General features: G+C 34.4%; 1 protein-coding gene across 1 annotated transcript; it reads right to left on the bottom strand.

The window, feature by feature from the left end:
- Positions 1–5,690: 5,690 nt before the first annotated feature.
- Positions 5,691–10,680, bottom strand: LOC131045468 (disease resistance protein Roq1). Its single transcript, XM_057979050.2, has 5 exons — positions 9,765–10,680; positions 8,274–9,369; positions 7,636–7,947; positions 6,270–7,538; positions 5,691–6,178 (listed from the first exon to the last, which is right to left on the bottom strand). Exons 1-5 carry the CDS (start codon positions 10,301–10,303, stop codon positions 5,861–5,863), a joined length of 3,534 nt encoding a protein of 1,177 aa, XP_057835033.2. The 5' UTR covers positions 10,304–10,680; the 3' UTR covers positions 5,691–5,860.
- Positions 10,681–72,089: the final 61,409 nt, after the last annotated feature.

Raw genomic sequence — 72,089 nt, forward strand, 5'->3', positions numbered from 1 at the left:
AATAGAGACATCGATCAATGACTCATTTGAAGGATTTCACGACCCAAAGCTAAAACGACCCAAAGCTAAATTTAAAATATTTTTTTTAAATCAAGGCTTGCATTTCCAAAGAAATAGCTAATGACTAAGGGTTGCATAATTTGACTGATACAAGAATATGATTCCAAAAATAAGAATTTACATAGAAAATGAGAATTCTTTTATTGAGTAGGATTTAGTATGAATTTTCACATATAAGTAAAATTCAATTCTACCGTGAGTTGTCACTAGTAAATAAGTAGATCTCTAAACTTTGATGTGGCTATATGAATTATAAATCTACTCATCTTGAGATATAGAAAATAATAGCAACAACAACTTAGAGATTGACTCATTTGATACCATGCATAAATATCACACTTGTATTTTTTAAATGCAAAGCCTCACAACCATCTCTATCAATGCATTTAAATAGTAAATGCTAATGCATATATAGGTTTTCATTAATTCAAGGGTGGGTTAATACCTTCAAAGGTTTTTTGATGTTATGATCTCTTCAAGTCCATGGTGTCACAAATCAATATTGATTCAATTTTTAGGTGGATATCATGAAAAGTTTAAAGTTAGACTGTCAAATTCAAAAATTTAAAACTGAACTTGAGCTTTTGAAGAAAAAGAGTATCACTACGATGCAAGGATTAAGGCCTTTCTTACAAAGTTGATGGTTGTCTATATGATGTTTTGTATTGTCTTGCTTCTTTCTTTTCTCCTTTTCAGGCAGATATCATGAAGAGTTTAAAGTTGGACTTTCAAATTCAAAAAATTGAAACTGAATCGGAGCAGCTTTTGAAGAAAAAGTGTATCCCTATGGCACCAGGTTTAAAGTCTATCTTGCAAACTTGATGGTTGTCTTCTCTAACTTGATGTAGTCTTGTCTCTATTTGAACAACTATTTCCAATTATGCATATGGCTATCTATTGTTAGCCTTGTATATGCATGGCATAGTTGATTGTTGTCTTTGTTGATTATTGATGCAATTTTGTTTGTTCTACTAGAGCAAACTACTCCTTATTCTTCTGGATTCATCCTTTCTTGCAATTGTTGCTACATTATATTCTTGTAATTTGCATCTTTTTTCAATTCAAAAATATAGTGATTCAATTTTTAGATAGTATTACGTTATTGTGTGGAAAACTATTTGAGTGTGGCTTGTCCTTAGTCTTCCTCGATGACATATTTGCCAGATAACTTCTAGGTATACAACTTGTAGGCCCACAATCTTTTCATCATGGCTTTCCCTTCCCCTATAGACCTTAGTTAATATCTTTCTTTTAATAAATGACCACATGTATCATTTTTATTTGTCCATGAATTGGTTCACTAAAGAGGAGGTGGCTAGTTTTTTTTTTAAAACCCCACCTAGTTGCACCAAGAGACATTATAAAACTGTATAAAGGATGTGAAGAACTAGGGGAAGTGTACCAGTAGCCATTATAGCTAATTTCGTGCACTCATAGATCCTAAATAGTACATCGAATTTCAACATTTTTTTTGTTGTTGTCTCTGTATGTGACTTAACTACTTATAGCTATTCTTTTAGCTTCTAGTTAGTAATGATGCACACTGTAGCATTCATTATGCATGCAAGGGTAAAAAAGTACACATTTCAAAGTTCCATCCAATACCTACTTAAAGATGTCCTAATAACCGTGCAATTGAAAATGCCAATACCTATGTACAAATGACTTAGTAGTTGTGCATAAATGCCCCAATAGTTGTGCACAAATGGGTCAATTATGGAGCAAAAAAGCTAAAATGTAAGTGACTATTGGTACATGTGAAATTTGTTAGTGGGAATTTAGTTATCATTTTTTGGGTTTCTTTAAAGTTAGTAAGTGAGAGTTTGGGTTCACAATAAATGTACATTTATTGGAACATCCATGACTAGTGGTGTTGTTCCCCGAGTGCATATAAAAGCATTAAATCATGACACCCAATACACCTAGCTTGCGGGTGGTTTGGTACATCCCATAGACTAGTCTTGCCTCTAGTCACCCCAAATTATACATTAACCCCAAAAAAAACCACAAAATACAAACCAAAAAACACATTAAGTCAAGACAGTTATAGAACTTTTTTAACATTTATTCAAAATAACGTGGGGTCTAGGAAATTCATCGGGTAAAGGCGCGAACGAAGGTCGTTTTGCCGCAGTTTTAATCGTCCTCTGTAATCTCCTGCAGCGACTTTTGTGGAGCTTCTACAGCCATTTTGTTTAAGGGGTTTTAATCAGGTAATGCAGAGGAATTTGACTAATTGAATTGAGTACCGCCTTTTTCGATTTCTCTATGCCATTTTTTTTGAGTCGGTTTAATTGTGTTTATGTGCAGAGGCAGAGGGCAGAATGGCTGGAAAAGGAGGAGCTTCACCCCATTTTGGGGTTACGAATTTCAGCATTGTGGCCACACGACCCCCAGGTGAAGTCATGCTCTCCTTATTCGGGGTTGTAGCCTGTTATGGCTGCACCTCATTTTTTTTTCTTTTTTTAATTTCGCCTCTTCTGTTTGGGGTTTGCAAATTTTTTATAATTTTTTTTGTTTATTGCGCATGTATCTCGGATTTTATTTTCCTGGTCATTAGGTGATGGACATGAGTAAAATATGAATTCATAAATTTTCCGTCTTGTTATTACAGTTGATTCACTTGATATATACAATTCAGTCTTTTGCATCGAAAGATCAACGTAGACTTATTGAACCAATCAAGAATCTAAGCCTCACTTGAGACAACCTATAGCATATATGCCAATTGATATAGTCCAAGGCCAAATGCTCATACAAAATTTCTTTAAGCAACAACCTTTGCATAAACACATCTTTCCTAAACCATCGGCATACAAAATACATTTGTTTCTACAACAAATCCGCATCATATTGAACTTTACGGAATAAGTTGTCTTGGTACTTTTTGTTAGAATATACATAACCAGAATAAGTATTGCGAATGAAAGGAAAATTTTGATTTTATGGAAAGGACTCTAAAATGGAGGCATTGAGCATCCACTACTCCAAACGCTCTTGGTTGCTATCCATTTATAGATAGATATATATCCTTTTTAATTGGGGATTGTCCACATGTATATATATCAGAGACAGTTGTGTACATTCTGCCCTAAAGATTCAGACGGAATAGGAAAATTGTGAAATTTTTACTAATCATTAGCACAGAGCACTGAGTTTGCTGAAATATATTTGTGACTCAATTAGATATGAATACTATAAATTCTTGAATCATATATTTTTTTTGGGTTCGTTGCATATTTAGATTATTTTGTGACAATTATAATGTATACAATACAGATATGAAGGTGGTGGGAGAAAAAGGTAGACAACTTATTAGCTATCTACAAAACAGGGTGTGTCCAAATATTGGCATGTTTAAGTTATATCAATTTTGCACAGGGAGCTGTGACTATTAGATTTTATTTCTACCCGTTTTTGGAAGGAAAAGGTTAGGAACGCATGCACAAAACAGAGAATGTGTCCTATACAGAAGCCTGTTTAAGTGATTGCAAAAGACTCGAGGATTGAAAGTGGGAGAAATTTTGCACAGGGAGTTGATTATGAATTACAGTTCTTCTTCATGGTGACTTCCATTTTCTATAATTGCATAATTTATTCTTATCTGTCTCATTTTTTTATAATTTTTATTTTTATTAATAAATTATAGACACCTCAAAAAAGATCTTTTGATGTATTTTATATAATTTTCTTAAATATATATATATATATACTAGTTACAGGATGTGAAAATTGGATGAAAATTGGATGGACACGAACATACAGCGAGCTTCCATGTTATCCAATTCATTTATTGATTTATCCTTCTCAACTTTTGGGTAAGGTGGGTTCCACATAGTCGTGCTTAATTGGGACAACATTCAATAATGTGGAGGCATAGGGACATCGTTTGTAGAGGCTAAACATTTAGTTCACGCTATTGGTGTTAGTGTACAGGCCAGTCACCACCATGGTAACTCAATTGGGGAACAGAAACATTTGGTAACATATATCGCCAAATGATAAGCAGTCTAGGCTTGCGATTAGACTACTAAATGAGCAGTGAAAGATCCCAAGGCTACGAGTGAGGGCTTCGTGTGCTCATACAGTAATATAACACCTTTGAGAAGAACTTAACATGCTGTATTGCGGAATTTGAATGTTGGCTACCAGTGATTCGATTGAAAGACTTTGGAATAGGGGTAGCGATTGAACACACAACTCAGGGTTTAAACACTCAATACAAATATCCCTAATTGTGAACCTTCGAACATAAATCTTTTCGAAATTTAGTAGAGGCAAGAAGTCTTCATAGGAAGCAAGAGGAATATCTCATTCAGTCATGCTCTCTTTGTAGTGAATCAAAGGGTGTTAATAAAAATTCTAGTTTATATCAACCGCTTCTTATCTCCTCTCACATATGGTAGTCTATATCTATGGATGTTTCAGTAGGTTGCCTTCTACCTTCAGACAACATGATTTTTTTTTGTGGCATGCTGATTTTAAAAAATGGCCATCTTAATTCTTTATAAGAAAAATCGTAGATGTTTTTAAGACTACATAATTATTTGTTAGTAGTGTATGGTGTGATTTTGGTTTGTCTTTTTATTATTTCTAATCATTGTTCTAGATTTTTGAGTCAATTTTGGAAGTGACTTGGCTGTCTTTTGGGGGTCTCAACTTTACTATTATACAACTTTCCATCCACAAATAAAGTTCTCAATCAAATATTACTTCATTCTATTAAACAATAATTTGTAGCACAATTATAATTGATCTTCACATGTCTATATAGGCCATTCTCCTTATAAAGTATATTATGGATGGATATCGCCCTCTTGATCCATATGAGATTCTCATTTTTCTTCCTCCAACTTCATCACATCAACAAAAGAAATAAAACACTAAGTTTCGTAGGCAGCTCTTTAGACTTCTTAGTATAAGGAGATCTATGATAAGCATCACATCCCTTCCAAAAGTCTAACTTCATATGAATAAACATAAATTTAAGGATCAACAGTATCATAAGCTTAAAACTATTCAATTTGGACAGTATATCATTACTCAATAGATAGGAGATAATGGTTTCAATGTTAATCTCACTTTCTAGCTTAGCGTTGATGAGGTAATTAATGCTAATTAGTGGAAGTGGTATGAGCCACAAGTTACTTGGAAAAAGAATTTCAACTTTCTTATCCCAAACATAATATTCTAGATTATGTCTTATTTTTGTAGTAAACATCATTTTTGATGTTTGGACGCCCCCTATCAAGAGATGTCATTAGTGTTGATGATGAGTACTCATAATTGAATGACACATGTTTCTTGGATCTAAAAGCAACAAATCATGTGATGCCACATCAACCCACAATAAAACATGACTTAGTGGAGAACCATCGGTCTCACTTTTTTTGGGCCTTTTTAGACACCTTGACAAAAACCATGCTTATGTGGTCTCTTATTTGATGATTTGACCCTGAAACCTTAGTTATAAGTAAGGGACTTGCCAAGTAAGCTTCTGTAAAATATCAATAGTGATGTAAAATTGTCACATAAGATTTTCAAAAAGACAAAATTAAGATGCTCAACTATTAGATCTTCTTTTCTAATCAACCTACTATGCATCAAAATTTACACAACATTACAGCTGATGAATACTAACCCGTTTCTAAAATAATACTTACTACATTCCACTCACACATAAATGCAAATTGTTAATAAACAAATAAGCAAAACAATTTAACGAAAACTGTAAATTTGCTATTGCTGGTTTTATCAAGGTTGTCACTGTGCCAGGTTGGAGCGTTTGTGCAAGTGCCAACTATTCCAGGAGTGCGAATAATTGGTAAAAAGCTTCCACAACTCTTCCCTCCTGGCCTGTCACTACCATTGCTTTCTTGCCAGTAAATATAGTGGCGTAGTTGTACGCACAACAGCCTGCGTTATGGCAGAACAGACCTATATATACAACTTTCCTCTTCTCATCATAATACAAAATATAAGCGGAATCTCGAATCTTTAAGAGATCGGACCCCGCTTCCATCTCTGTGACCGTAATACCAGGAAACCCCAAAGAGTTTACTGTTGGCTTCACAAAATTGATCACGCTACCTTGGATCTCCATTTCGCTTGGACATTCCTACAAATCGAATTGTATGCCAAACATTCAATCATAAACATGAACATTTTTAGAATAATGAAAATTCTGAATTTGAAACAATTTTTATTACCTTCATAGACTGAATACAAGGTTTAAGAGCTGATATGGTGTTGCATTCGAGCTCTAGTCTTTCCAATCTCTCCACTTTCTCCAAACTCGGTATACCTGGCACTTTCAAGCCTATTTTCAGTGTCTCTAATGACTTACAGTGTTCCAAACCTTCTATTTTCTCAACTTTTGGGCAATCACTAATTCTGAATTTTTTCAGCGAAGCCAAGTATAAGAAACTTGGAAGCTCGTCTATCTCCGGACAGTCAGATATTTCCAGTTTCTTGAGGTTTGCGAGATTACCAATACACCTGATGTTCTTCAGCACTTTGCAATTGCATATATCTAGAATCTTGAGTGACATTGGAAGCGTCTCTATCTCCATTAAATGGTGATTCCACCAAATTTCCAGAGTTTCAAGACTGGGACAACAATCATTGGAAATTAACATCCTGGAAACTTGTTTGCAATCTTCTAAGTCTTTTTTCTTAAGTATTTCAAGTGAAGAAGCAGCCCCGGCATCAAAAGTCGTTTCACTGTCAGAATTTACTATTGACATATTTATCAACGAGCATAATCTTCCAGGAAAATTTAGCAGGCTTGGCAACAAAAGACTCTCAATTGTTAGCGACTTTAAGCTGCCCAGTTCGCCAATGTTTGTTGGTGAACCCCTTAAACTGATACAACCTTGTAGATCCAACACTGTCAGGGATACCTGATTTATGATTTGACGAGGCAAATCTTCCAGTTCCTTGCAAAAGCTGAGGTTCAAATACTCGAGCTGTCTCATGTGCTCCAGCATATCCAATCTCAGTTTAATCTTTTCACAGTACTTTAAATTTAGAGATTTCAGGTGTATCAGCTGCTTGAATGAATCCGGCAACGTCTTCAACTGCTTACAAGACTCCAGATCTATAGTCTGCAAGTTTATTAAATCACCGAAACCAGCAGGTAATGAAGATAAGATTTCACAGCCTGGTAAATTCAGATATTTCAGGTGTATCAGCTGCTTGAAAGAATTTGGCAACGCCCTCAAGAGACGGCAACACTGTAGAGATAAATGCTGCAAGCTTAGTAAATTACCAAATCCAGCAGGTAGTGACGATAGCATTGTACTGCTTGATAAAGCCAAAAACTCCAGTGACTGGAGGCCACATAATTCTTCTGGCAAAGTGCCACCACTATAGTAACAGTCAATCTTTTTCAAGTGCTTAAGGCGCCCCACTGAGTTTGGAAGCGATTGCAATTTACTCATACCAAATATAATAAGCTCTCTCAATTGCAATGGAGGCTGCAGGCAACCAATATTATATTCAATTCAAATCAGAAAACATAAAGTATTGAAAAGTTTATAAGTATTCTTCCTCAACAATAACAGAAATACTTACATCCGCATTGCTCTTCCACAATTCTTCCAACTCATTAGCACCCGAAAGCTCTAAAACACTCAAATTTCTCAGTGTAAACCATGATGGAAGGCTTCTTTGAGGAAAATTCTCCCAGCGGAGCCACACAAGATCTTCAGATAATGATGCAAACTCTTCCGTGAACTCATTTCCTCTGACAAAAAGAATTTGTAATTTAACTGACAATCTTGGGAGTTTAGATTGTCTCTTTGAAGTTCTCATTAGTGGATATTTGTACTCTTTGAACGCACAAAAAGCATCGGCACTTTGAATACCTCGAATCAGCATTCTTTCCTGTATTAACAAACAGGAAATGCAAAGCTTGTCAATCGAACTCGGTGAAAGCAGAGGCAGGCAGACAGTGTGACAAACTATTATTTCAGCTGTAAACAGAACCTCTTTATCTTGGGTACTAAGTTCTGACTTATTTAGATGGTCTTTAAAATCACACTAATACACTCATTCTATTAACCACACAAGTGTTGTTTCAAATGCCACAAAAAAAAAAAAAGCTTAAAAGATGCTGTTTAAACCCGACCCAAACTAATTTGTAACACCTTCACTTATCAACGATTAAGAAAAGGTTGTAATATAAGAAAATTTGCCAGTATTAACCTTACCAGGGAATGTTGCTTTATCTGCTCTGGAAACCAAATACGATATGAGGAATGTGTACTTGCAATTTCTCTTCCCATATCCCTAAGATGATCATGCATCCTTATCTTATCCGCGTAGGAGGGGCTTTGCCCAGAGTAGACTGGATCGGAGACCAGCTCCACAAGAGATTTATTCACAAGTGTTTCTAAACCAGGCGCACCACTCCAACCCGATCCATCCCACACTGCTATGGCCCTGCTTTTATTTTCTCCAATGAGAAAACATGCTACATCCAAGAACATCTCTTTCTCTTCTTCATCGAGTGCATCGTAGCTAACTTGTAGCCTTTGCTTGATGTCGGTGGGCAATATTCTTGATAATTTTTTTAATTGGGATTTCCAGTTAGCTTTGGAGTTACTGCCATATAGCTGTCCCCCAAATACCTTCAGTGAAAGAGGCAAACCATTGCCTGCCTTTAAGAACTTTTCAACCAGCGAAATAAATCCAGCAGGTGGGGAGGGTTGCAAGAATGCATGCCAGCAGAAGAGCTTCTCAGCGTTTGACCTGTTGAGTCCTGGCATTTTATATATGCAGGAGAGACCCCATGAAATAAGAACTCCCAATTCCCTTGTTGTGACAATGACCATACTTTGGGGTCCAAGATTGTCTTTGTTTGGCAGTAGAGTATTCAGCTGGTCGACGTGATCAATGTCATCCAGAACTATGAGCACCTGATGAGAGCCCAAACGATTTCCAAGAACGGCCTTGCCTTCATCTACATGATCGAATGGCAAATGATCAACACCAAGGTCCCTCAGAAGCTTTTTCTGCTTTTTAGCTAGGGCATACTTTGATGCTGCATCTCGCACATCGAAAACAAAACTGCATCTGTCGAAGGAGGAAAAGTTCCTGTTGAATAGCTCTTTGGCCAGTGTGGTCTTACCACTACCTCCCATTCCCACGATCCCGGTAATCTGCACTTTCTCTTTACTTACAACTGATTGGAATCCTTCTACAAGATCATCTAACCCCTGCGGATGCTCTGCTACTGGCAAGGATACCATTTTAATGGCTTTGATTGCACAATTCACAATATTCTTCAAAATTCTGGCCTCATCCCTGACATTTTGAACCGAAATTTTTAAACAAAATAGAACACAATATCCTGCTTGAATAATGTCGACAAAATAGAATAGAAGTAGAACCAATATAAAAGAGATTTCAGATTTACCATGGAAGAAATGAAAAAGAACTGTTAGAGAATAGAAAGTCATATATTTAAGGGTTTAGTTATGTGAGTTTAGGACTTTCTCTTTTTAATGAAAGATTGTATATAAAATAGCTTTGCAAGTGGTTTTAAGAAAAGGTTTGGAGTAGGTTAGTAAATATAAAACAGTTGGATTGAGGCTTTTAAGAAGACTGTCTAATTATATAAATATTCTCTTTTCAGTTCCAAACATAAATTAAAATAAATGCATAGCTCTGTTTTTTTATTCTGTACTATATATACATACTCATTCTTGTTAACCTGGTAGCTGGAATGGAATGAAATGTTGTAGAGTGCCCTTTTCCACTCGTCAAGCTTTTCTGGGGAGTATTTTCCCTTCTTCCCATGCTCCGAAAATGCTTTGGCATACATACCTTCTCCTAGATCAATCCATCTAAGCTCAGAGGGCTCAACATGATAGAAAATGGGAATGATTTTAGCACCAGTTTTCAGCATGAAGGATAGCTCAGCCAAACACCATGGGGATTGAGCATAGTTGGGAGAAAAAATGGCAATGTGAAGGGCAGCACTATTTATGGCGCGTTGTATTTCTGCTGGCATGACATCACCAGGCTCAAGAGCTTCCACATCGAGAAACACATGCAATCCCATGGGATGAAGTTTATGGTAGATGGCGGTAGCTAATGTGTGTTTGACATCAATTCCACGATGATTAATAAATATGTCCCACGGCTCTTTTGAGGTGGATTCAAGGTAAGGTGCAATTTGATCAAAAGCGTTTTGTAGCTGAGATTCATGTTGCCTGGGTGTGGAAGAGGAAGCCATTTCTATTGTGAGATACTGAAATGAACGCAGATAAAAGGAAATGGGTGGTCGCCTACTTTATGGTAAGACGAAGGATTCCAAGGCAAATGGGCAGGTTAATCGGCTCAAGTAATTTGTAGTGGAGAAGATTTCAGTATGCAAATTTGTCTGTGGACGAGATTTTTCATAGTCGAATCAGGAAATTTGTGGAAGAGATTTTTTCAGCTGTAATTTAGTCAAGTCAGAAAAATATTTTGTGGAGGAGATTTTTTCATAGTTCAAGTTAAGAAACTTGTGGAGGAGATTTTTCCAGATGTAAATTAGTCAAGTGAGAAAAGATAGATGTTTTTTTTCCCAGATGTAAGTGAGAAAACTTGTCGTGGGGCAAGAATTTTTGAGATGCAAATTAGTCAAAAGTAAGAAATTTGTTCCATATACAAACTAGTCAAATAAAATCATGAAATTTTTGTGAAAAAGATTATTCTAATTACAAATTAATCAGATAAAAAAACATTCCACTTAGTTTTTCAAAGAAATCACAATTGAAATCTCTTTAATTAGGAAAAATTCTAAACCATATCTTATTCTAAATTTCAGTTAATTTGGTACAGTCAAATATGCATTCAGCATAGAACCAGACGTGACAACTACAATTGTAAAGACTAGAAATATTTTATAAAATTACATCAAAGAGACCCAAATTTCTTGCGGACTCTTTTGTGACGGACGATGCAAAATGCGTTTGAATGAATTGTACGTTATACGTCTCCAAAGTCCATCCTCTATTTGTTGGTTTTAGAAAGAATTTCTGGACTAGAAGAATCGTGTGGGCCCAGGACTGGAAAATCTAGACATTTGCTTGACACTTTCTAAAACTATTCACACATGTTGAGTCTCGAATAAAATAGAAAATGTAAAGCATATTGTACACACTTAATATCTTTGTCTTTGGATTTTTCTAATGAATAAAGCTTATTGTACACACTTAATATCTAGTCTTTGGATTTTTCCAACGAATAAAGCTTATTGTACACATTTAATATCTCGTCTTTGGATTTTTTAATGAATAAAGCTTATTGTACACATTTAATATCTCGTCTTTGGATTTTTCCAATGAATAAAGCTTATTGTACACATTTAATATCTCGTCTTTGGATTTTTCCAATGAATAAAGCTTATTGTACACACTTAATATCTCGTCTTTGGATTTTTCCAATGAATAAAGCTTATTGTATACACTTAATATCTCGTCTTTGGATTTTTCCAATGAATAAAGCTTATTGTATACACTTAATATCTCGTCTTTGGATTTTTCCAATGAATAAAGCTTATTGTACACACTTAATATCTCGTCTTTGGATTTTTCCAATGAATAAAGCTTATTGTACACACTTAATATCTCGTCTTTGGATTTTTCCAATGAATAAAGTCGTTTATAATATTAGTTTATTTGTTTCTAGAACAAATTATATTAAAGATTTTGAATTTTTAAGATTTGTAATTAAAATAGAATAAGTATTTCGGAAATAATATTTTTTAATATTTTTAGATAAATTTTTCCAAGGATAAGCAGGTTAGTAATATTTATTGTTGTAATTCATAAATTAGTATATTTAACTTTAAATTTTTTATGTTGAGAGAATCTATTTTGAGGAGCATAATTTTTTAAAGCTTAATTGTAGTGAATAAGCCATTTATAATATTAGTTTATTTGTTTCTAGAATAAATTATACTAAAGATTTTAAATTTTTTGAGATTTGTAATTAAAATAGAATAAGTATTTGGGAAATGATATTTTTTGATATTTTTAGATAAATTTTTCTAAGGGTAAGTATGTTAGTAATATTTATTGTTGTAATTCATAAATTAGTATATTTAATTGTAATTTTTTTATGTTTAGAGAATCTATTTTTAGGAGCATAATTTTTTAAATCTTAATTGTACCCTAATGTTAATCCTAAATCTAATTGAAACTTAACTCTAATTGAGTAGTAACCTTTACATTATATATTTTTGTGACTCTAACCCTAACCATTATTGAGCATTGACTCAAATTGAACTCCAATCTTATATATGAAACCACAACCTTGATTAAACCCTTAACTAATCATAATTAACCCTTACCCTATATGTATTTGTAACCTTATTTTAGCTCTAATCATGATTGGATCGTAACTCAAATTGAACTATAATCTTAACCATACGTAACCTTAATTGAAATCTAACCCTAATTGAACTCCAAACACTAACCCTATACATAATTGTCACTCTAATTTAACTTTTAATCTAATTGAATTATAATCCAAATTGAATGCTAACCTTGATCTTAACCTAACTATAACCCTAATTAACCCTAATTAAATTCTGATCCAAATTAAACCATAATCTTAACTCTAAAGACGACACTACGCTAATTGTAACCGATGTCAATGAGTAAAATGAAGGCTCAACTCAACCTATTGAGTTTTCCCTATTCGAACCAATCTCTGGATTCATCCATTCGATCGATCGTACCAAGGAACCATATCTTTCTTCCCTTCCCTAACGCATACGTTGTCTCTGAAGCGAGTTGAAGAAGGGAGGATGAGTCACCACGGTTAATAGAAGTTTCGCTCATGGTGCAATCTAATGAAGTGGACTATGAAGCTTGGTCATGTTATCGATTTCAGTGAGTGAGAAGGGGTATAATTGGTTGAAATGATTACAGTACCACTTGTAGCAAAGGGCCGCCCTTAAACAGCACACACTAAGCTTTGACTGCTTAGGTGGCTGTGGGCCCATTCCTTCCCTGACAGTTCATTCCCATCCGTTTCTGTTAAGAAAACAATCACCGTTAACATTTTGAATTTTGAATTTGAATACTCTTCCCGCGTGTTTCTTTGCATAGAATAAACCGAATGGGAGAGGGCACTTTCGTCCACCTCGCAGCTGTCATTGAATACCTCATTGCTGAGATATTTTCACGACCTTTTCTGCTTTATGCAGCAGACAGAAAACATGGGGATCCTCACAACGCAGTCAATGCAGCAAACAGGCTTCCATTCCGATCAGTATTATTTGCCAACGTACTCTCTGCCTGTACCAAAATGGGAGCTTTGAAACAGGGTATGGGCATCCATTAAAGCAGAACGTAAGGACATCCATTAAAGCAGGACATAAGGGCAATTATTATCAGATGCTACAATTGGAAATGCTCTGTTTGACATGTTTGCAAAATGTGGAAGTATGGACAAGGCATATGAACTGTTTGATCGGATGCCTCAAAGAAACGTGGTCTCATGGAATGCCATGGTTGCAGGATATGCACAAAACGCATTTGATGAAAAGGATTTACAACTTGCAACCAAATTTGATTGGCTGGTATAAAGCCAGACTATGCGACCTTTGCCAGCCTGTGGGAAAATGAGAGCTTTGGAACAGGGTATGGACATCCATCACAGAGATGATGTAAGTGCAACTGCCATGGTAGACGTATGCAAAATGTGTAAGCTTAGACAAGGCACGCGAACTGATTGACAGAATGCCTCAAAGAAATGTGTTCTCATCTGAACGCCCTTGATTGCAGGCTATTAACAAAATGGAATTTGGGGTGTCTTCACTGTTGCCAAAATATCCAAAGATAGACTGCAAAAATACACCAAATATTTGAAAACCTTAAAGATGGTCTGTGAGTGTTCCTAGATATCATGCAAGAGTGGATTGAGGAGACATTTCAAATTTCTCGTCATGCACTAACTATTGTTGAAGGCACCTAGAATGATTTAAGGTTGCCTAAGATGTCAATTAAGAGTGATTTCCAAACATAAATTAATAATTTTCAATCCATTTTAAATATACTAGTAGAAAATCAAAATGCTAGAAATTTTTAATCTTGGATGTTCAAATTTGTGACTATCATCTTTGAAAATAAATAAATAAATGATTAGGAAAATCTGATCAGTGACACCTTACATAAGAAATTTTTACAATTTCAAGATGCCAAATTTTCTATATGACTTCATAACCAATTTATCTTATAGCAAGGAAAGATCCTTACCTTGGACTAGTTAAAGTTGGAATTATTGCCCTGGGAGAAAAAAAAGGTTTATGAATCCTATCCTTAATTAGGCAAGACAAATATTTTTAAAAAGGATAAAACTATTTGTTCTATTTGATCAATTTGATAGAGAAAATATAAAGAAATGCCCACCTCTAGAGGATACAACTACAATTTCAAAATTAGGAATTTGGTTCATCTAATTTCTAAAGTTTGCATATAATTCCTACCTATTTCTTCTCCTCTCCTACAAACTTATGTGCAAAATGTTCAAGATGCCAAGAGTAGGGGAAAGAGTCAAAAGAAGAAGTTGATTCATATCTTGTTGAATTTTTAACATGGCGTAATATCACTACCAAGAAAATAAAGAGGGTTTCCAAACCTTTAGTAATAGATTTGTAAACAATTTCAACAATGTTATACAAACCACCTCAAGAAAAGAAAAATATAATTATTTATTAATTTATACTAATACACCATAGTCAAGGATAAAAATATTGGTACCCTCTAATTATGGATAAAGATAAAGAGACCTCCAACCATTTGATTATCAAGTGTTGAAGGTTAATTTTGGAGTATAGATAAGACAATTATAAATTGAGAATAATCTATCTATCATTACTTCCATCATTTGTAAAATGAATAAGCAACTAGACCAAGCATAAGCTAAAAGAACAAGTACTTCAATTGACCTCTTATATTAAACACTTGGAGTCATACCTCTTCAATATTCTCAAATGTTGTTTTCTATACCCACTATTATCTCTCATGAGGATGCCTTAAAAATTGATGAGATGAAATATATTGCTAATGTAACAAAGCAATGACTAAAAAAAATACTAGCTCATGGGTCCATGGTTATTAAAGTTTCCACAACCATACTTTAAAGAGTGACAAATATAACACTTTAGCCAAAATTTTATTTTTCATAAAAGTCATTGTTCACTCACCTATTACTCGACTTGGAGACTAATTTGTTCCTAGGGTTTGGCAAGAATAAATATAAAGACCAAAAGAAAAAAAAAAATTGCAATCACAAATACTTAATGGTATGGACTTCCCATTTGCATCTACAACCTAGAATATAGAGTCACTTCTCCTAAACAATTGCCATTAGAGTCACTGGTTATCAAGCAATTCTTGCGCATAAGGAAACTCATGCTCAAATTCAAACTCATCATTGTTCTTGAGCTACAGCAATAAAGTAATTTTTGATCAAATAAAAAATGGGCTAGCCTCTGATCGAATACGATTATTGTAGTGCATAAAAGACATTGTTTGTGATAATTTTATTGCATCGAAGCCAATATAAGGATCATATCTAGAATTGAAAAGAAATGTATTTCAAGAAGATCAATTTCTTTTCTTTTTGTATGAGTGAATATGTGGATCTAACTAAGGTTATCCATCACAAATTAAATTGCTATGTGGTTCTATCCACGCGAGTCTTGATCTATCTTTCAGTATAGAGGTGGTATGTGTAGTGCAAAGTAGCAAGTGGACTAGAGAGTGTCAAAATGACAAAGTAGAATCACAAAAGGTCCTATTTGATATCATTCTAATCCTATCTCAAATAGGGGATGTCTATTATCTATTGTAATTAGTTCTAAGGTAGGTGCCTCTTGATTTGTAAAAGGTTAGTGCCTGTCTTGTGCTGAGTTGGAGCTCAAATTAAGGAATTGTAGCTTCCTTTGGGTTGGTGCCAATAAACGATGTATTAATAAGGGAATTATTGTTTCTTGAGGGTTGGTGACTTCTATTCTTTGACACTTCAATCTCTATCTCACCTTCTAGTGCTCTTGCTATCATAGTTAACCATCATTGGCATATTATGAATTGGAGATCCCTATCTTGCAATCAATCACTTCCTCTTCTCAAACTCCTTCAAATTGATTTGGATTGATGGGTTTTCTTCTTATTTAGGTTTCATATATTGTTGTCATTCTTTAAATTTCCTCAAATCTTAGAGATGGTAGATGTTACTCATGTTTATCAATATATAGATATGTATAAGGGTAAAATAAGAGTTTTCTTATTATATTGGAGAATAAGAAATTTATGGTTTTTTTTTTTTAACGAGGTGAATATATATATATATATATATATATATATATATATATATATATATATATATATATATATATATATATATATATATATATATATAAGTTAATAATTGTTTATACAATATTATCGAACTCCTCTTTCTCAATACTTCGATACTTTTTTGGTTAATTTCTTATTCTCCATATTTTAAAACCATTTAATTTCATTTTTTATACATTCTAATTATTTTTGACATTATTAACTTCATTTTCTCTCCATTCTAATGTTTCATCTCAACCCTTGATCAATTTGTATTTTCTAGTGCAATCCTAGTCTATACAAAAGTAGGAGCTTTGTAATAGGGTATTGGTCTCCATCAAAGCATAACAAGAATGTGATTATTTAAATAAGATTTGGAAATTCCTTGGTAGACATTTATGTAAAATGTGGATACATATATAGGCACAAAAAATATTCTTTAGGATGCCTCTAAAAAATTTGATCTCCTGGAATGACAAGGTTGTAGGATATACACAAAAGGGATTTGTTGAATAGGCTTCGAAAATTTTCAATAAAATACAATTTGTAGGTGTAAAAGCACAATCCACAACCTTTTCCAAAATCCTCCTTACCGTGCCAGAATGGAGCTTTGGAACAAGGTATGCAATCAATCAAAAGATAAAAGCTAGAGAGATTTTATCATATGTATGGACATCCATAAAAGCTTAAATAAAGTAGGATATTTGTCAAATATTATCGTTTGAAATGCTCTAAGAGACATATATGGATAATTGGGAAGCATAAGAAAGGAACATAAACTATTTGATAAAATACCTCAAAGAAATGTGGTCTTATGGAATGCCATGATCACAAGACATGCAGAATTATGTGAAATATTTGATAGAATGTCTTGAAGAAAAGTGCAGCCATGGAATGTACCCATTGCAGATTATTCACACAATCAAATTTTTAACGTGGTCTTTAGAAACATTCAAAAAAATGTAATTGGTAGGTGTAAAGCCAAACTTTGCAATCTTTTCTCACATCCTCATAGCTTGTACCAAAATTGGAACTTTGGGACATGGTATAGACATCCTTCAAATCATAAAGGATAGATCAATTTATTAGATGTTGTGGTTAGAACTACTCTAATAGACACATGTATACAAAATTTGGAAGCATATACAAGGGGTGTGAATTATTTTGAGACCACATTTCTTACTCATTTACAAGGAATTATTCATTCTTATTCTATTCTTTATTTATTTTAAATTTTTAGCATTCTTTGATTATTATAATCTTTTCGGCCTTTTTCTAAAAAAATGTATGTAATACAGGCATGGTTGCAATCTACATGTGTACCGACGCCCTTATATAAAAAATAGACTGCTTGTACACTCCTTAAAACAAACAATGCATTAAGAAAGGCATGGTTACAATCTACTTCTCTCTCTCTCTCTCTCTCTCTCTCTCTCTCTCTCTCTCTCTCTCTCTCTCTCTCTCTCTCTCTCTCTCTCTCTCTCTCTCTCTCTCTCTCTCTCTCTCTCTCTCTCTCTCTCTCTCTCTCTCTCTCTCCATCCATTTAACTATGATCATGTTCTTTCAGGAAACTACTTTATCTCCTACCCCTATGTGTCATCCTCTCAATCCTTACCCTTCACCTTTCTTGCTTCATCCTCTCTTACCACTATTGTTACCCTCTATCCTATCCTACCCTAAACCTCACAACCCTTGGCATACTTTTATCATATAACAAACAAATTAACATCTCTTACCCTTATATTCCCAACCTAGCCCTTATATCTATCATTTATCATCTTCAAGAAATGCTAATTATCTATTACCTCACTATCATATACCTTGGGAGTTGGAACCTTAAACCTCCTCCACGTTGTATTTAATCATTCTAAACATTGACATATATGTATGTATTTAATTACATAAGTGATCCTAACATACACATTCAATATTTATAGATCAATGTGCATTAAGTATTACTTTAATGTTCAATTTATAGCTAATCCTTTTCTCACTTCATTAATGAAAACACCTTAAATTGTTTCTACTCTTTAGCTACCTATTCTATGGGTTTCTTTCTTTGTCCCACTTATCTTTTTCATGGAACACGTTCAAGTCAATATAGGATTGTAGGTCAATTTCATCAACAATGCACTATAATAAAGGCATAAATGAGGATGTTATGAATTTTATCTTCTATTATTAATGTCCCCTTTCATAGATCTCCTACCTTCTTTTTAATTGTAGTATCAAGAGGGTATTTATTAAGAATATTTGGGTATGTGCAAGATCATGGGGGGCCAAAAAGTGGCAATGGAGAAAAAAACGTGTTTTAAACTTTGCCAAACATGCCAAAATCCGCTTTGACTTTTTGTTTGGGTTGGCCAAAATATGAATTTGGTTTGGTAATACCAAATCAAATCGGATATCCATTAATATTGGATATTTGATATTAACGAATATCTGATTTGTGATGTCACTGTTGTGATGTCATGCCCTTTTCAAATCGGATATCCGTTTTGGAAACAAAAACAGATATCCGTTTTGCTCTACATAAAAAGTATAGTTTAGTAAAATGGGCATAACTTTTGCGTTTCTTATCAAAATTTTGATCTTTTATAGGTGTTGGAAAGGTAATTCAGAAACCTTCAAATGGATAAGGTAATTTTATGATATTATAGAATAAAAACTAATTATAATCATTTGAAGTTAATCCTTCATTTTTTAAATTTTAAATACTCACAAATTTTGCATACAAAGTTTCCTTTTTTTCCTATCACTTCCTTTATATATCACTTTTCTATGTATACTTATATAAATATATTTTATCTATATCTTTCTTCTCTACTTATGACACTTCTTTCTCATCCCATATAGATAAATAAATTCCCAAGTTACATGCATCTTTGCATATATCTCCATCTTTCTATTCCTATCTCTCCCTCTTCCACTCCATCATTTGTCACTTCTTATTTATATATCTCTCTAATACTTTGTCTTCTCTCTATTTATCTCAGTCCTCTACCTTATCCTACTTATACTTATCTATTACTTGCTATCACCTCCTTTCTCTCCCTATCTTGTCCCCTCTATCTCTATATCCGTATAGATCTATCTTCATGTATATTTATATCTCATTATCTCTAAATCTCACTTATTCACTCCATCTCTCCCTCCATTTCTCTTACTCTCTCTATCACTTTCTATCCATATCTCTCTATCTCCACCTTCACATCTCTATCTCTTTCCCTATCAATCTCTCTTTCTATATGTTCCTCTATCTTATATATCTTCCTTTATACATGATTAATCTACCTCTCCCTCTCTTCCTCTATCGTCCTCTCTACGTATATTTCCCTTTCTCTACTTTTATCTCTTTATTTACTCCCTCTTTATATATCTCTGGCTCTCTCCCCCCATCCTTCTCTATAGTGCCTTTATATATCTCTATATCTCCCTCTTTCTCTCTCTCCCTCTCTATCTCTCCCTCTTTATAATCTCTATCTCTCTTTGTCACTCTCTTGCACTATCTACATCTCTCTATCTATCAATATTCCTCTTCCTTTGTATCTCTCTATCTCTTCCTTTTTGTATCTCACTCTCTTTACCCCTCTCTATCAATTTTTATCTCTTTATATAAATTTATCTGTCTTTACCTCTCTCTTTCTCTATATCTATTCATCTCCCTCTCCCTTTATTTTCATTTTTATCTCTATCTTCCTCTCTCCTTTTCAATCTCTAGACATGTCTACCTCTTTCTATCCATCCTTATCCTTCAGTTTTTCTCCCTCTCACTTCACACTCCTTAATATCTTTATCTCTATTTATGTCCTCGTCCTTCACTTTTTCTCCCTCTTTAGCTCTTCATCTCTCTTCACCCTTATATATGTCCTTATTTTAAACTTAGTATATATGGTCTCCTAAGGGGTTATATGGTGTCCTAAAGGGTTATAGAACACCATATGACCCTTTAGAACATAATATGACCCCTAAAGACACCATATGGTCTCCTAAGGGCCCATATGGTGTCCTAAGGGATCATAAAACACCATATAACCTCTTAAGACACCATAAGACCCCTAATGACACCATATGGTTTCCTAATGGGTCATATGTTGTCCTAAGGGGTCATAAGACACCATATGCCCTCTTAGGACACCATACGACCCCTAATGACATAATGTGGAGTCTTAAGGGGTCATAGGACACCATATGACCCCTTAGGACACCATACAACCCATAGCACCATATAGTGTCCCAAGGGGTCATATGGTATCCTAAGGGATCATAGGACACCATATGACCCGTTAGGACACAATACGACCCCTAACGATACCTAAGGGGTCATATGGTGTCCTAAGGGGTCATAGGACAACATATGACCCCTTAGGACACCATACAACCCCTAATAATACCATATGATGTCCTAAGGGGTCATAGGACACTATATGACCTGTTAGAACTCAATATGACCCCTAATGACACCTAAGGGATCATATGGTAAAGTTAGAGGTGAGGATAGGTGTGAGAGAGAGATGGTATTTGGGGAAGAGAGAATTAGAGAGAGTTGGGGGTAATTATGGGTTGGGAGGAGAGGCGGGATGGGAAAGTATCAACAAAGGGAGAGAGGGAGAGGTGAGGAGAGAGGTTCAAAGAGAGAGGTCTAGAGAGAAGGTAATTAGGGGAAGGGGAGGGTGGAGAGAGAGAGGGAGTATAAACAAAGGAAGAGGGGGGAGAGATGGGGAGAGTGCCCCCTAATTACCCTCTCTCTTCATATCTTTGTTAATACTTTCCTCTCCCCCTCCACTCCCCCTAATTATCCTCTCTCTATCACTCTCTTCACTTCTCTCCACATCTCTCCCTCTCCTTTTGTTGATACTTACTATTCTCCCTCTCTTCTTATCCACTAATTACACCCAACTCTCTCTCACATTATTTATTTCCCTCAATTACCCTCTCTTGCCTCTCTCCTCTTATGGGTTTATAGATACATCCCTCTCCCCCTCTCCCCACCCCCTAATTACTCTCTATCTCTCTCTTCACCTCTATCCCCATCTCTCTTCTCTCTTTGTTAATACTTTGCCCTCTCCCCTCTCCTTCTACCCCCTAACAATCTCTCTCTCTCTCTCTCTCTCTCTCTCTCTCTCTCTCTCTCTCTCTCTCTCTCTCTCTCTCTCTCTCTCTCTCTCTCTCTCTCTCTCTCTCTCTCTCCGCCTACCACCTAATTACCTCTAGCTCTCTCACACACTTTCTCTTCTCCCCAATTACTATCTCCTTCTCACTTCTCTTCCCCTCTCCTTTTGTTGATACTTCCCTATGTCTCTCCTTGTCCCCTTTAAATTTTGTTGCTAGAGATGAGAAGGAAATGCAAAGAGACTAGTCTAGATCTTAGGGAAGAGAGAGTGACATAGAGGAGGAAGTTATGAAGAAGTAGAAATAAAAGTGTAGAGCTTGAGAGAACAAATGAGGTATTCAATGATAATTAGAGATATAGGTCTAGAGAGAGATGTATAAATATGGACAAAAGAGAAGGAGGAAGAAACGAATAGGTGGAGTGATAGGTTTAGGAGAGAGAGGTGGAGAAAGGAAGAAACATAGATTACATGGTTTATCAAAATTTATTGAACTCAATAAACTTCCTAAATTTTATATTATTAATTACTTATTTAGTTTATTTTGAGATGATTGTTACAAAAAAATCATGCAATAGGGAAATCATATGAAAAAGTCATGAGCTTTTTATGTTTTAAGATTCATCTCTTTGACCTTGATACCTCTATTTTTTGACAATGTCCTCTTCTTAAGAAACCCATAATTATACAAAGAACATTAATAGCTTATAGTTTTCTCCTTAATCCAATCCTAGAATTGACTAAACTAATTGAATTTTCATTACTCCTCTTTGTCATAAAAAACCCTAGCTCCATCTTTCATGAGTTTATTTGAATTACCTTATCCAGCTTCATCCTATTCAACCATTAAACACCAACCTCTTTTTATTCTACCAATTTCACCAATTCTTTTTAGTATATAGACCTATTTTTCTTAATTATCTCTTTGGAATTCCTTATCACTGAATCATGTCCCCCTTTAACTAAATATTATCTTTTCATCTTCACTTTCATAATATTCTCCTAGGATATGTTTCTATTAATCCAACCCTGGTAACTATTGAAGTTCTTTTTCTCTTTTTTCTTCTGTTTCTACATTACACATTTTTCTTGAGTTTTTCTTTTTTCCCTCCTTTGTATTACTTTTTATTTCCTTTTTGTCAATGAGGATTATCCTATTATACGTTCACTTTCTATATTTGATTTGGTTTCTCCTCTATTTTAGTTATTCATACCTTATTTAACATCATATGTTACATTTGGACTAGACAATTATTCACTTTCTAATAAATGGTTCCAACACATTATTATAGAGCTATTAAATTTATAATTATAAATATCATATGATCTATCACCACAAAATTATATATATAGATTTTTCGTACTTTTTTTATTTTGTACTTATTAGCATAATTTCCTAGTTTACCATAGTTATAATATCTTGGCCTTCTGGTCCTTTGTGTGGTACCTCTATTATTATTGTGGTAGCCTCCCCCAGCGTCTCCTCAATAGTTATTGTGGTAACTCATGGAGGGTCATATATCTTGATTTGTAGTACCATATACTATATATTGTTAAGTGGTCTTATACTTTCTCTTGATTAAAGTTCCCATAGCCATATAGGGCAGACAAACATTGAATGTTCTTATAGTTAAACCCTATGTTCTCTCCATACACATCCAAAAAATTCTTTACTAGTCAATCCATGAACTATTGGTCCATGTTCTTCTTCTTAATGACGTAACATTAGACACCTATTTGTGTATCTTTGTCCCACTTTATACATTACTTAATTGCTCAAGTTCTCTTAGTGTGGTAGCCCTCTTGATGCCTTTGATTATCAAACATTCATTCCTTAGATATTCTTCCCTAATGTAATTTTTAAACCAAAACTTGTACTTCCTCTAAGTGGGGGAGAAGTCTCAACTTTCTTATGTTTCATTATAATTTATAACTTCAATATTACATTTTTGAACCCTAATTAAAATGATCAATTTCATCCTTTCCTACTACATCATTCTCTTGTATCTTTGACTATGATTCTATTACAGTTATCAATTATATTGCATCCTTGTATAGAGAGAAAACCTTCTCATCTATTTCTACTATATATGAGAGCTTAGCCCTTAAATAAAACAATCAATTCATTTATTTTATGTCAAGGTATCTCGTATCTTTCTAACCACACTTTTGAATCATTGTTCATGATATTTTATTAATTCCTCGGTTTTTGTCATCTTCCATATTTTGTTTATTTTTTTGTTCATACATTAGGTGAATGGAAATGAGTTAGGGATTATTAATGTGGTGTATCTACTACTAGAAGAAAAAATAGCAAGGGAAATAAGGTGGAAGATTTTCAAGGTTTAAAGATTGGTTTTACCACTTACTTTATACCTTTCGGGTATGATGGTATGAGTAATCCTACAAGTATTTGTTCCACAAAAAGGAAGTGAGATGGGAAGTGGGCTGAGAAAAATGAGTGGGGAAAATAAAGAAACCCAAGTTTTTTAGACTTAAAGGAAAAGTGTGTCCTCAAATTAGGAATTAAGGATGGTGAATACTCAATGCTAAAGGAGAGAAATCATGGAAATTGTAAAGGAGAATAATTGAGGCTCATGGATTAGTCTTTTAACTTAACAGGTACATAAATACATGGAGACATAAATCCTAGTGCCAAAGGTAAAGTAGTAAGGAAAAGAATAGGAAAATTGATGATAAAGTACATAGGTAATGAGGAATCTAAATGACTAAAATAATCAAAGGTCTTAAACAAAAATGTAAATGTTTGGTTTCAAGGAATGGAGGGGGAATATTGGCAAGAGGAAACCTTTGAGCCCAATAAAGGCTACCAATTGACACAATCACCTCTAACACTTCCAAATTTCTATAGGTTAAGATATTTAGGCATGTGACAAGTATTATGAAAGACAAAATGCTACAACAAGAACATTTTTGATAAGGAGGTCTATTGAAGGATTTCTTAGATTGGTTATAGATAGTAGACAAAACATGGTTCTATTAAGAAAGGAAGAACTTGCCTTTGATAAATTTGCACTTCCTAATATAGAACCCAACATCACCTAGAAAGGGGTAAGTCAGATATCACATAAATATAAGGACAAAAACATAAAATTTTTATCAAATGTCTCAATAAGAGGCTTCATAGGCAACAAAATCAAACTGAAAAAAATGAGAAGCACAGTAGAGTCCTTTCAATAAAAATGTTATGCAAAGTAAAGGCTCAAAAGGACCAACATCAACAAAAGGTTTCCTTGATTTTATCTAAAATTAGAGGTGATGTTTCAAGGTATAAAGAACATTTGTCAAATATTTCTTAAAATCATTGCTTAAAGACTCCTAAGCCTATATTCATATGTGATTTACAGATAGCAAGAGAAGACAGATCCACACATTCACCTCTGGCTTAATTGACATATTTTTGATATAGCTAAAGTTGTCATCAAGGTAGGCAACACAAGCAAGTAGTTCAAGCACATACATAATGATCAATTGAAAATGTAACGTAGTAAAGGTTACCCATGTAATTAAAATATGTACAACCCACATTCTCTAAACCTGCCTGGCTACACGCACATTTAACACAAAGTTTAGTTTCAGAATATGTTCTAAATTGCTTCACTAATTCAAATACATTTAGAGAGCATCCTTGAAAAATTCATTTTTTGCATATCCGACAAACATTGCATTCTCTGAGACCACGTTTTTTTGGCATTGTGCCTCGTTTATGCCTCCACATTTTCCATATCTGTCTATTAGAGTATTTCCAATGATAATATCTGACAAAAATCTGCCTTCCATTAAGCTTTATACATATGGAAAAAGCCCTCTGTCCATTAAGGTTGCGCGGTCTGGCTCTAAATCTGTTGATAGCATTTGGTTGAAAGTTTCAGAAGCCTTTTGAAAAAATTCCTTTTACGTATATCCTGCAAGCATGGCATTTCATGAGACCACATTGTTTTAGGCATTTTGCATACATGTATAACAAAGCCATTGCAACTACAATATCCCATAAAATTCCTTACCTTTAACCTGTGGTGGATGACCAAACCCTGTTCCAAAGCTCCCATTTTGACACAGGCAGGGAGGATGCTAGCAAAGATTGCAGCCGATTAGATCCTCTTGAAGGTTTCTGAAGCTTTTTCAACAAATGCATTCTGTGCATATCCTGCAATCGTAGCATTCGAAGAGACCAAGGTTTTGTGCATATCGCACAAACAGTTCAGATGCGTTGTCTTTTCTTCCACATTTTTCACACATGTCTACCAGCGCATATCCTAAGGATCGCCCATACCCTATTAAATGGCGCAAGTCGAGAGTATGCATAAAACAGTTCGGTCTAGAAAGTTGTTTGTCGCGTATGAACATAATATGGGCGGCAAGATAAAATCATTCAAAAAAATTTAAAATTTACGCGGGCTCGAAAGCCAATGGAAACAGAGCTTGTGAACGGCAAATGGGATGGTTGAAAAGGGCCACCAGCCACCTAAGCATGGTCAACACTTAGTGTGTGATGTTTAAGGCATTCCGTAGCAAAGTTTATTGCTATTTTATGAAATGCGGATGTGCGGTGACTAGAAGCAAGACTAGGGAGATTGATAGCTACATTTTGGCTCTTGCTTCCCTACGTGCGATGATATTTTGGAATAGGTGTCTCACTATAGTAGTAATTAAGCTTCTAATTAGTCCGGTTTATAAAATTTATGAAATGCGGATGTGTGGTAAAAAAAAGCAAGACTAGGAAGATTGATAGCTACACTTTGGCGCTTGCTTCCCTATGTGCGATAATATATACCATCTGGAATAGTGTCTCACTATAGTAGTAATTAAGCCTTTAATTAGTCTAGTTTATAAGTTGTTTTAGCTCAGGTTAATGCTTCTCAATGTATGATGTAAGATGTAAAAAGGATGCTCAATATATTGTAAAGTTGTATTTAGAGTTAGTAGATTTCTATAATCCATGTAAATTCTCTGGCTTGTTTTTGGATTAGATTGCGTGAGAATTTTTTGTTTCTGTTGTTGTTTGATATTAAAAACACTCACACAATCTAATAATCTAAAAGCAACACATAAAAGTTGTACTTGTCAATTTTACTTAAGTTGCCAGTTCGGGTTCAGGATCGGATTCAGAGATGCAAACCTAGTTTATGGGTTTGGGAAAAAAAAATTGCCTTTTGGGTTCATGGGTTGGGCTCGTCCATATATATATGCAACAATATCAATAAATATACAAAAGTGCAAATCTAAATACATTCTATAGTATGCTACTTCATCATTGATCAATGCCAAATGTCAGTTGATAGTTCAAATTTTCAATAATATCATATTATGTCATATGCCATTTAATATATATCAATGTATCATAGATTCATATGTGTCCAAGTTCACGATTCAAATAAAAATCATTACAATTACAAAATTGACAATAAAAAATAACAATCATCTTCTATCTTCAGTGTTCATCAATCATCAAAAGGATCTAGATCAAGATCATCATCATTTGCTCCAAGTTCAAATTCAAAATCATTTGAACTGAAACAAGTGCCACTCCCACTAGCTGCATCAATTGTAGGTATCTCATCATCATCATTTAAAGTGACTCTAACCAGATCATCAATAGTTGCATCCAAGTTGGTACACTCAGGGGTTACATCCCAAAGCTTCATCGACCCTTCCTTGTATTGTTTTTCCTTATGTGTTAGAAGATGCAAATTGGAATGAATATAAACCAAATCTTCTGCTCTTTTTAAAGCCAACCGATTACGCTTCACTGAGTGGATAAAGGAGTATGTACTCCAATTCCATTCAGCAGTGGAAGAAGTTGCAACCTATTGAAATTGGAGAGAAAACCAGTAAAACTTAAAATTAAAAAAATGCAAAATAAATTAAAGAATGTTAAAAACTTAAAAGCTAAAGCCTACAATCCAAATGCTAATATTTAAAAGTTTACTTCTGATAGTATCTTGATTGCAAGAGGTTGGAGGAACATATAATCTTGATCATAGAGGTACCACCATGTAACTCCATCCATTTTGGAAATTGGTCATTAATGGCACAAGGACTATGATTTCTTCCTGAGATAAACAAACCAAACTCTTTCCTAACACTTTCCACCACTTCAGGATCAGTGTAGAGTCTAGCGAATGCCTGCTTGTACCCACTAGCAACTTCAGGATCTCTATATGGTTTAGTTCTCCCTGGAAAATAAAGTACTTCATTGCTATAGTACATGGGAGATAAAGCATGTGCAAGGAGATGTTATGGCGTGGTTTTCATGTTCCACCGATGACGAATTATTTGTTCTAACCTTTTGAAAAATGTTTCTTGGGGGTCCTTCTCTCTTTGTGCTATTATGAATTTGATTTTTTCAACTATTGTGTCCATGCCATCATAGCCCCCAAATATGTTGCATCTGTATCAGTATACCTAAGCATACTCAAGATAGGCTCAGTGAAATTCAATAGATATTCCACATTATCCCACCAATTGAGATTCAAGATCAAATCCCTAACCTTATTGGCCCTCTCTGAATTTGATTGCTTCCAAATGCAAATCGAGTCTCAACAACGTAGGTTCATGTAAAAAATAATATGTCACTACACATTTTAAAAAATATAAAATAAAGTCAAACATAGCATAAATAAATTCAAATAGATAAATTAAATTTACCTTCAACCATTCCAACTTCAAGAAGCTCCTGAAAATGGCTTGTTACATATGGTGGTTTGTCATGAACATTTGGATCTCCTCACCATCTTGGTAGATATTCTTCACCAAGTCTATTTCATTGCCAAGTGGATTGCAAGGGTTGAAGTGTGATTTGCCCTCTTTTGTAAATTGGAAAGTTGACTTGTTGACCATGTGGAAAAGAGAGAAAATGAGTGAAATGAGGAGCTACCAGTTTAAGGTAGCGCACTAATTTCGGATCTGAGCTAATTACACTGATACGTATCTACCCTATAAATTTGGAGAAAAGTTTTCGGGACCGTGGTGAAAATGTACATGGTCCTCCAAAAAATCCATGAAACGAAAAGGGTTTTTCTACCTTTGTAAATGGAGCCCAAATATCAAAATACAGTTGTGCACTTGCAACCTACACACAAAAAAGAAGGGGACAAAGGTTGTAGATAGGGCTTTGCCTCAGTCAAACCCCAGTTGAGGAATCAACCTTGAAAGAAAGTAATTGCAAATGCTGAAATGTAAATAATGGAAGTGTATACCTTGTAGATCTGCAATTTATTGATAATGATTGCTTTGCTTTTTGAATGTAATCACAAGTGTTGCATGAAATGACATGTAACATGACAAAACCCCAACACACACAAATGCTTGCAAATGAATGTTGTAATGTTGCTCCAATGGATGAATGAAGAAGACACATGAAAAAAGAATGCTTGAAGACTTGAATGCTTGATGATGATAATGAAAACCTTCTAGTTGAATTACCGTATATTATCCCTTATCATCCTTATGTCAAATGAGAGAATTGAATCTCATTTTATACATGCCTCAAGGATTAATTTTCAATCACCGAAGGCCGACAAAGAAGAACTGCAAACCCTGAAGTCGGATTGTGCATAGGAAATCAGGCAAACCCAACATAGGGCCACCCTAAGAGGTGGGGACAAGAGTGCTCCGCCCCTATCCTGCACTATTTTAAGGTTCGGACAGGGTGTGGAGGTAGGAACAGGCCCTAAGTAAGGAAGAATCCAAGGGTAAAAGTGCAAAAAGGGGTCTTGGTTAGAAAGGAGGGTGTCATCGCCAAGGTGAGGACTTCAAATGTGGTAAAAATTGCTAGGGTTACAATTTTATGACATTACAATAGCAATATGGTTAGCAAAAGAAAGGAGAATCTTACCTCTAACCAAACGGGGTTCCAAAAAGTAACAAGGCCTCCTAAAGCACCCTTTGCATCAACACAATATAAACCCGCCTCTTTATACATTGCAAGCTTAAGATCAACCACCTTACTATGAGGCATCTTTGTTTCTTGAATAAGACAAATTTATCAGGTCTATGTTCCCTTATAAGATTAGAAAGAAGGGTGTTCTTGTAGGGATGGTTCATCCCCCAAATGTTCCATGAGATAATCTTTATTGGGATGGGAGGGGGGAACCAAAGATACCCATCTCCAAAAGAGTTCTTTGGAGACCATCCACAACATTCATTTGACTAGCTTTCACCCTGGATTGAGATAAGGTAGGTATGCCAACATTTCTTGAAGCCGAACCACAATCTGCCTAAAGCCTACTTCTAGTGTTAATACCTGGAGTTTGGGAGTTGATTTTCCTTCTTTTTTTAGTTTTCACCATTGTAAATGGGGCCTCTTGTTCCCCATCACAAGTAACCTCCCCCTTAGTCCTTTCGTTTGCATCCAAATCTCCATCAAGTGGGTGCCCATCCTCAGTGTTAAAAATATTCTCTGTTGCAACTTGATTCATTGATATTTGAAAGTTCTCCAAAAGGTTAACCATGAGTGCAATACCAAATCCATTACTGATCACAGGGGGGGCAAGATGCCTCCCTATCAATACTCTCCTTCTCTGTTACCTCTCTATAAACCGTTTTGTAGTTGTCCTGCACCTTCAGGGAGCCTCGAGCCTCCAAGTTGGTAGAATTTTCCACACCACTAGCCCCCTCCTTAAGGCTATTCAAAGTTTCTAGCCCCGAATTAGAAACCAAAGGATCTCCATTGGGAGAACTCACAAACATATTTTAGTATGTCAATTTTAATTTTACTGTCAATAAAATAAATATTTATTATTTTTATAATTTGTTTGTCTATTTTAACTTTCAAAAGTGTAGTAAATATGATATACTCGTTTTTTTTTTTAAATTAATTTAATATTTTCTGAATTTAAAATATATATGTTCATTATGCTTTAGTTTTTGTGGAAATGACATGAGATATCGAGTGATTTCATTGTAGAACACCTCTTTGTGTAAAAATTATAATTATAGGACCTACCATGCTTTTCACATGTAAGTTTTATTTGTTCAAGCTTGATACAAAATTTAAAAAGTTACCCAACCAAGATTTGGACCTTTTGTTAATTATTGAATACCTTTAATTGAATAATACATTTGGTCAAATATTATGCCTTCTATTGAAGCCAATATTGATATGTGCCCTGAAATATAGGGTGTTCAATTGAACCCAAGCCTTCCATCACATGCCCCAAAATGATTTTGCTTCTCTAGACACAATTTTGATCAAGTATCACAAGTGGGATATAGATCTTTTTTTATACTCTTCTTGGAAGATAAAAGTTCTATATGTCTCTAGTGATCATATAAGTTAGCAACTTGCATTGATGAAAATTTTGGAGTTTCAAGATTGAAATATTTTAAATTTAAGAATGCTTTTGATGCTAAATATTTATTCTTCGGAACTAAAATCATAATAATTAATGTAATACTAATGAAAATATTTTAGGATGTATTTATTCATTGCCTTGTTTGAAGTATGTTAGCTACCTAACAAAAGGTTTATTATAGCAAACATCTTTAAGGGTAAATAATATGAACTTATAATTACGAATAATTCAAATAAATTTATTAATGAATTTGATTTCAATTTTTTTTAATGAATGTGTTGAAAAATGGATGAATGTATACCAATGGACAATGAATCTAATACATTATAGTTTTATGTTAAAGTTGATTTGTCTAATGGTAACTTGGGTTATAGGAGTGACTGAAGAGATTTTGATTCCATTGGCATACATGAGAAGAATCTTCTCACATATTTCATTCTAATAATCATTAATACTATGTAATAGATCTTATGTTGTTAATTTAAACATACCAAGATTTCGTTTCTCCGATACCTGCTCCCACCCATGGCAAATTCAAACTCAACACTCCCACATGTTGTTGTGTGCGACAACTCCCCTATCTGAAATGACTCCCCTACTTGTAATATTATTGTTGATATTTCCCAATCACCTACATATCAACACACCAATTTGGCTCCTCTAGAAGCTTGTGCTTTAGTAAATTCCCCACTTAAAACTTCCTTTGCTGATCAGCTCCATAAACCCCGGGTTGTTACTCTAGCCCCTCTAACAAAATGCCTTTTGTGTCTCTCCTTTATTTTGGAAGTGTCTGTGCGCAAGGAGGTTCTTGATTGCATCTCCTACTACAAAAAAATTAAGCTTTTTAGAAGGTTCAATTGGTTGGGGTAATCACTCCATTCATTGCACTCTTAGATTTTTGCATAATGGAACACCTTGTTTTCTAATAATCTAGAAGTCTATCCTTGAGCTGGTGGGTTTTTTGTCATCTACTTTGATAATATATACAATAGGGATGCATTCCTTTCTATGGGCATCTAGAAATGTGATACTTATGTCCTTTCTTTACACCCTTGGACTCTATCTTTTAATCCCCTGAGAAACCTTGTTGATGTCTCTCCTACTTGGGTCCAACTCCCTCACCTCTAGCTGCATTTTTGGTGCATCATTGCTTATGAATCAATTGGTAACAAATCAGTCTAGTTGATCAAAGTTGACCATAACAATAGTCTCTTCTCCCACACTTCCTTTGGATAGATCATTATGGATCTTGATGCCTCTAAACCTCTTCCTACTAAGATTTCACCCATGATTGGAGAGCTCTAGTGGCAACAATGCTTGGACTACAAATGGATCCCATTTAGGTGTCGCTACTACTTTGTTGCGAGGCACTTGGCCTCTTCTTTTCCCCATGGTCTAGCCCCTGGTCTTCTCCTACTTGGTGGAAGGATGTGGATAGATGCCATCTTATTTTCTTCCCTATGTTTTTAGACTCTTCTTTTGGTTTAGAACCCTCCTTTTCAATGGCCTTTACTTCCATTGTTCATGTTGTTTCAGACACAACGGCTATTGTAAAGCCCCCCATGTCTGTTGGGATGTGTTCTTTGGTTGTTTTCACATTTTCAGTTGTGTTTGTTATTATTGCACCACAAGATCCTTCCAGGGCTCTCTCAAGTACAAGAATCATCCCTCTTTTTTCATGGATTCTCTCCCTCCTAACTATTGGGTTGCCATCCTTGGCTCAAAAGCTCCTCTTTCTAACTTTGTTGCAACTTCACTTGGTTCTAAAAATACTCTACCTTATGCTTCTCTTGTCAAATATTTGTCATGGACTATTGTTCATAGAAGGAAAGGAGGTCAATCTCTCTCTTTATAGAAATCTCAAAATGTTCCTATAAGCCCATGTTTTGGCCCCATGTTTAGTTCCTAGGGTTTTGATGTAATTCAATTGTGATTTTTTTTTGTTTGGCTTACATACTTGTAACCTTATTGTTTCATCTTGAAAGTTTTGTACGTTGTCTATTCTATAATGGGTTGGAGCTCTTCCCCATTTATTTTAATGCAAAACATACCAACATTTTACAAAATTAAAATTAAAAATACATCCTCTAAAATTGTTAACAATTTAAAATGCCAGCACACCCTTAGAAATATTTGTTTGCTTTTTAAATTATTTTAAAATATATTTCTAACAAAGAAAGATTGCATTATAAATATCAATCAATGAAAGAACCAAAATATCATTAAAGCCACCATATACTTAGTTTTCAACCAAAGATAATGGCTACTTTAATATGTTAAAAACGATAAAAAATCATCTTTGCAGATTGTTTTGTTTCTTTGTATTTTTAAATTTATTGATTTCATGATCATATTTATATCTCATGAATCCTGATCTGCACAAACGAGACACTACAGGTTGGGAAAGGCTGAGAAATCTTAGTGAAGTTGTGTAGCCGTGAATACCTAAGCGTTTTCCCACGGATTGCCCAAGAATTTTTTACGCGTTTCAAAAAGACAACATTCTTGCATTTTCTTGTCATATGGTTTACTTCTAGAATTCGCTTGTAATTTATTAAAAATGTAAATGATTATAGTTGCTTTGATTATTATTATAAGTATGTTGGGCTCTCTACGTCTCTGTGTATCCTGTTCTATGGGCTATCTATTAATCATCGTGCCATCTATTTCAAGCACACGCTTCTTACTCTCTGTAATACCTTGAATGAAGTGATATTTGGTGTTGTTCTTCATTCACAAGCGCTAGAGTCGATGAATATATTGCTTACAAACATAGAAGGGAATATGCATCATTTTCAGCCTTGCATGCGTTATGATGCTCGATATGAATAAGGAGTCTGTACTTATTCATTTTGCAGTCACTGAAAGAAGGGAATATGCATCAAAGAAATGCGTAAGGAGTGGAAGAATGCGCTCTAATAATGAGTGAGTATAAAACACTGTGAGTAACACTCGTCCTGTTCGTAGAAATTTTCTCATGAATTTCTTTATTTCTTTCGTAGTGTAAAATCTCCATATGCATCGAAATATCTTAATATACTCTCTCACTTCGGTTTTTCCATTTAGAGGTATACTTCAAACTTTGACTGTACAAAGATATCCCTCCTGTTCACGTTTCTTTTACCCGTTTATACTTATGAAGAAATTTTCATATCCACTACCACAGCTTCATATTTCTCTAAGAAGAATAACAATTGAGGAGTGTTTGAATCTAAAGAACCATTTCTAGTTCAAATAAAAAATCATTAGAACTGGCCTTTTAATGGAGAATCGCCATAAATTTTTTATCAAATAAAAAATAATGTAGATACAATACCATTTATATAGCTCGTTATCTTAACTATTGAGAAAGTCTTTTGATCTCAAAATCTGTTTATTATAGAACTCTACAAATACATCTGTATAAGAGCTGATGTTATTTCATCAAATTCATTGTTGATTTCAAACTTTTATAACTTTGAGTCTTCACTAGAATCATCCTTTTCATTGTATATAATCTTTGAAACACCCTCTTCCTTTTGTATTCTCTTAAAGTCCAAAACCTATCCATTATGTGTCTTTTCTCTTGCCTACCTCCCCCACATATTAAAATCCGTTTATTATAAACTACTGACCTTACTACTGTAAAAATACACTTTTTTACACTTATATAAGAACTGATGTTATTTCAACTAGCTTATTATTGATTTTAAATCCTTCCAATTTTGAATCTTCACTAGAATCATCCTTTTCATTTTATATAATCTTTGAAACACCCTACTCCTTTTCTATTCTCCTAAACTCCGAAACCTATCTCTTTAATTTGCACTCCATCGATGTGTCTTTTCTCTTACCTAGCTCCCCACAATTTCGTTTTCCTCGTTCTTTCCTTCTATTTTGTTCATCCATTCTTTTATTCTATCTTCATAATCATCCTCTCTTTTTCATACAACATCCTCTCCTCTATTTGTTTTTCTCTTCCCCATAGCCCTCTTTACCTTATCCTCTTCTCCCTCTTATTATAAGTAACTTTCTTTTTTTAAAAGAATAATGTTGAAAAAGGTCATATTCATCAACTTCTTTGGTAGTCCCCTCAAAGAAAAATCTGATGTGACTATTACAGTTATGGGCTACTGTTACAAATTATATATATTTGTTGTTTTATAAATAATAAAATGACATTTGAATTTGAAAACAGTCAGTCTGATAGTTATGTGTATTTTTAAACGATTAAACTTACCAAGCCTACATTAAGTTCTACATTTTCCAGGGATGTATTAAATTCAAATCATGTGAAAATTGTTGTCTTATGTCATAAGCCATGACGTTCTTCACGTTGGAATTCATTAAAATAGTTTCCAAGATATTTTTTGGAGCAACTACAATTATATCAACATTGAATAATTTTTCTTTTTCGTAATGAATCATACCTCTATCCACGATAATTGTGAGAGAAAATTTGAATGCTCCTAGTACAACTTCAGCTTTCTATCTTAGCTTTTTGACTTAGAGGAAGCTCAACTAATTGGCCATAGAGAATCACACCTCCTCCTTTTTGGTTTGGATTCCCTAACACTTCCATTAGAGTGCAACACTCGCTATAGGATTTTTTGTCTTGTTTTCAGTGAAATAGAACATTCTAATATAACAATGTGAGAGAAATGTTGGGAATATGAAGTCTAACAGTCACATGACATTTTGCCTTCTCTCAACTATTTATTTCATAGCTGAATATGATTAAATAATTGCTGTGTGCAACCCATGTATTACAGATTGATTAATGAAATTATTCCCTACCGTTAAAATGGATGTAATCATTTGACAAACCATTATAAAATTTTAGTGTTCTTGTCCTTGTATGTTCTTATTCATTTATTTCCATTTTCTGCTCATTTTTAATTAACAAGAACAGAATTTACAGAACTTTCCACGAAGTGTTTCGGTGGGTGGCATGCCGAGTGCAATTAGAGAGATGCGAGAAGAGAAGAAATTTGGTCATTTTGAGTACAGGCTTCCTCGAAGTGTCATGGCCTTGACGTGAAAATTTGTCCTTCCATTTCCTTCATACTTTCTCAGTTATCGATGGAAGGCACCAAAGTTAAGTCATAGTTGCGAGATTTAAGAGTGTAGTTTATGCTCAAGACGTAGAGGTCGAAATTATTATGATTATATTCTTGTGAATGGGTATTGTTGTTGCTGCACATGAAATTTTATGAAAGAAGCTAAAGACTATTTGTTGCCATAATTTTTAACTTGAAGATTTCCCCAGTGTTTTATACGAATGACGATCGATAGGTGCTTCTAACAATATTGGTCAGATCGATGATTTGGAGATGTGTGGTATATGACCAATTGGATATGTAAGGTGCAAAAGGAGATGCATTGATTCATTTGTGTTTATATTTTGGTGTAAGGTGGATTTTCTATTGAATTAGATGTTTTGTCAATTTTGTTTATTATCATGGTTACAGATGTGTCAAAGATTGCTGATATTATCAAGGTCATAAATGCTACATTTAGTAGGAATTTCAATGCTTTCAATATTTCACTTGTGAAATAATATGAATAGAGTAAAATAGATAATAGGGTCTTATCATTTCAAGCTAGCATCTTTCTTATGGATGATTCGTTGCTTGAGAAGCATCCTATTTGTGTCCTTAAAGAAAAGAGGGGGCTTGAAATTATGTGTCCTTTCAAGGGGTAAGAGAGGACAAGATTTCTTGTGGGTGCATTTCAGATATTCACATTTGGTTGGTACTCTATATGGAAAATGAGGGATTGTTTCCACATCACTTGAAGAGACATTTGACACACTCCAAGAAGATGTCAACTTTTTGAGGAAACGGGTCTCATGTGTAGCACCAGAGGAGGCATTAGACATGCTCAAAGGAGATGTAGAATTTCAGAAATAAGTTATTACAATTTTGAAGATCACCTCTTTATAGAAATAAGTAAATAAATTTATAATTCATATAAATATGTTTGAATATTATATCTAAAAATATATAGTAAAAATTTTATAAACCACACATTATGATCTAATGTGGAAAACATAAATAAAATATAATTAAAAGTGTTGATATAAAGAAATCAGATGCGATTATTACAAATATGAGCTACTGTTACAAACGATCTATAATTGTTGTTTTAGAAATAATTAAACGTTGAGAGGTGTTCTATACAATGGCAGCACATCTGTGAAACAAAAAAGAAAGGGCAGTTACAATCGCAGCCTATGGAATTCTAAGAGTCCATAATGGAAGTGCTTTTGTGTCCATAATGGTAGTGGTTTCGTCCATAATTGCATAATTCAAAGAGTCCTTCCATCTTCTGAGGGGTTAAAAGTCGATCTTAGTGAAAATGCAAGAAATACTGCATATCTAGGGGCAAGCAGTGTGGTAACCAAATTGGAGCAAAGTTATAGGAAGCGATATGCTATGAACACGGGATTGATCCAGCGGGGTCGTACAAGGATGACTTTGATCTGCAGCTGGAGAGAATCAATTTGTATAACAATGAGGCAAGCAGAGGCTAATATGTGCCGACAGTAGTGCTCATGGATCTCGAACCCAAGCCAGACTAGAGTTAGAAATGGCTGGGCCAAGGGTCACTACACTGAATGCCATCTGCAAGGAGGCTGAGAATTACAATTGTCTTCAAGGTGAATTATCCTTTTTTGTTAAAGAATGCTTTTACATTTTTATTTCTTGAGTTGTTTTTCGTCACGTTGTCTTCAAGGAATTCCTCTTCCCTATTTTATTTTTTTGAAGTATTTTGGGGTTTTTACATTTTGGCCTCAATGTTTTTACTTTTAGGATTCTATTTGTTTTCAAATGAAATGAGCCACACTAAACCTACCAAAAAGCAGGTAGATCACCCTAGCATTACAATGGAGGTTGGATATATTTATTTAACTTAGGTATTTATTCATAACAATGGTTTATTTAGATGACTCCAAATATTAATTTTGTCTCTGCTAACAAAATGTAGTTGCTCCATTACTCTCCTCACCAATCTCTGCCAAATCCAGTGGGAGGAAAAATCAGCATGTTGGATTCAAGTGATCAATAATCTACATCTCTCATTTAGAGTCTAACTAGTCTCCAAGATTAGAAAAGTTATGTAACTTCAAGTTTTACGGTTTTGGTGTCATTTCTATTCTTTTTGCTTTATCTTAGTCATTCATTTCTATTTTGTTATAGGTTTCTAAAAGCTTTGCTGAATTCTAAAATTTTAAGTCGTCTTCAAAGAGAAATAAGTTAGTTTTACCAAGATCGCCGGTATTATTGAGCATGAGGGTATTATTGAGCATTCATGATAGTCAATTATTAAATCTTCTTTCTTTGATCTCCTTCTTTCCTTTTTTCAAATGTTTAGGCATTGGTTTGAAATGACCCCTTCTGCAGTACCCTCAATTTTTCTCTTTTGCCTTTTTGTTGGGCATCGCTTAATCTTCCGAATCGTAGGGATTGTTCCAAAGCTTCCATGTTGTGCATATCTCGAGCTCATGGCATTTATTTTAAATCATTCATGTGTCTTATCTATGCTTCCACATTTTGAACATGTCTGGAGAAGGTTATAGAAATTAGTTTTACAATATTTGGAATCAAATTTTCTTTGAAGTTTATGAGGCCTTATCAACAAATATATTTTGTGCATATCCTGTAACTATCGCATTTAAGGTGATGGTCTATGGCTCCATGTTTTGCAACTAGAACATTTGATAAATTTTCTTTTCCACTAAACTATTTATTCTGCATTTTCTTAAAATTGGATTCAATCTCTATAGCAATTTCTAGCTTTGCATGGTATATTGGTGACAGTGAGAGATTCTTTTGATGTTAAAATTAATTGTTGATTCATTTAAAAATTCTTAAAAATAAGTTGTTTTAATTTTACAATTTGAATTGATTTACATGCAATATTTTAATTTTAGAATTTTAACTAATTTACATGCAAAAGGAGAATAGTTGAAATGATTTGCAGGCAAAAATAAAAAATAAATAGAAATGTTACGTATACATCAATATTTTTTTTAGAAAATTTCAATTTATATATAATTTTGTATTTTAAATTTATGCTTAAACTAATTTATTTTTTTGCTTTGTATTCTTAAAATAACTATTGATTTATTTAAAAATATGAAATTTATTTTAATTTTAGAACTTGAATTAAAATTTATTTTGGTAAATATATTTATTAATAAAATATGTATTGAATATAGTAATTTTCTAGCTTTGTAGGGTATATTGGTGAAAATGAGTGATGTTTTTTATGTTAAAATTAATGGGTGGTTCATTTAACAATTATAAAAGAATGATTATTTTAATTTTAATTTTAATTGATTTGCATGCAAAAAGAGAATAGAATAGAAATGTTTCTTTATATATATATATATATATATATATATATATAGAGAGAGAGAGAGAGAGAGAGAGAGAGAGAGAGAGAGGAGAGAGAGAGAGAGAGAGAGAGAGAGAGAGAGAGAGAGAGAGAGAGAGAGAGAGAGAGAGAGAGAGAGAGAGAGAGAGAGAGAGAGAGAGAGAGAGAGAGAGAGAGAGATTAAAAAATAATAGAATTTTGTTTAATTTTAGAACTTGAAATGATTTGCATGCAAAAAGTGAAAATAAAATAAAAATGTTGTATTTAAACTCTATAATTTTTTTACAAAATTTAAATTTATATATAATTTTTTATTTTAAATTTATTCTTAAACCAACTCTTGATTTATTTAACAATTCAAAAATATTAAATTTATTTTAATTATAGAATTTGAATTGAATGTTGTTTTGTCAAATATATTTATTAATAAAACATGTATTGATATAAGGTGTGTTATTTTTATTATTATTCAATTTTTTTTTTTTAAATAGTAAATGATTTAAATTATTTCATAAAGGTTAAACAATCAATTAAGATTTTAAGCGTAATTATTGCCCCATTTAAAATCAAATATGCATATTAAATAGAAACATTTCAATCTAAATATATATAATTAAATCTAAATCTATTTATTGAAATCATAAGCCTAATTATATTATATAGATTCAATCTATATATTTATATTTAATATATTCAATCATAAACCTAATTATTACCCTAATTGAAATCAAATATGAATCCTAAACCTAATTTTATTGATTCATAAGCCTTATTATAACCCTAATTGAGTTCTAATATGAACCCCAACTATATTTAAATTTTACCATAATCAAACCCTAACCTTGACAATACCCTTAATCTAGACTTTATTGAACCCTAAACCATAACTGAACCCTAAACTTAAATATAACCCTAATTGAATTCCAATCATTACCTAACCCTAACTACGACTTAAACCTTAATATAACCTTAATTGAACCCCGGCCTAATCCAAACCAAGTAACACTTATTAAACCCTAATCCTAATTGAATTTTATCCCAAACCCTAACCTGAATTAAACTTTAATCCTAATTTAGTTGTATCCCTAATGTAATTGAATTGTAAAGCTAATTTTAACCCTAATTGGAATCTTATACGAACCCTAACTGCAATTAAAACCTTACCATAATAAAACCCTAACCTTGACAATTTTCCTAATCTCGACCTAACTAAACCCTAAACCATAACCTAATCCTAAACATCAACCTTTATCTAACCATAATTGAAACCTAACCATAACCTAGCCCTAAGTTTAAATTTAACCCTAAATTTAAGCTCTAACTACAACTTGAACCATAATCTAACCATAACTTAATCTTATCCTAAACTTAATCCTAATCATAATTAAACTCTAATGCTAATTAAACTCTGATATCAATCTAACCCTTACCATAATCAAACCCTAATCATAATTGAACCCTAATTCTATTTAACTATAACCTTAACCCTTAACTCAAATCCCTCTAATTGAATGCTAACCCTAACCTAACCCTAAAGTTAACTCTAAGCATAAAAATAGACCCAACCTACAACTTCAACCTTAATCTAACCCTAACCCTTATTGGATCCTAATCCTAATTTAATACTAACCCCTACCCTCACAATGCCTTATCCTAACCATAACCCTAATTAAACCTTAACTTCAACCTTAAAATCAACCTTTATTGTATAATCCTAACCCTCAAACCATATTTTATACTTAAACCCTAACCCTATTTGAATGCTAACCCTAAACCTAACCATAATCATGATGTAAACACTAACATTAATCCTAACGTTAACTCTTAACCCTAACTCTAACCATGATGTATACCATAACCCTACCTATAGTACTAATGTTAACCCTAACCCTAACCCTAACCCAAACCATGATGTAAACTAGAACCTTTACCTTAGTCCTAACCACAACTCTAAACCATTATCGTAATCATAACCCAAGCCCTAGCCCTAACATAACCTAATCATAACCCTAAACCCTAACCTTAAAAATAAGGAATTGCTCTAGAACCCTTAGGATGCACCAATCATCTATTAAAATGTATTAATAATATATGAAGGGTATTATTATCCCTAAGGGTTGGATAGTTGTTTCCCTAAAATTAACCCTAAACCTAATCCTAACCATGATGTACACCATAACCCTATTCATAATTCTAACCACAATGTAAACCCTAATCTTAACCATAATGTAAATCCTAATCCTAACCCTAACCCTAACCATAACCATAATTATAACCCTAAACCTAACTATAAATCAAACCCTAAACCCTAACCCTAATCATGATGCAAATCCTAACCCTAACCATAACCATGGTATAAACACTAACATTAATTCTAACACTAACCCTTAACCATAACCCTAACCATGATGTAAACTCTAACCTTGTCCATAATCCTAACCATAACTATAACCCTAAGCCTAACCATAAACCTATTTCTAACTCCAACACCAACCATAATGTAAACCATAACTCTAGATCTTAACCCTAACCTAACCATAACCATAAACTTTAACCCTAAGAATAATCATTAGCCCTAACCCTAAAACTTAATCTTAACCATAACCCTAACCCTAACCATAACTCAAAACCTATTTGTAATCCTAAGAGTAAATCTTATCCATAATCCTAATCCTAACCTTAAACCTTAATATAAACCATAACTCTAACCCTAACCTTAATCTTAATCCCTAACCCCAAACATAATCCTCACCCTAACCCTAAGCATGATGTAAATCCTAACCCTAACCCTAACCCTAACCTTAACCCTAACCCTAGCTATGATGTAAACCCTAACCCTATCCATAATCCTAACTATGACCCTAACCATAATCCTCAACCTAACCTTAACCCAACCATGATGTAAACAACAAACCTAGCCATAACCCCTTACCCTAACCCTAATCACAATCCTTACCCTAACCCTAATCATAATGCTAACCTAACCATATTCCTAAACCCTAACCCTAACAATAATCATACCCTAAACTTAACCCTAGGCGAAATTGAACTTTAATCTTAATCTATTCCTAACCTTAATCTAGCCCAAACCCTAATCCCAATTGAACTTTAATAGCAATTGAACCCTAACCTTAATGTAAGTGAACCATAACCCTAATTATAACCCTAACTTTGATGTAAACCCTAAACATAATTGTAACCTTGACACTACACCCTAACCATAAAATAACCTTAACACTAAACTCTAACCCTAACCTTAATCCTAACCATAATTGTAAACCTTGACGCTAACCATCATCTTAAACCAAAACTAAACCCTAACCTTAATGTTAACCCTGACCGTGATATACACCTTAAACATTATCATAACCATAAACTTAAATCCTAACCCTAATCATAACCCTAACCATGATGTAAACCTTAATCCTAACCATAATACTAACCTTAAGTCTTATCCAAAACATAACCATAAACCAAATCCTTATCCTAAAAATACCCCAAGTTATAATTCTAGCCCTAACCCTAACTATAATTAGGCTTACCCTAACCCTACCTTTGATCTAAACCCTAAACATAATTGTAACCTTGACACTAAACCCTAACCATAAATTTAGCCCTAATATTAAACTATAACTATAGCCCCAACCCTAACCTAACCCTAATGTTGATACTAACCCTAACCATGATGTGAATCCTAACCATTATTGTAACCCTAACCTAAACCATGATGTAAACCTTATTCATGACCATAACAGTAACCTTAACCCTGACGCTAACCATAATAATATTATAATATAATTTATTTTAATAAAAAGAAACAATATATTTATATATTGATTTATTAATGTTTTCCATGTTGCGCTTTGTGACTGCCACTAGCATATATACCTTAAATTTTAATTTAATCTATATAAAATACGCAAAGAGATATCCTTCATGAGGCATCTATTTTTAATTAAATTACACCTTAGAGTCAAATAGGTGCCTCGAGAGAGATATCTTTTGGCATATTATATATAGATTAAATTAAAATTTAAGGTATATGCTAGTTAAATAACATTTAAACTTGAAACCAGTTATTTTTGTAGATCAGTGAGTCTATATAGTTATGTGTATCTTTTGACAATTAAACTGATAATTTCTACATTTTCCCTGGATATATGGTAAATTCAAAAATTATTTTTTGTCATAAGCCATGACATTTTGTACGTTACAATTCATTCTGGTAGTTTCCAAGATACTCTATGTTGAATAATAGTCGTAGAAGATGTTCCCTTTTGAATGCAACTCCATTTTTTGTTTGAATTTCGTAAATATTTCCAATAATCAACTCCTACGTCAAAATTGTGTCCTTTCATTCCTTTCATATTTTCTACAAGTATTGAGTTCAATATAATACAGAAAGGTACTTATTCATCTTTTTAAAATGATCGATTTGGTGTTAGAATTGTTGGATTTCTTTTACAGACGGGTGTATATGGAGAAAAAAAAATGATCTTCAAAAGGTTTATAATTATATTGGTTATAATTGTGTAATGGTAAAAATTATATATATGTTTTTATTTTATTTTATTTTTATTTTTTTAATGGTAAGAGCTATCATTAAAGGGGATATCAGCCTTATATTAATTTCCAAAAAGGTTTACAAAAAGGCATCAAGCCTGATAGCAAGACCGCAGTTTATCTTTCTACATATCTAACCCCTGTATACAAATTCTAAACAGACACATACTAACTATCCAACCCCATAGTCTACTTTGCTACCTAACCAACCCCTACATAAATATTTCGGTTGTGTGAACAATACATCAAGGACAGAGTCAGTCCAAATCCTGATCTGCATTATACCCTGCCATTAAGAGCTTGCAAGATGACCCTTGCAAACTCTCCAACATTGATTACTATTTTTGTTGCTCTAGTCGAGAACCACCAAGTTTCAGAGTTTGTCACTTTGCAGAAAGGAGCCATATCCCCATTTAGTACGACACACCTGAAGACTTCCCAAGCATTTTCTCCGAATGACCTCATCATCTCCTTTAATTCTTCCCTCTCCAAATGCGTGCATTCTACCCTGTTTCTCTTACTGTCATCGGACTCATCACTCCCTTCATCCTCACTCTCCTCTTCATCCTCAGAATCTGTGGGCAAGAATACGTCCAGCTGAAAGTATGTCTTCAGGATACTGATCCATACGTTCTCTGACAGGCTTAAAATGGAGTCGACGATGCAGTTCTCATTAACAGTCTTAACAAAGCCACACAGTTGCTCCACGGCTCTCTCCCTAGATTCGATGACGTCCACTAGTGGCATAAGAACAACTTCAAAGATATTGGATTTGCACTAGTGATGGTCGAAGTTGAGTGTAATCCCCACCAGACCTTTAATCGCCTCATATGCATACTCCTCTGAGATAAACAGATTGCAAAATTGGGAATCAAGTGTTTCCTCACAGTTCATGCACCCAATGTTGCCGAAGTATGTCATAGACCAAGATAGTAACCAACTCTCTTACACCCAGGAATCTGATCAACACTCAATTTTATCAGGTCATGAGGTTGAGCCTTGGGGGAAGCCAATTTATAGGTTTTGCGACATCTAGAAGGATCCATATGAAACCTCACATGCCAAAACAGCCTTGATCGCACAACCTACCCAAAACTATCCTACTAGCATTTCTTGTCAATCACATGCATCTCAGGCCACCGACACTGCAAGTTTGTGTAGCCAGTCTGCTAAGGTTGTGCTCAACCTCTGCCACCTATTCTACATTTGCAGGCCTCGGGACAAGAGGCATTATCCAACCCCATCATGTTTTCTTTCCATCCAGTCTTTTCTGCACAGTTTCGTAATCTCCATGCTTATTGATATGGGATCTACTGACACTTCTGCCACATCCGAGTTGACACCCAAATTGGCAAAAAGATTTGCCAATCGATTACCTTCCCGATGGATGAAAAATTTCATATGGTCTGATTGTTTGTAGGAGAGTGTGTATGCATGGGAGCCATTTAGCCAATTTCTAGTTTGTAAATCTAGAGTTAATCACTCCATTTATAATTATCTGTGAATCACCTTTGATCTTTACATTAGTTAATCCCTTCTGTTTGCAAAGCAGCAGACCAGCCTCGAGGGCTCTAAGTTCTGCTTCATTATTTGTGGCACATCCAATATGTCCGTAGGTACCTAACAAAATATTCCCATCCTCGTTTTGAATAACTGCACCATATTTGGCCTGCCCCGGATTGCCTCTGCAAGCCCCATCAAAGTTGAGTTTTACCCAATTGCTATGAGGCTTGGCCCACCTAACATTTTCCTTGTCAATTCTCTTTTTGGGATAATGAAAGATAACATTCTTGAGAGACCAATTCCTCTCCATTTCTGTGTCCCAATCATTGAATCTGAACTTTCTGACATTCCTTGATTTACCACAGATAGCTTCTTCAATGGAAGCCTTTAGATTGCTAATGACAACATCTATTGGTTTAGATGTCTCTTTGAATATTCGTTTGTTTCTTTCTTTCCAAATCAGCCAGACAATCATTGCAGGGCCCACCAGCCACAGTGCTCCCCACTTAGTCTAGCTGAACATTGGCCATGAGACAAGGAATTCCTTTAGGGACCTGTTCCTGACTGTGCACAAATTCACCATCCTTAGAAACCATTCCCAACACTTTTGAGAAAACATGTAGTTGAAAAGTAGATGGTCCACCGATTCTTCCTCAGCGTTGCATAACACACACCAGCTTGGTCCATGGATACCAATTATCTTGAGTCTATCGCCAGTGAGAATACGCCCATGCAGGGCTATCCATAAGAATGCCCTTGCTTTAGGCAATATCCAATTATTCCAACAAAGCTTGCCAGGCTAGTTCGGATTGATAACTCTATGTCTTTGTACTTCATATCCCAACTTAACATTGTATTCCCCTGACTTAGCAGCACACCAGAAAATACAATCCTCATCTTCTGAAGCTAAAATCGCTCTATTTCTCATAATACCTTCCAACCTTTTACACAATTCCAAGTTACCTATTGTTATATGTTTCCAAGTCCTAATGTCGTGACTATCAACATCCTCAAAATAGTTAGCAGCCTGCACTCCTATTGCAGATTCAATGGAATTAATACAATTCTGATCTTCGAAGATTTCTGACAGGGGCAGATCACCATCCCAAGAGTCCCGCCAAAACTTAGCCCTGCACCCATTACCAACTTTCCAGGAGATGTGGTTCATAATAATGCCTTGAATTTTCCAAAAAAAGTTCCAAGTGGGAGAGCCCTTCTTTGTATCAACAATTGTGAGAATTCGATCCGGTGCATCCGAGTCTAGATATTTTTTCTGAAAAATTCTACACCACAATTTATTGGGATTTCTATACATTTTCCATACCAATTTCATGCCAAGGGCCATGTTTTGGATATTCTTTTTTCTCAACCCTGCACCCCCATCCTCTTTCAACATGCACATGGTGTCCCAATTTATCAATGGTATCCTTCTTTGGTCCTTAGCCCCTTCCCAAATGAATTTCTTTAAAAGACAATCTAATTTTGCACCAACCACATTTAACATATGAAAGCATTGCATGTTATAAATTGGAACTGTTGATAACACAGATCTTATCATTAAAATTCGACCAGCCTGCGTAAGCCATCTATTCTTCCATTGTTCTGATTTCACCTTGCATGAATTTAATACATTATCCCATATATGGGATTGTCTATTGCCCTTATTAATTCTGATCCCAAGATATTTAAGAGGAAGATCAGCAATACTAAAGCACAGGATATGGGTGATGCGATTTTGATTCATTCTGCTTGTGTTAAAAAAGAATATGTGTGATTTGTCCTTGTTCATTTCCTACCCCGACAGCTGAGAATATTCCTCTAATACTTCCAACACTCCTCTGGCTTCCCTCATCATAGTTTCTCCGACCAGAATCGTGTCATCCGCAAACTGCGAGTGGGTAATGGGCTCTAACATTCTATGGATTCGAATGCCACTCCATTGACCGGCTGCTTGTTTTTCTTTGATTAAGTTCCCAATAACTTCTGCCATCAGGACAAAGAGAGTAGGGGATAGAGGGTCCCCTTGCCTTAGTCCATTAGTCGCTTTGAAGAAACCACAGACCGCATCATTCACCAGTAAATAGAAATGGACTGTGGATATATAGAAAGAGACACAATCTATCCATTCTTTTAGAAATCTGTAGCATTTTAATACCTTAACCAAGAATTGCCAAACCACCTTGTCATACGCTTTTGTAACATCAAGCTTTATGATCATACCGGTTAATTTTTCTTTGTGTATGCAGTGCATTACTTCTGACACAAGAATAATGTTGTTCGCAAGTTCCCTTCCAAGAGTGAAGCCATTCTGATTTTCTGAGATAAGGTGAGGTAAAATCTTCTTTAGTCTGATGGCCATAGCCTTTGAGATAATTTTGTATATGGTATTACATAACGATATGGGCCTGAAATCGTTCATTGAGGTGCAATCCTGTTTTTTGGGAATTAAGGCAATGAGTGTGTTGTTCATCTCTTTTACAAACTTCCCTTTTTTCCAGAATTATTCCACAACCATCCAGATGTCCTTTCCCATAAAGTCCCAGCATCTCTGATAGAAATCCGCAGTCATACCATCCGGACCCAGGGCCTTATGTGGGTGAAGCTCAAATGCAGCACATTTAATTTCTTCCAAAGAATATGATTCACACAGCATTAACGCCTCATCGTCAGAGACCAGCTTATGTAGGATTTCTGATAGCCTACCATCAGATGCACTCCAAGACTGGTTATTGTTCCCCAAAATTCTCTCGAAGTGTTCTAGTGCAGTTTGCTCAATTTCAGCCTCCGTGTCTCTCAACTCTCCACTGTCATCTGAAACTGCCGTGATTTTGTTCTTGGTCCTTCTGCCCTTTGAAGAGGCATGGAAAAACTTTGTGTTTTTGTCTCCCTCTGCAATCCATAATGCCCTTGATTTATCCCTCCAGTAGACTTCTTCTCTATTTAGTAGCTCTGCATGTTGCTCCTTAAGTAATTTTTCTTTCAGATAGTCATTGTGGTCCATCCCTACAGTCATGACTCTATTATTGATATCTTCCAAATCTTCTTCAATTCTTAGTTTTTTAGTGAAGATATTTTTGAATGAGAACTTATTCCAACGCTTGATTTTATTTTTTAATATATTGCATTCTTTTAACAAACTGGAAGCTAGGGGAACCCGAGAATGTGTTGCTTTCCAACCACCAAGTCCTTAGTAGTTTTGTGAATGAAGGATCCCTCCACCACATGCTCTGAAATTTAAAATAATTCCCGTTCTTGGGAGACTCATGATTGATGGACAACATAACCGGCAGGTGATCTGAACCAGCTTGAGGGATAATATTAGTTTCCATGGAGAAACTGCCATTAACCCACCATTCCCCCACAAAGAAACGATCCAACCTTTCAGAATTTTTTGAGAAATTGAGTCTTCTATTAGTCCATGTAAACTTACCATGTTTGGGAATAACATCCATCACCTGGCATTTCGATATGAATTCTCTGAAGTCCTCCATTACTTTTGTGCTCTTTTGAGACCTTCATCTTTATCATCTATATCCAGAATTGCATTGAAGTCCCTAGCCATGATTACTTTGTGCTTCTCCAAAACTTGCAGTTGATCATAGATCTCTGACCATACCCTCAGTTTTTCATCTATTTTAACCAGACCATAAATGTTAACTAGAGGGAAGCCAATACCTCCTGCTTTGCACTTAATATTACAGGCCATCCAAAACTCGTTGGATGCAATTGGATCCACCTCAAAGACCTCTAAATTCCACAAAATTCCAAGACCCCTGGAGGTACCTCTGGCATCCTGAAACAACCCTTCCCATTTAAAACAATACTTAATGAATTCAAGCACCTTATCACCACACAACTTTGTTTCCTATAGTAAAACCATATCAGACCCAAGCTTGATCAAAGATCTTTTGACCAAGCATCTCTTGTCAGGGGTCGATAAACCCCTGACATTCCATGATGTGATTCTCATTTCTTCCCAAGGGAGGGGTTGCCTCCCTTGGAGTTCCTTATGAAGTCCTGAATGCTGACAATACCCTTCTTTGTGGCTTTTTCTTCTCTAATCTGTCTATTGCTTTTCCTGCCTTTAGCCCCCTTTGCTCTGCCCAAAATGGTATTAGTAGATTGACTAATGCATCTCGGGTCCAAGTTGTCTAAAACATCTTCCTCTTCTTCTGGTTCTGAGTTGCTAGTGTCAGATTCTACTGTGCATTCCCCAATATTGTTGGCAGTCGGAACCCCTACCGGGGGTGTCACGGTCCGATTCGAGATGGCCTCCCTCTCTAGGTTGTCCAATTCTTGATCCTTCTGACAGGGTTAGGGATTATGTCCAACATGGGTGCAGTCCTCTAGTTGTGTCACAATTAGTTTAGGAGTCAACCGTGTCCTCGCATTCTTTTTTTCTAGCCAAACCATTTTTTCATCCCTCTATTCTCTGTTATATGCCCTTCGCACAAAGATTCTGCATTTTTTGGTTTGGTATGTTTTGCTTCCACATTCTTGGACTGCATGGATTTCTTTCTCAATTTCAATGTTTTGCATCCAAATCCCATTAGTCGTTATTAAATTTATGCAAGAAAGGATTTGTTTGACTGTGGCAATTCTCATCCTCGCGTACACATAAGAGTCATTATCAATTATGTCCTCGTCGATTTCTAGCAAAGTTCCCAGTGATCTGCCAATTTTCTCGAGACACGGGTCCCCCTAATACTCGATCGGAAGATTGAACAATCTAATCCAAATGGGTGAATCATGTACCAACAATTTTAACGGATCAAAGTTGGGAGTTCAAGGTTGAATGTATAGTGGAAAATTTTCAAAACACCAGTTTTTCAAATTTAGGGCTTGGTCCCTTTCTTCTTTTTCTGCAAATATTGTGACGAAAAAGCCTTTTGGCAGGTATTTTATCACCACATGGCTGCCCCAATTTTTCTCCACACAAGGCATGATATATCTCTTGGGTTTCTTTGGTCCAATGATTCTGGCAATAATGGCAAGGTCTTCCCAAACACACTTCTCATCCACTACTTCATCCATTAAATTGATAGATATCTGATCAAGAATGTTGGTATCTTTAGTGAATTTAGGTTGTGCCTTATCCACCTCATTGACTAGAATGTTATCGTGATTCCAGATTCTGTGAGTCGGACCAAAGTCATTCCAATTGACATCCAAAACATGTCATTTTGTCAACTTTTCCGAAGGCTGCTCCTTCCTTTGACCATTGGTAATATCATCTTCCCTTTGCCAAAATTGTTTGTGTGCTTTCGATAGAAATTCGCCTTCCTGAGATCGTCCATTGAATGAAACCTTTTGCTCCTCGCCCCCGTCTTCTGCATTTCGCACTCCTTCTGCCCCTCGCAAGCCCTCTGCACTTCGCTTGCCATCGTTTTTATTTTATTTTATATTTGATATTGAATAGTATTTTAATCATAATAATTAAATTATAAACATGATATTTTATTTTTTCATAAATTTGATATATATAATATTTTAATTTTTATCATTATTTATTTCTATAGATTTAATTATTCAATTCACAATTTACAAATTTATTGTTCATCAGGTTAAATCAATTGTGAATTTGATGTAGATCACTTCTTTGTAGTCATGGATCTCAACTTCAAACTTAAAAATCTATTTTTAATAAAATGGATATATAGTTTTTTCTTAATAATCATTATGAGTTAACCTAAATTTGTATTTTTTTGTGTGTTATGTTATTGTATCAAAAAATATCCATTTGTTCAATGTGGAATCATTTAGGAGCATGCTAGGGTTATCTAAAAGAATTATTATGGAGCAATCATGAGAGAATTGTCGAATTATTACATCAAGTCGCATTAAATATAGGTGTTGCATTTTCTCTCGAACCTATCCTTTCCCTTGGTATATCATTGTTGAATAGGTACAACTAAGAGTCTAATTTTGGAGATGAGTTAGATGTTATTCAATAGATTTCAGAAAAGGTGTTTATAAAAATGACTAGTGTTTATGTCTATTCAAATATAATAAATAAAGACTTGTTCCTTGAGTGAATTCCAATAGTTCATTTTTGTAAAATCATTTTTGGAGGTACAAACTCAATTCCATGTATGAAGTTATTTTCAACACTACCAAATCTAATTTATATTTTTTTTAATTCATAGATTTAATCTAACTAAATTATAAGAATTATTTGGTTGATTACTTCTTGTATAGCTCACAACGAATATGGCAAGTCATTATTTTGATTTATTGTTAAAAAATTATTATCAAAATAGTTCAAAACTATCTATCGATCATCAAATTTAGTATTTAGTTCTATTTTTTAAATTTTTTTATATTATATTTCAAAAATCTATGGTAGATTAATTGAGTTTCATTCCATGTTGTATACATTAAACCTAATTCATACTAAAGAATGAAAAAAAAATTACATGATTCAAAATAATTTATAAATAAGACTGTATATGAATTTTGAGATTAAAAATTTATAATAACTAATTATTAATATTTGATTGTTTAAGAAAATAATTCATGGTTATATAAAAGATTAATAGAAAAAGTCACATGTCTAAAATTCATATAAAGCGGTGCCTCAAAATATATAATGTATAAAAAATCCTTCCAAGACAATGTGAAACAACATTGCCCCTCCATTGTCTGAAGGAGGAGTTAGATCAACACCAATGCAGTACTCTTAACAAATGATGAAAGACCTCTCTATTTGTCGTTGTTTTTCTCTCCTCAAATGTGTACGATGCCCTTCAGGTTTTGTCGCAATTTTCTTGCCGCATGCACCGCCTCAAGCCTACGTCAATCGTCTCTGTTTTGTCTTTGCAATGTGTACCATGCATTTTTGTTATTACTTTTCCTTTGACAATATCCTCTCATAGACATACGACTACCCTCTACTTTTTCACAAGATTTTAGATGTTTTTTCACCGAATATTAAGTTATTGACTTTTGCGTGCAAGAACACGGAAGTGGTGAATCGAAGTCTGAAATGATTTGCCCACATTCATTGAACTTTTATTACCTTGGTGAATGCTTATGTTTATATAATATCTCATCAAAAACACAAATTTGCATAATAGCATTTTGCGTTTTTATAGCATTAAGAAGGCAGATCAAAAGGATTGAATCCGTAGAATTCGCATATAAATCTATTCTAATTTGTAGATTTTGTGTTTTTGATTAGGTGTTGTTTTGTATAAAGAATAGACAGCGCCCCAAACCATGGCCCATTTGTACTGCTCTCAAATGATCTTTGATGCAACATGCTTGGTTTAAGCATTTGTTTCTTATATGAGCTAAATATTGTTTCCTCACAATAGATGACATAAGTAATAGGGGTGTATCATTCCAAATTTCTCAGTTGTTAATGAAGAGACAAATCAAGGAACAAGTTTTGATGTATTAACTTGATAATAAGTCTAGTCATTCTTTAAAATGGTATACACCTCCAAGATGGGGTTACTTCTTGTTTCAACTTTGTATGCAATTGATTAGAGCTCTAAGGTTGGTCCTTTCTAATGAGGTTATACACCTTCTTTTTTGGTACATTTGTTTTTACATTTAATCAATTACTCTATACATTTGTCTGTAATGTATTTAACATCCATTTAATTTTTACAATTTTATTCCACGTCAGTTACAATGCTTCTTACAATGATCATTTCAATATTTCTCTTTGTATTTCGCTTAACTCTTCCTTTTTCCATGGTTCTATGTAAGTAACATAATTAAGGGTTTGTAGCATTTTAAAAAATTTCCAAATTAGGTACAACTATAGCTTTGAACAAGTGTTGTGTTCATATTTCCCAACTAATTTATCTAGTTCAAATTATTAAAAAAAAAAATTGTTTATTTTTTTCTAAATTATTTTGTAGACTCTTTCTATTGAATGCATATTGTACTAGTGCATCTAATAATGTTTCTTTAATCTATGAATTATTTGTTGCTGATGGATATTGTATTAGACCAATATGTTTAGATTTTATCCTCTTTGTCCATTTGTTTCATGCTAATCATTTTATCCTCTTCTTTTCGTCAAGTACCGCACATAACTGGTACCCAATCCAATAGAGATCCTTCAAGAAAAACGTTGAAGCTTGAGAAGCAATGGACAAGCTTTGATTTTGCTACACCTAGAACCCTCATACTAAATCAAACTGAAGTGAATATCTTATTCTTATTTAGGACTCTATAATTTATGTTATCTGTTACTAGATACTAGAAAACCTTCTTATGATTGTCATATAGACAAATCTGGACTAACCCATGAGTTTCTTTGACAATTTTCCCTTTAGTTGAAACAAAAATAATGTGCCTTGTTTAGAAGTAATTTTTTTGAGTTCTCTTTATTTTGTTATTGGTTTCTATATTATAGAATTTCTCTTATGTGGGGTTGTATGGCTATAATTATTTAGTTTATGAAGGAAAAACATGACCATGAATCATGAACAAATTTTTGCTTTCTTTCTAGTATTGTCATGGACAATGTAAATTCATTGACTATGAAGATTGACTTTTCCTAAGAGGTTTTGATGATCTAAAAAAAAAAAAAGCTTTCTTCATTTAACTCAATTTTTTTAGTTGTAAGTCACTCTTCTATAAAGAGAATAATAACATGAAATTATAAAACTAAAATGACTTTCCTTAGATGCTAACATTATAATTTTCATGTTGATGTAGTCATTCCATTACAAGCAATTGATTTTGTTCCTCTCTAAAACTTACCTAAGTGTTTAACTATTGACCATATCAAAATCTACTTCTACATAAATGCATCGATTGAATTTAAGTAATTTTAAAAGCATGTATAACTAATGTGTGTAAACATGTTCTTTTTATTTTTGGAAGCTAGAATGCCTCCTTTGTATCTTAGGTTCACTTCATTTTCCCAAAACAAATATTGATCGTATTGGGCCTTTCTCACATTGAACTACACATAATATTTGCCATGTACATGTTGCAACTTTCTTACACACGTCTCTTAGTTTCACTATTAATACTTCCCTGAGGGATATAGGTCCCCTAAATCCTTGTACTCTCATAATATTTTATTTTGTCGTCCCAACAATCAAAAAATACAAAAATCATCACAATTGATCTTAGCTCAAAGCTTCATATGCTCCATTTGCTACCCTTCCACTATTTTAGAAATGTAAAGGTCATTACATTGAAATTATTTGAATGTCAACTTTGATATTGCTATTTTTGGAGAAGGCAGGGGAGTTTAGCTACATCGTAAGATAAAGTCATGTGAAAATCGTTGTCTTCTGTTGTAAGCCATGACGTTCTTTACGTTGGAATTTATACCCATGTTGACTAATTTATTTTTTTGCAATAAATCATTTCAGAGAAAATTTGAATGCTCCTAGTTGAACTTCAGCTTTTTGACTAAGACGAAACTCGATTATTTTTTCCATAGTTGTAGACTATATGGCCATGGATGATCACAACTCCTCCTCCTTCGTTTGAATTCCATTACAACACAACACTCATTGTAATCTTTTCCTTGTTAATTTCGATCAAATAGAGGCTTCCAAGATAAAATTGTCTGTACGCAAAAACATGAAACTGCAATTTCACATAAACACTCAGAAAGAAGAAATTTCTTCATTTTGAGTATGGGTTTCCTCCAAATATCGTGGCCTCAAGAGTGAAAATGTGTCCTTGCATTCCTTTCATACTTTCTACAATTATTGACTTCAATACAATGTATGAAGGTACTTATTTCATTTTGACTTTATGTATTAAAAATTTATACATATATTTTTTTAAATAAAAATTTATACATATACTTTTTTTCTTTAGTAAATCATGTTGGCAATGAATAGTATTTTGAGCATTACAATTAAATTATAAATGGTATTTCAATTTTCATAAATTTGGCCTATTTAATATCTTAATTTTAGTTTTTATTTATTTTTTAAAGATTTGTTTCTTTACAACTCTTGATTTGAGGAATAGAGATCAAGAGAGGCTAGGTGTGCTCTGAGAAGGTGTTACATCACCTTCTCATCGTGCACACCTGCAATTGCTCATTTGGCATCCTATGTTCCCTTCGTGCTTTGTGATGCAATTTGTGTCCTTTCTTGGAGTGTCTAGGGATTTGCGCTTGCTATTTATTCTTTTTGTTTCTCTGGTTTTTTTATTGTGTTGTTGTTCGCTTGTGTGTGTTTATTTGGTTCCCTTCATAATCCCCCCTCCCCTCAACTTGGGGTATTCTATCATTTTGATTCTTAAGGCTCATTTACTCCATATGTTATATGGAGTAAATTAATTGTGTTGAGGGAAATGGGGCTTCAAATATAGAACATAATTCTTCAAAAGGTTGTGATAATTCTGATAATTTGAGAAAGCCAAAACCGTCTTATAAATCGGTGCTCTGTAGAAGAAGGGAAAATCGAGTGTCCTCCATTTGCAGTGTTCAATGGAGGATTCATGGCATTCGGTGGAGTAGAATCAGGAAGACTACTTGGGGCCGACATAAATGGATTATGAAATGGAAGCAACGTCGCTGATGGAGACCCCAGAGGGGAAGAAAACGCTAAAGATTCTTCTTCAACCATGAAAGTGATATCTCTTACTCTGAATGATGATATGCTCAAAGCCATTCAAAGTGAGCGAAATAGGCTTAAGAATGTTGGAGTGTTCTTTGCTTGTATGGATCCTAACACTTTGCCTTCAAGGAAATATTTTGATGATTGGGTTAACAATGTCTGGGGCAAGAAATTGGGCATTTATGTAAATTTCTATAGAATGATGCATAAAGGTCTTTTTACTTGTGGTGTTAACAAATTGTAGCATGCAAGAAAAGGTTTTGAGGAAAGGTTTTTGGAATGTGGGTCAGGCATTATTTTGTTCCTTCCCATGGTCGTCCAAAGGGGACATGGAAAAAGTTATTGCTAGGTCCACTCCCAATTGGCTTGAAATTAAAAATGTGTCTGCAAAGTTTTGGTCTTTTCTACCTCAGCTTTTGAAGACATTGGGGAACGTTCTTTAAATTGAAGAATTGAGGGTCCCTCCCCCATTTGAACGCTAGAGTCCTAATTGCACTCGACCTAGAGGTTGATATTCCAAGAAAAAAATCTTTGAATTTTGAAGAATTTTTTGTTGGGATATTTGATGTTTTGGATAATTTGAATGCCTTCTTTCACTCTAAGAGGAAAGGTCATAACATAAGAGAATGCCCTTTATTGAAGAAAAAAAATGATACTAAATTCTTTAATGTTATTCAAAATAATGAGCCTATTAGGGATTCATCCCTTTAAAAAAATAATACATACATGGATATACATGATAACCATATGCCAGAAAAAGAGGGCCCACAATATAAAAAATGGTGAAAAGGTGTTTGGTTCATGTGAGCAAGAGGAAATTATCAATAGTTATAAAGTTTCCTTAACAAATCCTTTATTTGAAGATGAAATTGACGTTATACCCGCAGGGGGTCAAGACATGAACCAAAACGACCCACTCAAGGAGACCCCCAATGGAAGAGATGGTCAAGGATTGCAAAATACTCAACAATTAGCATTAGCTACCATTAATGATCGAGTAGAAAAGTTTTGAAATAATAAATTAGTGGTCCAAAACGAGAACATCCTCACTATGAATACCCCAGTCATTGATGAAAGTGTTGGAAAATAACTTGTTTATGTTTAGTTGATATGGCAGATGCCCAGAAAAAATATGACTCCCCACCTTTTGTGGAAGTCACTACAAAGAAAAAGAGGAAAACATTTGATAGAAAATCTCTTTCTCTATCCAATTCTGATAAACCTGCTCCCAAAAGAAGTGGGCAGATACTAGAATGTTGTAATAGATTATATAAGAATCAAAAAAATTTCACCCATCCATCCAAATGAAATTGAATATTGCTATTTGGAATTTTAGAGGGCTTGAAATGAAAGATAGGAAACTTGTTGTTAGGGATTGGTGCAATAAATTGAGTGAGAAATCATATGCCTCCAAGAGGTGAAAGTAGTAGGCTTCTATGCTTCCACTATCCTGAAATTTATCTGGAATCAAGCTAAAAGCTTTTATATTGAACATGAACATGGTAAAGGAGGGTCTGCCAAATTAGTAGGTCCAAGATGGTCTGATAATATTTTTAACAATGGAGTCTCCATGTGTAATAGGGTATGTTGGGTCATTGTAAAAGATCATGAGATTGATGTGGGTATATGTAACATCTATGTCCCTAATGACTAAAGAGATAGGGTTACCTTATGGGATTGGATTTCCACATCCTCCTTAAAGTGCATTGGATCCTGATTGGTGACTTTAATATGATTGAATATAAAGAGGATAAAGTGGGTGGTATTAGGCATGAATAGAAAGAAAATGAACAGTATTTTTGGGCAAACTATAAAAGAAGGCTCAATCTGATTGATCCCTTAGAGAGAAAGAAGGAAGAGTCTAAAGGGATATGGTTTACCTAGTGTAACAATCAAGCAACTAAATAGAGGATATATTGCAGTCTTGATAGAATCTATGTGGATGCTTCTGCTTCTCCTTTGTATGTGATAAAGCTAATAATCCTATCACTGTTACCCCGATCATTATTTATGATCACTCTCCCATTTATGTTATCATTAATGTTGATGATGGGTGTCAAAGCATTGGCAGACCTACGAAAAATAATGTGTATAAACTTAATACCTGGGTGTGTGCACAAAGATGGTGGTCAGAAAAGTGGACACCACCCAAAAAAAACTTGGAAAAATAGGCAGCACATACGCAATTTTAAAATTTCAAATTCCCGCGTACGCGCTTAGGTTTGTTCTTCCCGAGAGGTAGCGCGTACGCATTGAGCTTAGGAAACTAAGTGCATACGCGCTACACCTAGGAAAATTAGCACATACGCGCTGCTTATAGGAAAATGAGTGCGTATGCACTAATAATCCTAGTAAAACCGCGTACGCGGTGCCCAATGAAATTTAGAAAAGAAAAAAACAAAAAAACTGGGTCCTCATTTACCTGAAAAGCGCATTTTTACTTTCTTTTTTTCCCATTTTCTAACCTAAACCGCGAACGGGGTGCGAAATTTGTCCTTAGGCTATGGATCAAGGTTAGTTTTGGTTTTTTTTTGTCTTTCTTTCTGGTTTATGCAATTTGTTTTACATTTTGAATTTAATTTCATTAATTTTGATTAGGTTTTTTCATTTTTTGTTTCAAAAACCAGATTCTTCTAATCCAGAACAAGAACAACCAAATGCACCTCCTGAAAACCCACAAGAACAACCAAATGCACCTCCTGAAAACCCACAAGAACAACCAAATGCACCTCCTGAAAACACACAAGAACAACCCCCAATTCCTCCTTTTGACCGCGCAGCTGAAACACAGGAAGAATTAATTAATCAGTTAGGGAAAAATACATCCAAAATCAATAGACTGATTGTAAAATTGAAAACTTCTGAGCTTGACCATCATCAATCCCTCGCCACTAGCCTAGAAACATTAGCTAGTGGTGCCATAGCTGTTTCCATAGAAATTACCAAATGGGGAAGCTTTAGGGATAGGTGTCATCAATTCTATGCCAATGGGCTATCATACAATGGAGTTAAAAACAAAAATATTTCTAAACAACAAATATATGCCCTTTTTGTTGACCCCAAAACTGGTCAGTCATTACCTCCTAATGTAAAGAGGTTTCCCATACATTGGTGTACCAATGTGCAGATGAAGAATCTTTTTTGGCAGAGATGGTGGATGGTCTTTGACGATCCACCTTGTAATAATTATGAGGTGCCATTATATTTTTTGAGAAAAATATATTGTGAGTTTGTGCTCAATGTGCGCCCAAATTATTTTGACATGAGAGAGTTTCATGGTAGAGGTGGTGGCTCTGCCCAAGATAGACCTGGAGCCCTAGGCGATTAGCCGCGGAGAGTCGCTGCCCCCTAGCACCCAAACCCAAGGTGCATCAGGCTGTCCCATTAGAGCTGAAAGAGTCAATGGAGCTACAGACTCTTCAAGCGGCCACAGCATTGACTGGTGCCATCATCCAGCATGGGACATCATTAGCACACCCTATTGTATTGGATGATGAGCCGTTAGAGGGCAACAAAGAGCCCATCGAGCATATGTGTGTCAGTTGCTCAAGGATATGCTCAAGGATAGATGATGCAGTCGGTGCAGATGGATACTCATATCATCTATGCACAATTTGCGGTTGTAGATGTCAGGCTCACACGGTTGAGGATGTTGCGCTGACAGATGAGTTGATGGACATGGTGTTTGCCCATGAGTCACAGACACAGGTGTGTTGATTTGAATTCAAAACATTTTATTTATCAGTCACTTTAATTTTGTAATTACATAAATGAATTTTTATTTATACATTGATTTAAATTGAGACAAATAATATGCATTTCAGGATGCAGCAGCGGTATCCCATACACCTCCCCCAGTTACCACAGCTGCAACTTTGACGCCTGAGGTATAAATTTTGTAACATGTTAAAATAGAATAGTACACTTTGAATTCAAAAAAATACAAGATATACTATTTATCTTTAATGCTTGGTCCAATTTCTGGTTTGTAGGTGTTGACAAGGGACGAAATGTCCCAGATTGATGACATCACGCTGTCGGCGATCGATTTTGGCCTACAAGGCTATACGGTATCATATTTTGTACAACTCTTTTTATGTATTGTTTTGATGGAATATGCAAGTCATTTCATTTTAGATTTTTAAAATTATGTTTAATTTATTATTTGTACTAATATCTCATGTTAATTTTCTATTTTTAGGGCACCCCCTCCACGTCTAGGGCTCGTCCGAAGAAAAAGAATATCTCAAAGACGCCAAAACGTGTGAAGAAGGTAATTGAACACATTTTTAGTTGTACAATTGTTTGAAAATGTTGAAATCAAGTATTAGTTGGGGTTTGTAGATTGATTAGTGTTTTTTGTCTATTTTACATGTACAACGGCCATTGAGCTTTGTGGATATGTTGAATGCACCTGACTTGCTCGCGAATCAAGAGAGGGCGGAGGTATGTATCTCTACTTTATTTTCTTGATTTCATGATTATATGCACGCGTACATGTGAACTTGTGATATATTGTAATCTTATATTTTTTTCATACAACAAATATCCATACCTATTTCGTCAATGCTGAGCCCTCCTCCTTGCACTAGAGAAGCATATCAAGATCCGGTACACTTTTGTTTGATATGTAAAATTAATTGTTTTCAACCTTCAATACTTATCATTATATTAATTATATTTAATCTTTGTACATTTTTTGTATAGGTAATAGTGACCGTTTCTACATCGATGGTGAGCCATCCTCAGTCCATTGGAGAAGCATCCGAGGCACTGGTACGTCATTGTTCTCTATATTATAGCTTTTAAGTGTTTTTGATATATTTATGTTAGTACATTGTATTAATTGTACATTTAATCTACAATAGAATTGTTCGCGGTACGGCCATAACGTGGATCCATTTAAGTATGTCTTGACAAGGAGAGGAGAGCAAAGACATTAGCTCCTGGATCAGCCGATGAGGTAATCTACATTTCAATTGCAAAGGAATTAAAGTTAAATGCATAGTTATGATGTCAATTGTGAACTATTTTCTACAAAAGAATTCTAACTTGGCTTTTGAATTGTGTTTTGCAGCCATCTACAGAGCCGTGTACTGCACCAAAGAGGCTTGATTTTGATGATCCACCAAAATTTTAGGATCATATAGTGTTAGTTTTGGTCATAAAATGACCAATACATGTAGATATATTCTACATTTTTATTGTATATCGATTTGGACATGGCATATGCCACATTTTTGTAATACTTGTATTGACTTGGCAGACATGCCTTTTTATATATATATAAATATCAATATTTTGTGTAATGAGTTCATTATTTTGTATTTGTTGTATTTCGTCGTTGTCCTTTTATAAATTTAAATGAATATTTGTATAGGTAATCAACAATATGAATATAAAAAACAAAAATATATGATATAAAGCATTGCAATCGTGGAATATGATTTGATAAAATTTCTAAAATGTTGAATTAACCATACAAAACTCCTTGTATTCAGTTCATTATTGTGTATTCGTTGTATTTGGGTGGCTGCCCTTTTATAAATTTAAATGAATATTTGCATATGTAATTAACAATATGAATATAAACAACAAAAATCGACAATATGAATTTAAACAACAATGTGTTTGGTGCGAGAGCACCCTCACGCTCGCAATGGTCAAATTTTATTCCTCGTGTGCACAAACCAACATCGCAAGCGCATCCAGGTGGGCATGTTTACGCTAAGCATGCCCTTGTCGTGCATCCCAAAGTACCAGAAGGTCGAGAGTCATACCCTACTGGTGAGATCTCTCAAGTGCCTTGAGTCCAAAAAATTGTCAAAATTTGACGGACTGTTTCTTCCAATCCACGACACATACGGTCGATCTGTTTGATCCTATGGGGTTGTGTGAGGCTCCTCTACAATGGCCTATCTCGGTTTTTGACGACTCGAAGCCATTTTCAATTAGTAGCATTTTTCGCCTGCTCAAAAACCCGTCAGTTGCTTGCAAGGAAAAGTTGCAAGATTGGCTAGAATTGATTTTGTTCCTCGAGTGCACAAACCAACGTCGCGAGCACGTCTGGGTACATTCCTCTATTTGTTCTCACCTCTGTAATTCTTTACTTAATGTTGTTCTACTAACGTTCAATTACTTACTTGTTTTGCTTATCAAACGATCTTTTTTTATTTTCTTGCTCATTATGGTTGATGTAATGACACGTCGAGTAGCATTAGAATCTTTACTATATGATTTTGAACCAATAGATTGATATGCATCAAATAGATTTCTGACAATAGTTCTTTCACTGTTACTTTCAGATGATCTTAGGCCTAGAATTTTCATTGTCTCTCTAAAATTCAAATTTTTAATCATTTGAACAATTAATTGACATCTTGCGGTTTGATTTAAATTTTTAAAATAGTTTTGCCATATTCTTTTAACCATTCTCCTACAAGTTCGTTCATTCATTTTATTGGGCATTGACTTCAATATATTCTCATCAATGTCAATTAGATACTTTGGTTTCCTACGAATGATTCTAGGAGGTGTTAACATCGGTGCATTATGTACATTCAATTCATCAAGTAGAGAAGGTGTAATATGTTCATCATTTAATTGATTATTCAATGCGGTATCTTCTTCAATTGCATTAGGTTCAAACGGTAAATTATCAAATGTTTCTTCTTCAATTGCATTAGGTGCAAACGGTAAATTAGCAAATGTTTCTTCTTCAATTGCATTAGGTGCATTATATTTGTTTGGTAAATCGAATTGAGATGTTGAGGTTGACATACCTTCTTCTCCCATTGTTCTTATGTCACACAATTTCTTCATACGCTGCCTTTGACTTTCCTTTTGAGCCTCTCATTGTTCCATCGTTCCTCGCTTGTTCTTTCCCATGGTTGAGATCGGTTGACCTAAATAGAATCATATTACATATATGTAAAGAAAAGTTCAAAAATAAATAAATAACCATAAGTATGCATCTTATCACTATTTTTTGAAATCAAACTATTAAACAATCACAATTTAATCATTTGAAACCATGCAAAAACAAAAAATTAATAAAAACAACAATTCAATCATTTGAAATCATGCAAAAAACAAAAAATTCACTTACTTTTATGTATACAACAGTGATAGAAGTGCAGACACAGTTCTAGTGGGGCCTTCAACGACCTCAAAAACTTCTTTTGAGGCCATTGAGGCTCTTGGGCAGCTAAAACTATGTCTATAAACTGTGTACGCGCTACATTGATAACCGTGTACGCGCTGCTAGGCCATAAAATATTGGCAAGCCCAACGGTATTCTCGGCTTATGAGTAATAAGTACCGCGTACGTGCTTATGAGTAAAAAGTACCACATACGTGCTAATAAGCCTTAAAAAAGTTATGGAAGGGGTATGGAGGAAGGGAGAGGGAGTGAGGGAGAGAAGAGGGGGGGGAAGGGAGAGAGAAGGAGAGGAGAGGGGAGAGGGAGAGAGGGAGAGGAGAGGGAGAGGGAGAGAGAGGGAGAGAGGGAGAGGTAGAGGGAGGGAGAGAGGGAGAGAAGAGGGGGGAGGGAAGGGAGAGAGAGAGAGAGAGAGAGAGAGAGAGAGAGAGAGAGAGAGAGAGAGAGAGAGAGAGAGAGAGAGAGAGAGAGAGAGGAGGGGGGTGGGAGAGGGAGAGGGAGAGAGAGAGAGGGGAGAGGGAAGGAGGAGAGAGAGAGAGAGAGAGAGAGAGAGAGAGAGAGAGAGAGAGAGAGAGAGGAGAGCGGAGAGAGAGGGAGAGAGAGAGAGAGAGAGAACATGGGGGAAGGGAGAGGTAGAGAGAGGGAGAGAAGAGGGGGGAAGGGAAGGTAGAGAGAGAGAGAGAGAGAGAGAGAGAGAGAGAGAGAGAGAGAGAGAGAGAGAGAGAGAGAGAGAGAGAGAGAGGGGGGGGGGGGAGGAGAGGGGAGAGGGAGAGAGAGGGAGAGAGGGAGAGAACATGGGGGGAAGGGAGAGGTAGAGGGAGGGAGATAATACATGATAAAAATCAAAGAGGAAGTTGCAGATAAGAAATAAATTCACTTACTTCTATAGAAGTGCAGACACAGTTGCAGTGGGGTATGGAGGGAGAGAAGAAGAGAAAGAGGGATGGGGTATGGAGGAAGGGAGAAGGGGAGAGAGAGAGAGAGAGAGAGAGAGAGAGAGAGACCTTGTATGCGTTTGAGAGGGAGAGAGGATACACTTACATGTGTATATATATGTTTAATATATTATATGTATATAAACATATTATATATACAATGTCATATTATACACATATTATATATTACATATATTATATGAATATACACATATTATACATAGAATATCATATTATACAATAGCACGTACGCGTTGTTTATAGTAAAGATAGCGCGTACACGTTGTTTTATGGGAAACACGTGCGTACGTGCTTCTTACACTATAAATACCCCGTACGCGCTTTTTAAACCATACGTACCCCATACACGCTTTTGACTTTTTAGGCTTGGAAATAGGCCTGGATGACAAAGCTATGGATTGGAAGTTTGATTTCCCTCCATTTCTCTCATTTTTGACGTGTTTTATTTTATCAACTTGGTTTATCAACTTTATCATCATCAGGTTTACACTTCATAAAGTGGGTATTTCTAAAATTGCCACCATATTTTCACCCATCTTCTGAGCTTTCTAACCATATAATTTTTTTTCAATTTGAACAATAATAACATATTATTATTGAATTTCTTCTACTAGTGTCTCCATAGTTCTCACAGACATAGGTGCACCATTTTTTGAATAAATTTTGATATATGTATCCAGATTTAAAAAACTTTATATATTATTGTAGTGCACTTGATTCTTTACAATTTAAAAAAAAAATGTATTTTCGATTTGTTTAGTGCAACTTATGCTTCGCGCATGAACAGGTACCAAATTTTCAAGATGTGCTCGATTGGAAAAATCATTAAAAAAAAAATACTCAACAAAAAATTACAAAAAAATACACATCTTCTAGTGCTCACTCTTAACTATCTTTCTGCCAAAGGATTTGTCAAAATACTAAATCTAACTATGACTTTTTTGATGTGCACGTTAGACACTATGTTATGTTTTTCAGAAAAAAAAAATAGGGTCGGTTTTTTGTGCGCAAAGGATTTGACCCCCTTAATCTTATCCAATTTTAAAAAAGTTTAGTAGTTTGGAAACTAGATTCAGAGTACTACAATATTTGTTCTTTGATTATCTTCGTATCTTGAGTGGATGACTTTCAAATTTTGCCTCTAAGTTTCGGTTCACCTGATTTCAGAAAAAAAAGTGTCCACTTATACCCCCCTTTTTGACCACCATCTTTGTGCACTTACGCACCTTCCTTCTCAAGGATGGTGACACCCTTGGGGACATCAAAATGGTTACTTATCTTTCTAAGTTCTGTCATCATGAGTCGTCTATGATTGAAAGATGGGATGTTCTTGTTAGTCTTTGGAGAAAATCATTTCAATTTGTTGGGGAAAAAAATGCTAAAGATAGATATAAATTGGAGGAAATATTACAAACTAGGCTTAACAAGGTTCAAGTTTCTCTTCAACAAAAAGGGCATGATCAATATTTGGAAGGAGAACCAATTAAGACAAAGATGGAAATGAGTAAAGATCAAACACTCAAGATTCAAAGGATAGAGCACCAGAGATAGGCTAAATTGGTTGAATGAAGGGGATATAGCATCTAACCATTTCTTCAATATTATCAGGAAGAAGCATAAAAGAGAAAGGATTGAGGAGATCACATTGGATGGTGGCATCACAAATAACCTAGAGGAAATAGTTAAAGCCTTCTTTGATTTTTATAAAACTCTCTTTACATCGGAACATAAGCAGGAAAACATAGTTAAAATGGAACAATGCATGAAGACGATCCCAAAAGAAATATATGAGGAAGATGTTGTGATCTTATCTAAAGATATATCTATCAATGAAATTAAAGACACAATCTGATCTTTGGCTAATGCCAAATCCTTGGGCCTTGATGGGCTACCTACAAAGTTATACAAAGAAAACATTGATTCGATTGGTTAGGAGTTATTGAAGATGTACAATAAGGCCTTCCACAGAGGATCCCTTGGTCGCAAGATTAACAAAGGGGTGATCAAACTACTCCCTAAAGAGAGGACAAAACAATAGTAAAGAATTGGAGACCAATAACATTGTTGAATCTAGCTTATAAGATCATAGCTAAGACTATTGCTAGAAGAAATGTAAGGTTATTGGGGACAATTATATCTATTACTCAAACTGGCTTTATCAAATGAAGGTATATCCTTGAGAATCTGATAACCAGTTGGGAAGAAATGCATTGGGCCAAAGAAGATGGTCAAAATGCAGCCATTATATTATTAGATTTTGAAAAAGCTTATGATAGAATAGAGTGGCCATTTATGATTGGTATGATGAAATATTTTGGTTTTCCCTCATACTTTTGTAAATGGATTGAGATTTTATTCAATGAGTCCTCTACCATAATTGATGTTAGTGGATGCTTGTCTGATCCCATTCAGCTGCGAAGATCAATAAGGCAAGGATGCCCCATTGCACCGGCTTTATTTGTTAATGTTGTTTATGATTTATATTATATTCTTAGAGGTGTTGTGTTGGGTCCATTGGTCAAAGGTATCAGGTTACCTAATGATTAAATATTTCTCAATGCTTAATTTGTAGATGATACTTCCCTCTTCCCTGAACTCAGCAAGAATTTAACTTTGATTTAACATTCTGGAAAGGTTGGAATTTTTTTGTTTGGCCTCGGGTGCGAAGGTGGTCTCTTAGAAATTAATAGTTATTGGTTGGTCAGAATTACCCCCAGCATGGCTTGCAAATAAAGGATGGGGTTGGGTTGGGCCCTCCCAGGTGGTGAGATACCTAGAAATCTCATTTTCTATCAGTCCTTCTCTAAAAGATATGTGGGAGTGGATCTTTGCTAAGGTAGAAAGAAAGCATCTCAAGTGGCAAACTCATATCCTTTCTTTGGCTGGGAGAGTGTAGGTTGTTCAAAAAGTTTTATCTTCTCATGCGATTTACTATTGCTCTACATGGTTGCTATCTAATTACCAAGTTAACAAGTTGGAAAGGGTCTTGAGATACTTCCTCTGGTCAAATGGATAGGGTAACAAAAATAGACATAATGTTTCATGCGATTGGTGTCAAATACTCCCAAGTAGCTTGCGGGCTTGGGTCTTTGAGACCTTAAGACACATGAAATTGCTCTAGCTACCAAATAGATTTTTAAGTCCATCCAAAGGAGTGAGCCTTGGAAAGTGTTGATTAAAAAAAATATTTGTTTATCCAAGTCCAAAAAAGGTAGAAATTGGAATTCTCTGGGATTCACTGACATTGTTGGGGGAGTTTGAAGTTAAAACTTTTAGGTCTACTATCTTCTCTTCTTTGTGGAAAGTTTGGACTTAGGTAAGAGAACTTATTTGTAATAGACAGGCTATTGGACACTCTCCCACCTATTTAGTTGTGGACAGATCTTTGTTGTTGGGGTCATGTTAAATAAAAAACCTCTTGCTCTGACTCAATGTTGCTCAGCTAAGATTTGGAGCTCCTTGGGTATCTCTTATGTTGGTGATCTTCTAGTATGTAACCGCCTTGGTTCTTGGGATTAAATTCAATATTTCTCTCTCATAAGAAGACATGCACTTTGATTTGTAAAGTAGTAGGGCTTTTCTTTCCTGATAGAATTGTATCATCTAGACAGTTTTGGATCTATTGAAATAGAATAGTGGCAACTCTTTTCATGATAGTGCTGCTAAACAGATGCATCTGATGCTTAAAGGTGGATTTTAGATTATACGGTGGACAAATGAGTCCCAGGAAATTCATTAGTCAGAGTCCAAATGGTTCTTTGTTTTTAACCATTTTTGGCGTAGCCCTAATGAACCTAAGAAGAGATGTTTAGTGTGGCAAGTTCTTCTCAAAAAAGTTGCTATCAGGGATGTGTTGTCTGTCGTTGGTCTCTCCCCAGTTGTATGTTTTGTGTACTCTGCCTCTGAGATTATTTATCATCTCTTCTTTGAGTGTCATTTTTATACATTCGTCTGGTCCTTGTTTTTGGGATCTCCCGTTACTTGGAATTCTTGGCTTGGTATGTCTTGGTTTGAAATCTTAGCTAGCTTTAATGGTTGTTTTGATGATTATCTTAACACTTTTTGGTATGTTCTCTTTTGTGAAATTATTTAGTTTTTATGGTCTAAGCGAAACGAGGATGTCTTTCAAGGTTCAAAGAGAATTCTTATTGACTTTAATCTTAAACTCATATTCCTTCATATTATATTACAGGTTTCTGCAATGCTGGAGATTCCTAAAAGCCGATTCATGTTCCTGGTCAGAGAAGGAATGTTGTTGATTTATAAATTAGATGTCAAGTCTTCTCACCTTTTTAATGCATGCAAAGACATGCTTGATCAAGAAGAACTAAAAGTCATTGAACAGTTCATGAAAGACAAAATCATCTCCAAAGAAGACAAAATAAAAGAACAAAAGCACATAAACTCACAGATGATCCTTAGTGGGATGCGTCTGTTGTTCCTGATATTGATTTCCCTTGGGGAGATATGACACATAATGTTGAAGTGAGCAACAATGTTATAGGGTCATAGGATGCAGTATGACTTAGTTTATAGTTTTAGTTTAAGTTACTCAAAAACTCTCTCGATCTTAATGTTTTGTAATGTCTGATAATACTTCTCCATAACATAGTTTTTTTGCTCGTGTTGATAGTTGTGGTTTATATAGTGGATCTTGTTGGTTGATATTGATGAACACTTGAAATGATGATTTAATTCTTTTGTGAACTATTTCTCATATTTAAAAAAAATAAGGTTTGATTCCTTAATCAAAATCACTAGTGTGAATTTGATGTGGGTCATTTCTTTGAAGTAATGGATTTGAATTTCAAACTTGGAAATCTTTTTTTTTTTTTAAAACAGATGGATATTTTTATTTTTATGAACCACAATGAGTTCACTTAGCATAAATTTGTATTTATTTGTATTATGTTGTTGTATTAGAAAAAAATCATTTCTTCAATGTGGAACCTTCTAGTAACATAATAGGGTTGTCTAAAGGAATTATTATGAAGCATTCATGAGAGCATTGTAGAATTATTATATCATATCACATTAAAATATGTCTTGCATGTTTTCTTGTGTCCATTTTGGAGATGAGCTTAGAGATGTGATTCCTTTAAAGGTGTGTGCACGTGTGCGTGTAAACATTACTAATGTTCATGTATATTTAAATATAAAAAATATACACTTGCCTTAGTGAATTCCAAGAATTCATTTTTGTGAATTCATTTTTGGAAGTACAAACTCAATTTCATGTGTGAGGTTGATTTCAACATTCCCAAACTTAATTGATATATTTTACTTATAAATAGAATCTTACTAAATTACAAGAATGTTTTGGTTCATTATTTGTTGTCTATCTTCGAACACATATGACAAGTCATGCTTTTGAGTTACAGTTCAATGATTAGTATCAAATAGGTTTGAAACTATCTATCAATCATCAAAAGAAACTAAGCACTTTTGTTTCTATTTGTTTTTAGATTTCTATTTGTTATTATATGATATTTCATAAATCTATGGTAGGTTAAATGAATTATATTCCACAGTGTATACATTAAACCTAATTCATAGAAAACAATCAATGAAGAATTATATGGGTCAAAATATTTTTTGAATAAAATTATGTATGAAGTTGGATGTTAAAAATTTATGAAAAGTTCTATTAAAAAAACTTAAAACTCATTTTTGTTTGAAATTTTGTCTCTTAAAAAGTTGTGTTTCTAAGAATTAATTTTTCACAATTAACTTTTAAAATTTAATAAATAAATGTTAAATAAATTACTTAACATTTCATTATCTGTAATTTGATCTCTATATAATTTACAAATATTTTTTGAATTTGAGAGACTGTAATATAATATTTATATTAAAATCTCTTGACTAGGGTAGGATAGGGAGGGGTTTGGACTAGCAACTCTAAGCTAGAGAAATGGTAATCAGATAGCAAGAAAGAGCATCCTAAGGAGACAACTAGCTCTTGCAAGCCCAAAAAAGTCAAGATTCCAACGCTTGAGATTGAGGACACTACAATAGCTTCCTATTGCAAATTTATGTACCTGAGCGTGCAATCATATGTACTTGAGAATGGAATCCAAAAGGGATGATTCAACTCCAACTTGGTTCAAAAGGCTTTTTCATAGCTATTTTTGAACACCTAGAAGATCGAGACCGAATCTTTGAGGGAGGCCCATACTTCTACAATGTTGTCAGGCTTTACATAAGATTTAGGACAAACAACTTTTTTCCACATAAAGAAGACTTCAAAACGATCCCTATCTGGATTCACTTATACTCAATGCTAATAGACTAGTATTAGGTCTTGTCCACTTTGGAAGGCATCAGAAACAAACTGGGAAAATTTATCACAAATGTCTGATGCCACAAAAGCTAGTAGATATGTCTCATATGCTCAAATTTGTGTTTATATGGATGTCTAGGAAGCTCTTCCTAAAATAATTTATCTCATCTTCAGAGATGAGGAATGGGTACAAAATATTGACTATGAGCACACCCCCTTCAGGCATCACAAATGCCATAAATGCCATAAACATGATCATTTGTTCAGAGATTGCCCCTTAAATGTTGTTTCTCCTCCAAATTCAAGGTAGCAAAAGGAGCTAGGTAATTAGGAATTTACAAAAGTATACCCTAATTTAAAAATTCCCAAGAAAAGATCTGACAATCTAAGCACCTCCACAACATACACAAAAAATCAATATGAATTCCTTAGAGAAGAATTTGAGGAGCCAACTCACACGATTACAAAAGTTTATAATTCAAAGAAATAGTTAACTTGTGAAAAGATAATTACGAACTATTTAATTTAGTTCATAGTATTTTGTATGATGAATTTAGTAATTTAAAGAACGAGTTAATTGATGGGTTGAAAAAGGAAGTTTTATTTAAAATGGATAATTAGTTCTCATTTAATTATTTAATAAAACATTATTCAATAAAATAAAAATTAATAATAATGATGTGATAAATTTTAAATGCTAATAAATTATCATAAATTTGATGATTAATATGACGAATATTTAATTAATTAAGGGAGGTGATAAGATGAATAATTTTATTGTCTACAATATCAACACTTCAAAAATATTATCATGTTATGTTTACACAAAAGATGTCATTTCATAACCATGGAGAATCACACTCCAATAAGAAAAATATGAATATACAGTTATAATATTAATGATCTATTCCAAATATTCTCTACAAATCATTCTTACAACATGACTAAGATATTTAAAGTTTCTTAAAAGGAAATATGAATCATATTACAACATGATTTTCATGCTAGCAACTCTTCCAACTTTCAAGGATCCTCGAGACAAGATCGTTGGATGATGATACTTACAAAACAACCATATTAGTATACTTTAGCATGATAGTTGCACATGACACTATAGGAAAACCCCAAGTAATAGAGAGAAGATCATGGATAAACTATCATCAAAGTCAAAATATTCTCTCATAGACAATAAATCTTAAATAATCACAAAGTCAAGTTTTCTCACATGGTTTCTTAACACATAATTTCATACAAACAACCCAATCAATCAAGAAGAAGAGGAGGTTAGCTAAGAAGTGATATGATTTTTCCTTTGGTTATCCAAAATGTAGCCAAGAATTAAAATCTATTGTAAATGTATCATAGTAATCATCCACCTCATTTGTCCTTATTAATTAGGCAAAGACATGTAAGAACTTCTACAATGCACTATACTAATGTATAGTTTCAAGTATTGGCATTATTGTTTCTAATACTTGTGACACTTATCTAATATCCAAATTAGATTATGTAAGATCTATAAGACAACACCTTGAAATTTTTTTGACAAACATAATATCAAAAATAATTCTATTAAATATTCTTGAATAGACATCAATTGAAAACATATAAGTGTCACTAAAGAATTTATTCATATTCCATACTTCATCCATTTCAATAATATTAAAAGGATTAGAGTGAGGTCTCTCTCCTATTACAATGGTATAATTAGTCTCTCCAACATGGGTTTAGTTTTTCCACTTGTATTTAATAGAGCTAGTTGATTCATGCTACTAATCTATACTTTTTATTAACACTAAAAAAAATATTTAGAAAAAAATTCTCGAGCACATTATAGAGAAATAGATAATCAAATGCATGAAGTACTAGGAACTAATAGCATC

The sequence above is a fragment of the Cryptomeria japonica genome, chromosome 7 (genome assembly GCF_030272615.1).
Source record: "Cryptomeria japonica chromosome 7, Sugi_1.0, whole genome shotgun sequence".
Classification (NCBI taxonomy): Eukaryota; Viridiplantae; Streptophyta; class Pinopsida; order Cupressales; family Cupressaceae; genus Cryptomeria; species Cryptomeria japonica.

Excerpts from the sequence above, each read along its gene's own strand:
- LOC131045468 (XM_057979050.2), bottom strand. The coding sequence starts at position 10,303 with ATGGCTTCCTCTTCCACACCCAGGCAACATGAATCTCAGCTACAAAAC. Across the intron at positions 7,948-8,273 it reads AGATAAAGCAACATTCCCTG|GAAAGAATGCTGATTCGAGG; the intron begins GTAAGGTTAATA and ends TTGTTAATACAG. Across the intron at positions 6,179-6,269 it reads CTTGTATTCAGTCTATGAAG|GAATGTCCAAGCGAAATGGA; the intron begins GTAATAAAAATT and ends TTCGATTTGTAG.